At 42.4% G+C, this 72089-nt stretch overlaps 1 protein-coding gene across 1 annotated transcript; it reads right to left on the minus strand.

Annotated features, from left to right (window-relative positions):
- Window positions 1–6145: 6145 nt before the first annotated feature.
- LOC126210531 (uncharacterized) lies at window positions 6146–56691 on the minus strand. Its single transcript, XM_049939783.1, has 7 exons — window positions 56591–56691; window positions 35697–35763; window positions 33495–33547; window positions 30003–30038; window positions 29373–29499; window positions 15423–15505; window positions 6146–6306 (listed from the first exon to the last, which is right to left on the minus strand). Exons 1-7 carry the CDS (start codon window positions 56642–56644, stop codon window positions 6259–6261), a joined length of 468 nt encoding a protein of 155 aa, XP_049795740.1. The 5' UTR covers window positions 56645–56691; the 3' UTR covers window positions 6146–6258.
- Window positions 56692–72089: the final 15398 nt, after the last annotated feature.

Genomic DNA, 72089 nt, shown 5'->3' on the forward strand with positions numbered 1-72089 from the left:
GTGGCCACATTCCTTCAGTATCGTAGATGGAACATCCAGCCTTTCGTAACCCTATAACACGACCTCATTGCAACTCAGTGAGGCGTTAATGGTGGCATCTTCGTCACCTCAAAGGCATTCTTGACCAACATCAACTCACCACGTCCAGTGTCCGCTCCGATAGCTGAGTAGTCAGCGTGACAGACTGCCGTCCTACGGGTCCGTGTTCGATTCCCAGCTGGGTCGGGGATTTTCTCCGCTCAGGGACTGGGTGTTGTACTGTCTTCATTATCATATCATATCCCCATCCGGCGCGCAGGTCGCCCAATGTGGCGTCGAATGTAATAAGACCAGGGCGACCGGGACTACCCCGCAAGGGGCCTCTCGGTCAATGACGCCAAACGCTCATTTGCATTTTTACCACGTGCAGTCTCAAAGATGGGTAAAGCTCATGATGGTTTTTTTTTTGTCATCAGTCTACTGACTGGTTTGATGCGGCCCGCCACGAATTCCTGTGCTAACCTCTTCATCTCAGAGTAGCACTTGTAACTTACGTCCTCAATTATTTGCATGACGTATTCCAATCTCTGTCTTCCTCTACAGTCTTTGCCCTCTACAGCTCCCTCTAGTACCATGGAAGTCATTCCCTCATGTCTTAGCAGATGTTCTAACATCCTGTCCCTTCTCCTTATCAGTGTTTTCCACATATTCCTTTCCTCTCCGATTCTGCGTAGAACCTCCTCATTCCTTACCTTATCAGTCAACCTAATTTTCAACATTCGTCTATAGCACCACATCTCAAATGCTTCGATTGTCTTCTGTTCCGGTTTTCCCACAGTCCATGTTTCACTACCATACAATGCTGTACTCCAGACGTACATCCTCAGATATTTCTTCCTCAAATTAAGGCCGGTATTTGATATTAGTAGACTTCTCTTGGCCAGAAATGCCTTTTTTGCCATAGCGAGTCTGCTTTTGATGTCCTCCTTGCTCTGTCCGTCATTGGTTATTTTACTGCCTAGGTAGCAGAATTCCTTAACTTCATTGACTTCGTGACCATCAATCCTGATGTTAAGTTTCTCGCTGTTCTCATTTCTACTACTTCTCATTACCTTCGTCTTTCTCCGATTTACTCTCAAACCATACTGTGTACTCATTAGACTGTTCATTCCGTTCAGCAGATCATTTAATTCTTCTTCACTTTCACTCAGGATAGCAATGTCATCAGCGAATCGTATCATTGATATCCTTTCACCTTGTATTTTAATTCCACTCCTGAACCTTTCTTTTATTTCCATCATTGCTTCCTCGATGTCCAGATTGAAGAGTAGGGGCGAAAGGCTACAGCCTTGTCTTACACCCTTCTTAATACGAGTACTTCGTTCTTGATCGTCCACTCTTATTATTCCCTCTTGGTTGTTGTACATATTGTATATGACCCGTCTCTCCCTATAGCTTACCACTACTTTTTTCACAATCTCGAACAACTTGCACCATTTTATATTGTCGAACGCTTTTTCGAGGTCGACCAATCCTATGAAAGCGTCTTGATTTTTCTTTAGCCTTGCTTCCATTATTATCCGTAACGTCAGAATTGCCTCTCTCGTCCCTTTACTTTTCCTAAAGCCAAACTGATCGTCACCTAGCGCATTCTCAATTTTCTTTTGGATTCTTCTGTATCTTATTCTTGTAAGCAGCTTCGATGCATGAGCTGCTAAGCTGATTGTGCGATAATTCTCGCACTTGTCAGCTCTTGCCGTCTTCGGAATTGTGTGGATGATGCTTTGCCGAAAGCCAGATGGTATGTCGCCAGACTCATATATTCTACACACCAACGTGAATAGTCGTTTTGTGGCCACTTGCCCAACGATTTTAGATGGTTACAGCGTGTAATTGAAGTAAACCTGACTTGAATAGTCACGCTCACGTCGTACTGACGGGAAACAAGGCTGCTGACGCTGCTGCGAAAGCTGCAGTCTTCCTGCCTCAGCCCACTAACCCAACCATTACTTCTGATGATCTCCGTGTTGCCGTCTGTCGTCAGGCGGTGCAACCTTGGGCATCACCACTGGCCTTCTGTACATGCGAACGAGCTTCGGGAAATGAAACCCCTCCCAATGGCTTGGCCGACCTCCTCTCGTCGCGTGGACATCAGGTTACCTAGGTTGCGTAATAGGCACTGTAATTTTAGTCATCGTCATTTCTTAAATGGTAACCCATAGCCACTCTGCGCTCATTTTCGTCGACTTTTGATGGTTCACCATTTCCTGACCGAATGCCTTTTTTTAACTGCATACGCTCTAGTGTACGAGTGTGCTTGCGTCAGAGATATCAGCCGTTTCAGCGAACGATACGCTGGCTGTCAACCTCGTTTTACTTTTTATCTTAGTAATATGGTAGACAACGGCCTTGCCGCAGTGGATACACCGGTTCCCGTGAGATCACCGAAGTTAGCCGCTGTTAGGCGTGGCCGGCGCCATGCGCTGTTGCCATTTTTCGGGGTGCACTCAGCCCCTTGATGCCACTTGAGGAGCTACTCGACCGAATAGTAGCGGCTTCGGTCAAGAATACCATCATAAGGACCGGGAGAGCGGTGTGCTGACCCATGCCCCTCCTATCTGCATCCTCCTCTGAGGATGACACGGCGGTCGGATGGTCCCGATAGGCCACTCGTGGCCTGAAGGCGGAGTGCTTTAGTAATATGGTGAAGAACATGTAATCTTTGGTTCGGGACGTTCGCTGTCTGTACGTAGTATTTTGTGGACCTTTCTCCAAGAGGAAGTTCATGTTTTTAGCTCTCTTTCCATCCGTCGATTGGGCGTAATGTGTAGTTGCTCTTAACATATTTTTTTCATTCGTATTCTAAGGCTATGACGTGGCCGTTCATGAACTCAATTGTTTTTGCGTACTAAAACAAAAACAATAAAAAAATATAGTGGCGCGAAATTTGAATAGGCTTTATATTTAAGATGTCTACCAACATTCATTTGCGTAGCACAACTCCTTGTTGGTGTTGAGATTTGCTCTTTCCGTCAGTGTGAATCTGATTTTGTGAAATATACGTCGACCTGTCTCCACATCAGTGGTGGTTTGTCTGCATGGAAAGCCGAAGTAAACCAGGCAAATGAGAATGTTGTTACGAACGTGGTAGAGGGAAATCGATCATGGTCCTAACATACCGTCGATGCGATATGAGCAACAAGTGACGCAGTGACTGGCTACCATCAAGTACGATGGTAGATCGACTTGACCACTGGACCCAAGTCTGTTGATGGAGTCCGCTGCTGCAGTCGAGAGCGCAGCGTGCAGGGTGCCCATGATTTCAGCTCAAAGTTTGGAGACGCAGTCCTTTATCTGTAGTTTGTAAAGAACAATGATTGCACCCTTATTCCACACAAGAATCTCGGCCACCAGTCCTCTGTAAAGCTGTATCGGCCCACCACTGGCGTGATTGTTTCCTTAACAAGATATTCTACCAAGAGGAGGCGAAAATTTAATAGCCAATAATCTCCATTTTCTCCCACTTTTCCAAAAAAATGAACCTTGGTAAGTCCTGACGTTCCATCAATTTCGCCATGTCGGTGACCTTCCAAACAACAGCTGGGCTCTCTCCGAAGCCCCTGGAAAAAACTGTGCTCCAAGCTAGCCACCTTTCTGAATATGAATTCCGATTCTTCTGTACCAAATATGACGAAGTGGTCATCTGTGAATGATGATTGTGAAATATTGAAGATGCAAAAGTAGTGCAAATGTTTCAGTAATTTTTGAGAACGGCTGTTTCTTAGTACTTTAAAATGAACATGAACAGTCTTGACCACACGAAAGCTTTACATTTGTGGTTACTCCACGTTCTTTACGCAGCTGACATTCTTGGAGTTCGTAACTCCTGCTCTGTTCACTGCCATCGCCTACCAACGTGGAATGAGGCCTGAAGATGGTCAGTAACTGACCGAAACCGGTAAGCACAAAAGTAAACGTTTCTTGTGGTCGAGACTGTTTATGTACGCTTTAAAGAAAAAAGTTTATTATCTGAAAAATGACAGCATGTCTGCAGTTCTAGACTGCTATCTACGTAGGTGCAACCAGTTGGAAACTAACATAAATATTCATAATTACCATTAATTTTTTAATTATGCAGAACCACTGCAGCCCTCTACGACTTCCACAAAACGCAATAATGTTAGGAAAGGTCAGATATTAGCAAAATATACCAAAAATACGATTCAAACCTGAGACCTATCAGGTGTGCAAGCCCATCTGGCTTCAGATGTAGAAGAAGTGGTCCAGTTACATCATCTAGCACTTCTGTACAGTGTGTTACAAAAAGTTACGGCCAAACTTTCAGGAAACATTCCTCACATACAAATAAAGAAAAGATGTTATGTGGACATGTGTCCGGAAACGCTTAATTTTTCCATGTTAGGGCTCATTTTAATTTCGTCAGTATGTACTCCAACGTGATCAAATTGTGAATTTTCACAATCAACATGTGTGGGCTGACGAGAATCCGCACGCAATTGTGCAATCACGCCATCAACACAGATTTTCTGTGAACGTTTGGGCAGGCATTGTTGGTGATGTCTCGATTGGGCCCCATGTTCTTCCACCTACACTCAATTGAGCACGTTATCATGATTTCATACGGGATACTCTACCTGTGCTGCTAGAACATGTGCCCTTACAAGTACGACACAACATGTGGTTGATGCACGATGGAGCTCCTGCACATTTCAGTCGAAGTGTTCGTACGCTTCTCAACAACAGATTCGGTGACCGATGGATTGGTAGAGGCGGACCAATTCCATGGTCTCCACGCTCTCCTGACCTCGACCCTCTTGACTTTCATTTATGGGGGCATTTGAAAGCTCTTGTCTACGCAACCCCTGTACCAAATGTAGAGACTCTTCGTGCTCGTATTGTGGACGGCTGTTATACAATACGCCATTCTCCAGGGCTGCATCAGCGCATCAGGGATTCCATGCGACGGAGGGTGGATGCATGTATCCTCACTAACGGAGGACATTTTGAACATTTCCTGTAACAAAGTGTTTGGAGTCACGCTGGTACGTTCTGTTTCTGTGTGTTTCCATTCCATGATTAACGTAATTTGAAGAGAAGTAATAAAATGAGCACTAACATGGAAAGTAAGCGTTTCCGGACACATGTCCACGTAACATATTTTCTTTCTTTGTGTGTGAGGAATGTTTCCTTAAAGTTTGGCCGTACCTTTTTGTATCACCCTGTATAAGTGGGATGTTTGAATAACTTTTAATTTTTCCCGCCGAAAAGGCGACCATGTTAAATGTTACGACAGAACCAGCACTTTCATTACACAAATAGTGTTCTGGTAAAACATTTAATGCTTTTTATTGCAGCATTCAATTCTCGACGATCGAGAAGATTTATAGTTTTATAATTAATATTCTGTGTGTCGAACTACACTTTGTCATATTATGTTCACGATATTCACATTTATTATTCCAGGTGACAATACATGATAGTGTCCCTCTTTATTTGATAAGGCAATATAATTATAGTTGTTAATACCTTATCACATTATTACTACAAATGGCTCTAAAAACTATGGGACTTAACATCTAAGGTCATCATTCCCCTAGACTTAGAACTACTTAAACCTAACTTACCTAAGGACATCACAGACATCCATGCCCGAGGCAGGACTCGAACCTGCGACCGTAGCAGCAGCGCGGTTCCGGACTGAAGCGCCTAGAACAGCTCGGCCACAGCGGCCGGCATTATTACTACACTGCTGGAATTGTAACCTAAGCTTTCTGATTCGGGCGGATTTCGTGTGTCACTATCGTTAACTGTTTGCCAGAGCTTGGGAAATCTCAGTTTCGTCATGTTGTCCAACGGAGTAATTTAAAGTTTCGAAACCAATTTACAGACTAGTGTCACATGATGTTCACGAGAAAAATATCCTAACTTGTGGAATGTTCATGTCGTTACGTAGTTCATGTTGTGAACGCAAGTTAAATTAACTACTTTCTTTTCAGTCTCTTATTCTTCATTTTTGGCCATTGATTTTTATTAAGGAATACAGATAGTATCTCCTCTTGGTTGAGTTTAAAACTACTTTTCTAGTGGTTTTCTTCGAACTAGGTTACAGATATACATGGACTCATAGAAAATATTGTAAACCACATTTAAATCAAACACTGTTTATTGATTCCAACAAGGTCGCCATTACTCTGTATTTTTCCATCCAATTTTCCATATATCTTAACACCAGGATCAATCGTTTGGCGTTTCCAGCGCCTAGGATTGCATGTTGTCCAGTGCTTCATCCAGAGCAATAAATATTGTCTGAAAAATAACAAAACTTGTATTATACATTGTCATAGCACTTCTTGAAACTTATATCCCCAATGTGTTTCTGACAAGGGAACCTCCCCATCGCAACCCCCTCAGATTTAGTTGTAAGTTGGCACAGTGGATAGGACTTGAAAAACTGAACACATATCAATTGAGAAAACAGGAAGAAGTTGTGTGGGACTGTGAAAAAAATAAGCAAAATATACAAACTGAGTAGTTCATGGGAAGATAGGCAACATCAAGGATACTGAGAACGCAGGAGCGCCGTGGTCTCGTGGTAACGTTTGCAGCTGTGGAACGAAAGGTCTTTGGTTCAAATCTTCCATCAAGTGAAAAGTTTAATTTTTTATTTTCAGTTTATGTGACAAACTCTTATGTTTTCATCACTTTTAAGGGAGTGATTATCACATCCACAAGAAAACCTAAATCGGGTAAGGTAGAAGAATCTTTTTACCCATTCGCCAAGTGTACAAGTTAGGTGGGTCGACAACATATTCCTGTCATGTGATGCACATGCCGTCACCAGTGTCGTATAGAATATATCAGATGTGTTTTCCTGTGGAGGAATCGGTTGACCTATGACCTTGCGATCAAATGTTTTCGGTTCCCATTGGAGAGGCACGTCCTTTCGCCTACTAATCGCACGGTTTTGCGATGCGGTCGCAAAACACAGACACTAAACTTATTACAGTGAACAGAGACGTCAATGAACGAACGGACAGATAATAACTATGCAAAAATAAAAAAAGTAAAATTTTTACTCGAGGAAAGACTTGAACCTAGGACCTCTCATTTAGCAGCTGCTCACGCTACCACGGGACCACGGCGCTCCTGAATTCCTATTGTCCATGATGTTTCTTATGTGGCCCGTGGACTACTCAGTTTGTATATTTTGCTTATTTTTTCACAGTTCCACACAACTTCTTCCTGTTTTATCAATTGATCTGTGTTCAGTTTATCAAGGCCTATCCAATGTGCCAACTTATAACTAAATCTGAGGGGGGTGCGATGGGGAGGTTCCCTTGTGAGATTCACAAAGCCATGTCAAGGCTACCTGCTTACATACATTGTGCGTCTAAAATGTTGGCTCAGTGGTATCATAAAATAGATGAAATACGGTGTACAGGTAGATTATATACATTAAGATTAACACATTTCACTCAGAGTTTGTAATGCTGTGGTGAGCAGCAGGAAGGAATTACTTCGGAGTCGATCGAACTTTTGGGAGCCTCACTCTTTTCTCGGCAGTGGGAATTTCATTCAGGCAACCGGAGACTGTAACCGCTATGTCTGCCCACCGCACTCAGAACAAGAACAAGTTGAGGTTCACCAACGCATGTCAATAGCATTTACTGACTTTTTTTTCAGCACAAACAGGGGAGCAGATCTTCTCTTTGCCCAGCTCCTTATTGATGATGATTTTAGTTGTCCCTTCTAATTTGCAACAGAATTTATAAGACTTACCGTTATTCTCTAAAGATATGAAACATAAATTCAATTTACGTTTACTGTTTTTGATTTGAGTGTTCTGATATTGGTGTGCGCACGTTGTCGTTATTGAGTGAATGACGGTCATTTTTTTCCAGCAACTAACAACTAAAGCAAAAGTGGGTCGAGAGAATGAGAGAGACGGAAGAAGAACAAAGAGTTTAAACAGCAAATATTGGCATTATGAATATCTGTTGTAGCCTTTGTAAACTGATGACTACTCTCAGGAACAAAAGACTGATGTAAACTATCACTTGAAATGCACACACAATTATCAGCGACCATGATCAACTTTTTTCACAGTTTTTTATGCAGGTTAGTTTGTTAATTGGGAAATAAAAGCAGGAAACCGTCACAGAGAAAACAAGGGATAATAAACTTCTGTATGTCCATCCTTTTAGCAGGACGTCTCTGGGACGAAGGCCGTTTACTATCATGACAAATAAAAACACCTACAGACGCCCTTCTGACTTTATTTCATTTTGTCGCTTCCAGTTTCAACACTTCAGCGCGTCATCTTCAGGCCTGTAAGCATAAAACATTAAAGATACCATTATCAACTTGTCAATCAAGGTACATAGAAATGGATTAAAACGGAATGAGCAACAATAGCAAGACTCTAGAAATGAATTTACACCGAACATATGACAGAAAGAACAGATACATCCATTGTCACACATCTACGAGGGGCGTTCAGAAAGTAAGCTCCGATCGGTCGCGAAATGGAAACGACTATGAAAATCCGATAAAGCTTTGCACAGATGTGTTGGGTAGTGTCTCTAGTATAACCCCACTTAGTATCACGTCGCTCTTCTCATTTCTGAGCTCGCAGTGAGTGCGTAAAGATGTCTAGAAAATAGTGTCTGCAGCCAAGTACGAGGGCCTGGTGAGAAATTTCGCCTGAAGCTATGCAGCTAACATTACATAACTGTCGTGCTGTTTCTTCTTCAAGACAATTCTCAGCCGCATTCTGCAGGGGCAATGAAGATGCTCCTGCATCGTTTTCAAATGGAAATGTGAAATTACCCACAATACAGTCCGCAATTGTCTCCCCCTGAGTTCCATCTCTGGTCACATGAACCGCTGTCTTTGAAGACAACATTTTGACACAGACAACGAGGTGTAGGCCAGCGTGGAGAATTGGCGGAAAGCACTGGCGGCTGCCTTCTATGATGAGGCGATTGAAAAGTTGGTACAACGCTATGACAAAAGTCTACGTCAGAACGGCGACTACGTAGAGAAGTAGCTGAAAGGTGTAGCTAATTGTTACAAGTAAAACATTTCTGATGTTCACTGTGGTTTCAATTTGGCAATCAATCGGAGCTTACTTTCTGAACAGGCCTCGTAAAATATACCATCACGAATTTCCACTCAATACAAGGAACAATCATACTATCTATTAAAATTTCTTTAAATACTATTCATGATTTTCATTGGACAGTCGGACACACATTACCTGCACAACACTGAAATAACTTACTATACGACAAAATAACTGTAAAAGGTGATGAAAGCAAGGAAAAAAATACCTCACAAACAAATAAAAAGAAAGAACATGACCTTACTTGTTTGTGAGGTATTGTTTCCTTCCATTCATCACCTTTTACAGTTATTTTGTCCTACAGTAGGTTATTTCAGGGTTGTGCAGATAATGTGTGTCCGACTGTCCAATAAAAATCATGAATAGTATTTAAAAAAGTTTTAATAAATAGTATGACTGTACAATGTATTGAGTGGAAATTCGTGATGGTATATTTTAGATGTGTGACAATGGATGCATCTGTTCTTTCTGTCAAATGTTCGATATAAATTCATTTGTAGAGTCTTCCCATTGTTTCTCATTCTGTTTTAATCTGTTTCTTAGTAACCTGACTGATAAGTTGATAGTGCTATATTTAATGTTTTATGCATACAGGCCTGAAGATGACGCACTGAAGCGTTGAAGCTGGTAGCGACAAAATGAAATAAAATCATAAGGACGGCTGCAGGTGTTTTTATTTGTCAGAAATGATAAAGGTCATATCGGCGTTTGGCCGGACATGCGTTGCAACAGAGAACAACCATTTGAAAGTGTAGATAAAATACAGTCAAGTTCAGAAAAAGACAGAGGTCCTTAAATGACTAGAGATAGGACTTTCACATTCACAGGACATGTTCAGTAATATGTTATGCAGAAGTGATTAGCAGCAAGGGTCCTGTTGCCTAGTAAGCACAGTGTTCAGTGTTCTCCATGGGCCCTGGTAACTTGTTCCAGGCGTGATGGCGTGATGGCGTACAAGGCTTACAAGGTGTGAATGGCGTTCTGTGGTATAGCCATCCAAGCTGCCTTCTCCTGGTTCCTAAGTTCATCTGTGGGGGTTGGCATTGGGTCACAGTGCTGCACCAGCCGTTTCACCATACCCCACACATTTTCGATTGGCCACGGGTCTGATGATTTGGCGGCCCAGAGCAAAAGGCTGACATCCTTTGACAACAACATATGGTCGTGCATTGTCTTGCTGAAAATTGGCGTCTGGGGTGTAGTGTAGAAAGAGTATGGCTACGGATCGTAGGATGTCATTTACATAGATCACAGTGCCCTGAACAGGCTCCACCTAGGAATTGTGGTTGTAACCAATAGTACCCCTCATCAAAAGGCCTTGATTTGGCATTGTATGACACGTGCAAATGCAGTCACTGTGATGGCGCTCACCCCATCCGCAGGGAACGGAGATCAGCCTGCAGTGCTATTCGGATATGTCGATCTTCTCCGGGGTTGTTCTGAGTGGTGAAACTGGACCCATTTCGTCGTGTTCTACGACGTACCGTGAACCATTCTGCGCACACTAATTTCACTGCCGAAACACTTTGTCTCACACGAACAGCAATTTCTCGGATGGATGCATCACCCTCTCGTACCAATAATGCACACTTTTTCAAACTCACTGATTTGACAGTACGGTTCGCGCAAACGTCTGCAAGGCATCCTGCATCCTGCACTTTCCTTGTCAACTCCTGTTAACTCAGACACTGCTCTGATTGTTAAACGGCGATCTTGTCGAACAAGTTTACCGATTTTTTCAATGTTTGCATCAGTTTTTGCTGACAATGGTCTGCCAGTGCGAGGGTCATCACTGGTGTCTTCGCGGCCATCTTTAAATCGTTTAAACCACTCAAACACTTGTGTTCGCGATAAACAATCATCGCCGTACACTTGTTGTAACATTACAAACGTTTCACTTGCAGATTTTCCTAGTTTGAAACAAAATTTGATGTTAACACGCTGTTCTTTCTGTACACTCAACATTTTCCGACGCACAGACAAAACGTCAACTACTTAAAACAGACGCCAAGGGGAGACTGAGTGCAGTAGGCAGATGAAACTCGAGCAGTAGGCGGAGCGAGAGTCACGTGACAGGCCACGCGACTTTCAGCCTCATTGCATTCGTTTTATTGTTTCACCAGTACTAGTCCGGTTTTTTTCTAGCCACACCTCGTATAGTGAAAACGAGTAGGTGGTGTTGCTCTGAAGTATCGATGTTAACGTTGAACCCGCAGGCCGAGGTTGTTCAAATACTAATCATTTCTGCAGAACATGTACATGTCCTGTAAATATGAACGCGCTTCAAGGTTTTCTCCTTTTTCTGAGCATGAGTGTATCTTTGGCAATGATCTCGGTCTCAGCACCAGGCAGAGGGTCTGCCAGCATGGGATAAGCAAAACGAGCGTGAGATACATTCTCCATGGCAGCTGCCACTATCTGTGTGATTTACAACGCGTGTAGGCCTGCCTCTGCGATGACGATTTTGACTCTGGTTCGTCGCGCAAGCCACTTCGGTGCTAGGATTTCTGTCAGCCACTCAACTCGTCGATGATGTTGCGTTTACGCGGGGCAGTATCGACAACCTTCAAAACACCCACCTGCGGGCTACAGAGAATCTCTCTGGATTTGTAGTAGCGAACCATCAGCGTCGCTTCATCAGTGTGTGGCCGGGGATTATTGGCGTCTTTGTATCTCCTGCAGGTGATTCAGCGCATTTGGAGGCTCGAAGGGTAATGAGGAAACTACAGGATGGTGCTCTGTCACTGACCTGTTCAGTTTGAGGCTGAAACACTAGTACAAAGTTCCCAGTGACCTGGTGCGTTCTGAGTTTTCAGTCATTGAAACCTACCATGTCAAAAGTTTTATGCCTCCGCCTTCAAGTGGATAAACCTTCCTTGGAATGCATTTCCAGCCATGCGTCCGTACGATCTCTTGTGCTCCTTACACTTTCAGGGGCCATTTCCTGCAGTTTGTCTTCGTTTAGCAAAATCTCCCTGAAAAAACTGTGACTGTCTTTTAAGTATTCCTTGTACACACTGCATGAATCACAACAGAACATGAGGGCAACTGAGATGATAAGCCACAGCGATAAGCCACTGCAAGGACCATTTCATAAATTATGTGAAGAATGTAATTAAGGATAACAGCGTACTAAATGACTTTCTGATACTGACTGGTTAAATTTACACGTGAAACAAAGTTACCTACAGAAAGAAGTCAACCCAGGAAAAAAAAAAATCTGAAACATTACAACATCTTCATTAAGCCAAAGTAACTGTACTGATCTGAAACACTCGTCTTAAACAGACAGATAATTGAAGAAATACAATAGTGGGAACAAAAATAATTTAAAATTTTTTAGGTCGGAACTACTCTGAAGAAGTATCATGTAGACAAAGAGCAAAATAGGAAATTTAAAAGCCTGTCAAAGTTTATTCACATATTAGAAAAACAGCTTAAAATTCTCTGCAATCATTAAAGCTACATTGACTAGAAGGTTTTACAGTTTCACAAAACTTTCACTACAGCTAACACTGAAACAAGGAAATATATCGCAGTCGTCACAGGAGATCTGAAATAAGAAAGGATAATACAACAAGAAATAACAAAGAACAAACAAAATTTAGGCAAAAATTTCGTGAATCGAGAAGCGAGCGAGCTGTAAAACTCAAGAATACCTGAACAGCTTGGTCCGACGTGATAGGAACAGTACCCATTCTCAGAGAGTAAAAGTAGTATGCTTACTAAGTAAAGCTAAGACAAAAGGTCTGAAGTCCCCCTTGCAGTGCGTCGCAAGCTACAGTATGGCATAAAGCTGGATAATAATAGCAGAGGACTCTTTTGCTAATCTTTTGTATCTATCCCTTTAGCAGGACGTCTCGGGGACGACGGCCGTTTACTATCGTGACAAAAAATAAAAACACCTACAGCCGTCCTTATGACTTTATTTTGTTCTGTCGCTACCAGTATCGACGCTTCATTGTGTCATCTTCAGGCTGTTTTGATGCCGTACAGGTTGATACAATCCCCATGCATAACCCAGCAGTTGCCAGCATTACTGGATTCGCAGATAATGTGTCAGCTGATGGTCAGCTAATGGTTTCTCAGTGATTACTATGTACGAGCTGTGTGAGAAAAGTAATGAAGCCGACTTTTATTTACCAAAGTTTTTATTTTTTTCAAACAACAGCATTGTCCCCTTCAAGGTTCTTCCCTTCGACAGCTACACAGCGGTGCAGTCGTTGTTCTCAGTGTTGGTAGCAAAGCTTAAAACCGTCAGCAGGTAAGGCCTTTAACATGTTTGTCACATTCTCTTGAATGTTCTCCACACTTCCCAAATGAAATCCTTTGAAGACATTCTTCAAGTTTTGAAAAGAATAAAATCACAAGCACTCAAATCCGGTGAATAGGGGCCTGTGGGACAACAAGAATGCATTTTGAGGTGAAAAAATTTCGTGATGGAAGTGGTCGTCTGACATGGGGCATTGGCATACTGCAGCTTCCACTTGTCTGCAATGTCTGATCTCATTCGATTCACCATTTTCCTGAGTCTTTCAATGATAGCGTTGTATAACATTTAGCTGACAGTTTGTCCTCGAGGATCAAACTCACAAAACCACGTACGGGTTCGACGTCGTCGTCGGTTTTTTATGTTGAACGTCTCCCTGATCGAGGTTCAACTTCAACGTGTTCTCGGTCTTCCAAAAATGATTTTTGCAGCGAAAAACTTGTGCTTTCATGTGGAATATTCGCCATAGGCCTGTTTGAACTTTCCAGATGTCATACTTCTGGATACCCCAAGTTTAACACAAAACTTAAAGGCGTAATGTTGCCCTATATTCCGCTGTTCCCTTTTTGTAACACACGACAGAAACACAACTTTTCTGATGGCGCTTTAAGAAATCACGTGATAGCTCTACAGATCTGAAATTAATAGATGAGTCTACACAAATAGAATAACACAGCATTGCTAGATCGTTACTTTTCTCACAAACTTCAAGAAAAATTTATGCCTCAGGAGAAACGAGCTATCGTAGCTCCAAAGACTGGCCCCCAGATATTTCATGAGTGAATTCATAACACGTGAAAAGCTGCATCAAAACAATGGGAACGTAACACAAAAAATGGAAGCGAAACGATTTTACAGATGCCCTCTTTAAATACTTTGACACATCATACAATCATCTGGGTTGAATATTAGTGTACACTTGTAACGACCCAGGACACTTCAAAAAGCAGAAAGCCACTACAGCGAAAAATTAATTTCGCACAATGCGAAATTGCTGCATTATAAGACAATTCTTTTATCTGAATCAAAATATACATCGGAGAGCGTAACTGTCTTAGGGCAGCGTAAGAAATTTTAGGAAAATGTGTGCTCCCAAATGAGGATATTAATTTTGAAGAGAAGACTGTTTGACACCAACACGTAAAGAATTAGGTTCCCGGACCACGTGCACAACAGTTGCTTGAAATTAAATTACCGTACGTAAAAAACATACCCCAATGCGTCAGCAGAGGGCTATTCAAAATTACCCACGCAAGGACAGTCGAAATCGGCTGGTTCAAAGAAACTAGGGAATATTTACAGGAAGAAAATTTAATATTTCATCGATCTTCAGCTGCAGTTATCGTATGTAATGAAATAATAAGCAACCAATTGCATAAAAGAAATTTTAAATTTCTTTATCGGTTTCAGGCATTTAGTCCCCTTCTTCAGAAAGATGCGGTTCACAGTGTATGAAAAAAAAAGAATCTAAATAAAAAGTTCAGAATCACGCCAGAACATGAGCCAATCAGCCAATATTATTGGCTTGTTTTCACATGTTCTGGTGTGATTTCTGCGCATTTTGTTTCGCTTCTTTGTATTAGTTATATGCAGACACTGTGAACTCCATTGTTGTGAAGAAGAGCACCTAGTGCCCGAAAATGGTATGGAAATTAAATTTCTTTTATGCATCTGGTTAGTTATTATTTCATTACATAGGAAGAAAAATCAATACATTTTCTACCGTTTGGAACACTAATAATAAAGCAAAGAATCAAGGAGAAACGTAAACATTTGATAGAAAATAAAATGTCACAAGAGTAGAAGAGAAAAAAAAATCTTGAAGAGACTTTGGGGGAATAAGAATGCAGAAGAATCCAAAACACATCAAGCTAACTAAAATGTCTAATCAAGGTCCTTAAGAGTGAGAAACGGAGAAAGTGAGAAATAGTACAGCGATGTAAAAAGATTCTCTTTGAAATTTACGTGATAGACATAATTTTTGGCACCAAATTGGTATTGGATCCAGTGTTCTGGTAGGCTACGTACCTGGAAGGATTTGTTTTTCATTCCCTCATGGAGACACTTGGCGGCCAGCGGTGCACACGAGCAGTAGTCGCTGCAGCCGGTAACTATGGCAACACAAAACACAGGACGTGACTTAATGAACTGTCAGGCTGCAAGCTTGAAATCCCTTATACCAGACATAGACCGTTACTCGTTAAGTATTAACACTGAAACATCATTTTCAGAATGCAAAACAATAAACACAGGTGTTCCACAGACATCGATATTGGGTCCATTCAAGTTATACACACTGACGGAAAAAAATCGCAACACTATCACAGACTTGTGCGACATTGACGGAAGTCGGTAGGCGTGTTTCTACATCTGAAATTTTGTGTTAGTCGTATAAGAATGGCGTTTGTAGCGCTACTATGACGATGCAAATCAGATTTGCTACCAATACACCCTGTAACAGTCACGGGCATTAGTTACTTCTGAGAATAGACTTGGTGGGTTGGTGGAAGTCAAAATACCTGCATGGCGATAAAGATACCATTCTGAATACCTCACTGAGTTTGCATGAGATCGTGTAATATGGTTACCAGAACCCTGATGTTTATTCTGCAATGTTGCAGGAATGTAGCCACTGTACACCACTGCTGCCAACAGTAGTCCCGAGAAAGTACAGTCGCAAGAGGACCAGTGGTACTACCGAAACGGAAGGCCATCGTGTTCGGCGTATGGATCTGGCGCATCGTATTGCACTAGCAGCAGCAATGTCTGCACCAGTTGCTACCTCTGTAACGTAACGAACTGCTACAAATCGGTTCTACATCTACAGGGTTATTACAAATGATTGAAGCGATTTCACAGCTCTACAATAACTTTATCATTTGAGATATTTTCACAATGCTTTGCACACACATACAAAAACTCAAAAACTTTTTTTAGGCATTCACAAATGTTCGATATGTGCCCCTTTACTGATTCGGCAGACATCAAGCCGATAATCAAGTTCCTGCCACACTCGGCGCAGCATGTCCCCATCAATGAGTTCGAAAGCATCGTTGATGCGAGCTCGCAGTTCTGGCACGTTTCTTGGTAGAGGAGGTTTAAACACTGAATCTTTCACATAACCCCACAGAAAGAAATCGCATGGGGTTAAGTCGGGAGAGCGTGGAGGCCATGACATGAATTGCTGATCATGATCTCCACCACGAACGATCCATCGGTTTTCCAATCTCCTGTTTAAGAAATGCCGAACATCATGATGGAAGTGCGGTGGAACACCATCCTGTTGAAAGATGAAGTCGGCGCTGTCGGTCTCCAGTTGTGGCATGAGCCAATTTTCCAGCATGTCCAGATACACGTGTCCTGTAACGTTTTTTTTCGCAGAAGAAAAAGGGGCCGTAAACTTTAAACCGTCAGATTGCACAAAACACGTTAACTTTTGGTGAATTGCGAATTTGCTGCACGAATGCGTGAGGATTATCTACCGCCCAGATTCGCACATTGTGTCTGTTCACTTCACCACTGAACGCATCCTCTTCCATGAGCTGTTGCAACCGCGCCGAAAATTCAAAGCGTTTGACTTTGTCATCGGGTTTCAGGGCTTGTAGCAATTGTAAACGGTAAGGCTTCTGCTTTAGCCTTTTCCGTAAGATTTTCCAAACCGTCGGCTGTGGTACGTTTAGCTCCCTGCTTGCTTTATTCGTAGACTTCCGCGGGCTACGCGTGAATCTTGCCCGCACGCGTTCAACCGTTTCTTGGCTCACGGCAGGCCGACCCCTTGATTTCCCCTTACAGAGGCATCCAGAAGCTTTAAACTGCGCATACCATCGCCATATGGAGTTAGCAGTTGGTGGATCTTTGTTGAACTTCGTCCTGAAGTGTCGTTGCACTGTTATGACTGACTGATGTGAGGGCATTTCAACCACGACATACGATTTCTCGGCTCCTGTCGCCATTTTGTCTCACTGCGCTCTCGAGCGCTCTGGCGGCAGAAACCTGAAGTGCGGCTTCAGCCGAACAAAACTTTAGTTTTTCTACGTATCTGTAGTGTGTCGTGACCATATGTCAATTAATGGAGCTACAGTGAATTTATGAAATCGCTTCAATCATTTGTAATAGCCCTGTACATCTACATTTATACTCCGCAAGCCACCCAACGGTGTGCGGCGGAGGGCACTTTACTTGCCACTGTCATTACCTCTCTTTCCTGTTCCACTCGCGTATGGTTCGCAGGTAGAACGACTGCCGGAAAGCATCCGTGGGCTCTCGAATCTCTCTGATTTTACATTCGTGATTTCCTCGGGAGGTATAAGTGTGGGGGAAGCAATATATTCGATACCTCATCCAGAAACGCTCCCTCTTGAAACCTGGACAGCAAGCTACACCGCGATGCAGAGCGCCGCTCTTGCAGAGTCTGCCACTTGAGTTTGCTAAACATCTCCGTAGCGCTATGAAGCTTACCAAATAACCCTGGATCTTCTCTACCTCTTCTGTCAACACGACCTGGTACGGATCCCACACTCATGAGCAATGCTCAAGTATAGGTCGAACGAGTGTTTTGTAAGCCACCTCATTTGTTGATGGACTACATTTTCTAAGGACTCTCCCAATGAATCTCAACCTGGCACCCACATTACCAACAATTAACTTCATCTGATCATTCCACTTCAAATCGTTCCGTACGCATACTCCCAGGTATTTTACAGAAGTAACTGCTATCAGTGTTTGTTCCGCTATCATATAATCATACAATAAAGGATCCTTCTTTCTATGTATTCGCAATACATTACATTTGTGTATGTTAAGGGTCAGTTGCCACTCCCTGCACCAAGTGCCTATCCGCTGCAGATCTTCCTGAATTTCCCTGCAATTTTCCAATGCTGCAACTTCTCTGTATACTACAGCATCATCCGCGAAAAGCTGCTTGGAACTTCCGACACTATTTACTAGGTCATTTATATATATATATTGTGAAAAGCAATGGTCCCATAACACTCCCCTGTGGCACGCCAGAGCTTACTTTAACGTCTGTAGACGTCTCTCCATTGAGAAATGCTGTGTTCTGTTTGCTAAAAATTCTTCAATCCAGCCACACAGCTGGTCCGATATTCCGTAGGCTCTTACTGTGTTTATCAGGCGACAGTGCGGAACTGTATCGAACGCCTTCCGGAAGTCAAGGAAAATGGCATCTATCTGGGATCCTGTATCTAATATTTTCTGGGTCTCATGAACAAATAAAGCGAGTTGGGTCCCACACGATCGCTGTTTCCGGATCCATGTTGACTCCTACAGAATAGATCCTGGGTTTCCAGAAATGACATGATACGCCAGAAAAAAAACGTGTTCTAAAATTCTACAACAGATCGATGTCAGAGATATCGTTTTGCGCATCTGCTCGACGATCCTTCTTGAAAACTGGAACTACCTGTGCTCTTTTCCAATCACCTGGAACCCTCCATTCCTCTAGAGACTTGCGGTACACGGCTGCTAGAAGGGGGCAAGTTCTTTCGCGTACTCTGTGTGGAATCTAATTGTTATCCCGTCAGGTCCAGTGGACTTTCCTCTGTTGAGTGATTTCAGTTGCTTTTCTATTCCTTGGACACTTATTTCGATGTCAGCCATTTTTTCGTTCGTGCAGTTACTTCGACAGCTCCGAGCCAGACAACCTACAGCGTGCATTCCACCAATCCCAACCCACTGCCTTTTGGGACTTGAGTGGTGTCAATGGAGAGCTCAATCCCAACCCACTGCCATTTGGGACTTGAGTGGTGTCAATGGAGAGCTCACTGGAGGGCAGGATGGAGATCTGTTGTGTCTTTTGATGAGTTTTTTGGTTGTGGTACGGCGTTAGTGATGGCCGTGTGTTGGTGAGAAGGAGGCTAGCTGATGGCATGGAACCAATCTGTCTGCGTGCTGTACACATTGGACCTACACCTGGATTTCTGGGTGCGATTTATATTCTAGCAGGCGAACTCTCGTCGTTATCACGGGAAGCCTAACTGCAAATCTGTACAACGATCTGGTGATTCGACCTGTTGTGCTAACGACCATGAGTAGCATTCCAGGCGGTTTTTTCCAACAGGATAACACTGGACCACGTACGACTGCTGTAGCCTAATATGCTCTACAGGGGGTCGGCGTGTTTCCAATGCTTGTCCTGTGACTAGATCTGTTTCCAGTCGAGCAGAAATGGGACATCACCAGATGACTAGTCCAGTCGTGCACAACCAGCACTGATTGCCCTGTACTGGCAGACCAAATGCAACAGGCATGGAACTCGATCCCGCAACCTGACATCCGGCCCCTGTACGGCACAGTGCACGCACGTCTGCATGCTTACATTCGACATTATGGCGGTTGCGACGGTTATTAATGTACTCGCATTTCACATTTACAGTGTCTTATCTCGTGCTTACATTAACCTGCGTGCTTGCAGATTTAATCAGTTAAATGCGTTACCTAGACAAATGTATTCCAAATGTTTCACTATCCCACATTAATTATTTTTGGGCGAGTTTTTCCGTCAGTGTAAATTATGTTCAATGATATATGAAAGAAGTAGAAGTACTTATCTTTGTTAATAATGGAAATATTACACTCAAGCATAATGGAGGAACTACAATACTAGAAAATTTTAATAATACTTTCTTGAAAAGTAATAGCACATTCTCTGCGAAGACGTCACTAAATTTACATGAAATATATAGATTTCACTACTGCAGAATCTCTTGACCACACCATTAGAAATAATACATGAGTGTGAAGCAGCAAATGAAACAAAATATTTTATATTCTTAAGCGTTTATATGTTATAGGAATATGAGCCACAAATTATACGAGGCCTGTTCAGAAAGTAAGCTCCCATTGATTGCCAAATTGAAACCACAGTGAACATCAGCATCATCATTAGCTACACCTTTCAGCTACTTCTCTACGTAGTCGCCGTTCAGACTTAGACTTTTGTCATAGCGTTGTACCAACTTTTCAATAGCCTCATCATAGAAGGCAGCCGCCAGTGCTTTCCGCCAATTCTCCACGCTGGCCTACACCTCGTTGTCTGTGTCAAAATGTTGTCTTCAAAGACAGCGGTTCATGTGACCAGAGATGAAACTCAGGGGGAGACAACTGCGGACTGTATTGTGGGTAATCTCACATTTCCATTTGAAAACGATGCAGGAGCATCTTCATTGCCCCTGCAGAATGCGGCTGAGAATTGTCTTGAAGAAGAAACAGCACGACAGTTATGTAATGTTAGCTGCATAGCTTAAGGCGAAATTTCTCACCAGGCCCTCGTACTTGGCGGCAGACACTATTTTCTAGACATCTTTACGCACTCACTGCGAGCTCAGAAATGAGAAGAGCGACGTGATGCTAACTGGGGTTATACTAGAGACACTACCCAACACATCTGTGCAAAGCTTTATCGGATTTTCATAGTCGTTTCCATTTCGCGACCGATCGGAGCTTACTTTCTGAACGCCCCTCGTAGATCTTCTCGCACGTCTCTGAGCTGCGATTTTTGTGTTGTGCATAACAGCAGACTTTTTAGAGTTTAAAATGTCAAAAAGTGGTCTTTCATTGTTCTTATTCACTAATATCTTACTCGCGCGATCAGTCCCAGAACTTTTTTTTTACACAAGCAGCTGCTCGTTTAGCAACCACGTCCTATCCCGCTTTTCCCCGTACTCTTTCACTCATGTCAGCTTCCACTACTAATCGACTACTAATTGTGACATGTACTGCACACAAATCTGGCAATTGGACGACCTTTCAGCCTGGCGCCTCAAACAGGGGCACAAATTGTAATATACCGTGTACAGCTGTGTACAGCTCTGCCGCCTCTGCTGTATTAAGCTGTATTCAACGGTCAAAGAAGTACTACGCCGACAGATGGCGTAAGCATTAATGAAATACACAGTCTGTAAGTGTAGTATACGCCGACAGATGGCGTAAGCCTTGTAAAAGGCGCCATGTGTCGCTGTAGTTTACTTCTGCAACAGTTTAATACGCTCCAACCAGTCAGAAACTTAATTTCATAATACCACTACGTATGCAGTCTTCATGAAATGAAACTTGCATTACCACACACATTCCACGTGTTCGCTTTGTTGAGCCTAAAACTAGATCTACATGTAAGTACCGACATAGCTGCGCATACAGTGTTTGTCATGATCATGCATTATACTGATTATACTAATTTTTAATAATTTCTGTACATCGTTCTACAACTTACGTCTGTATATGATTTTTCAAAAAGCGTAATATTTCATAAAAAAGTAGTGCGATCAAGTCTTTCCCCCGACAGCACTTTGGGTCAGACTTGTGAATGTGGATTAAAAGGCCGTAAAGGGGGGAGGGGCAGGGCAGAGCGGAGAAATGGATGTGAAATAGCAGTTATAATCGTATCATCTAATGGTCAGAAATTAATTGGCCGCTGCTTTAGTAAGGGCGAATGATGAAACTGTACTTGGTCATTAAAGACCAGATCAGGATATTTTGTTAATGCCCAGGACTTCGAGTTATGTTAGTTTTATGCCATTAGTTCCTCTATGGAGGTCATAAGAATGACTTTCCTTCACATCATGTTCAGCAAAGGTAGAATCTGTCTTTTCCAGCCTCCAACTCCTTTCATGCTGATTCAGTCTAGTAGTGATTGGTCTATATGTAATAATAGATTGCTGTAAATCCTGAAAACTCCACTCTACAGACTACCCGACCGTTGAAGGAAGCGGGCCTGCTTGTGGTACGCTTAACCGCCCATATTGTGGGCTATGGTGACATCTTCTGGTTTCGTTGAGTACTCAGTATTCTGACTTGATTGATGCAGCCACAAATTCCTCTCCTTTTGCCAACCTCTTCATCTCATAGTAGCACTTGCAAGCTACGTTCTCAATTATCTGCTGGATGTATTCCAATCTCTGTCTTCCTCTACAGTTTTTGCCCTCTACAGCACCCTCTAGTGCCATGAATGTCATTCCCTGATGTCTTGACAGATGTCCTACCATTCTGACCCTTCTCCTTGTCTGTGCCACATATTCCTTTTCTCTCCGATTCTGAGTAGAACCTCGTCATTCCTCACTTTAACAGTCTTTTGGTAACATTAAATTTTGAGCTGTATTGCGGCATCCTCGTTCTCTCCGCGCCTGCTTGATATTGGTACGAATTCTCCGGTCGCAAGTAGTCAGCTAAATGCACTCTTTGGCGTCTTAATACAAGCCGTGGGGACTGGGCATTACGTTAAGGATTTGCTATCCATTCACCGCGTTACTGAGCAGCCTCACTCTCTTGCATATTTGCGCTCTTTGTTATATTAATTTGTAGATTACCTGCTCAGTTATTGTGTCTCTTGTCTGCCACTGTTTTTGAGGCGTTTGGTATTTTGTTAGGCATCTACTGTTCAGATTACCTACAATTTGCTTACTTCCCTGTAGTGCCTTACCTTCTATGTAAATAATATTTATTCATTTCTTTTTCTTCTCGTGGAGTGGCCGCGACTATAAAAGTCCATTTTGCAAACAGTTGTTGAATGAACAATATTTTACTGCATACACGAACAGACGAACACTGAAAATTCCACTATCTGGTTTAAAGTGAAGTAATGGAAACATTGTGCTACAAGACAATGTGAGGTGTTCCTCAAGTAAAAAAAAAGCCATATAAGGAACTATACAGCTAAAATTTCTAAAATAAAATACATTAAAAGAAATAACATGGCGTTACTTACAAATAAAATGATAAAAACACTTCGCCGTATGTGGACATCCCCACCAGAATGTTGTCATGTAACGTAGTTACGAATTAAAAGAGTGGAACGGAAATGACATATCGTGTTGAATTACTGACATCAATTCAATAAAAACTGTTCCCCCGTACAGTCCAACCGGGGGCACAAAGAGGAAAACTGTATAATAACAGATACTCGGACTTGCTATCCGTCACTACTGAGGCCACACACAACCCACAACGCGGTGCGGTATGAGGCAGATATGTGATTGATAAACTACTCACAATATGCCATTTCTCTTCCTGCCTTTATTGTATTTTATATGTGTAATGGTTCTTGTGACTTTCTGACGTGATGTCGGTTTCTCGGGAATTTTCTACATCACCCCTTTTATTCTTTGGTTACGATATTTTTGTTCCACGACAACAATGAGACCTGGATGATCTCAGACGGTTACGCAACTGTATTTGTACGTAACATCTTCTTCATTCTTCTAATTTATTTTATTTCATTTCAGGAATTTTTGCACAGCTCCTTACATGACGTTTTTAAACTTGAAGACTCCCAGTGTCTTGAAACACAATATTTTCATTATTACTCTATATTACGGATGTTATGTATGATGTGTATGCAATTAAAGGTTGTTGATTCTGCAACGGTTTGCAAGATGGCAGGCCCTCTGGCCTCTTCATACAGTTATTGGGGGCCACTGGACCAGCCTATCCTACATTTATAAAATCTGGATTTGTATACTTGCAAATTAATGTCATTTCGCTACCGTATTACACTGTCATGCAAAGTAGGCAATCGGATGCTATGTACTAGAATGTGAATGATCGGAAGCAGGATGCACGCATATCGTAATTCTGTTAATTTCACATGAGTGAAGAGGGGGAACTTTTAGACTGTGACTAGGTCAACTGCTCGCAATAGCAGGAGACGGGGGCGACATCCGTTCACTGGGAATTGTGGACAGAGTCCCAGCCCTTGGTTGGCAGCTTTCTCTATCGATCAGGAGTCTCAGGGGCAATAGAGAAGGACGCACGCTATTTTTACAAAGACTAGGTGCAATTTTCTCTTGAAAGCATAAGTTTTAGGGCAGGAACGTGCCAGATCCGCGGCACAGCTGTGCTATTGTTTGGGATGTTTCGGAGAAATGGTCACCAAGCTCCACGGGATAACCGACAACTAGGCCACATCTAACACCCCAGTTATCATATTCCTTTGGCACCCAACATCAGTACGCTTCCTGCGTGAATTCCTAGCAAAAGCTCTGATAGCACACACTGGCAGTCACTGTAGGAATTTAGAGGGAAGGAACAGTATTGGCGCCCGCAGCTCGTGGTCGTGCGGTAGCGTTCTCGCTTCCCGCGCCCGGGTTCGATTCCCGGCGAGGTCAGGGACTTTCTCTGCCACGTGATGGCTGGGTGTTGTGTGATGTTCTTAGGTTAGTTAGGTTTACGTAGTTCTAAGTTCTAGGGGACTGATGACCTTAGATGTTCAGTCCCATAGTGCTCAGAGCCATTTGAACCATTTTTTAACAGTATTGGCGCCTAGGTCGACAGAATGTGGTAACGGGTGTCTAGAAGAATTTTCTGGAAGGCCGTTATTGACTATATCTTGTTTATCGATGACGATTGGCCGGGTTCTGCCACAAGCGAACGGTGGACATTCTCTGGGCGCCGGGTGGAAGGGAATTGATAGGCGAGTTGGTTGCGGGCAGCCGTAGGACTCGGTCGCATACTTTTCCACCCTTGCTGCAGAGTAGTTTCATTCGTAGTTTTCACTTGCCGGCCTCCTGGAAACATTCTTTTTATTTTTTCCACTCGCGCTTTGGTCGGTGGAGCCCATCTGCATGTAGCCGAGCTGACCACGAGTAGCAGCCGTCAACAGCACACCACCTTGCACCATACTGCAGTTAATACACGCAGCTCCGCCTGTAGGGTTTCAGCTGATTTTTCAGTACCCCAAAAGTCGAATTGAGGTTTTTCAGCGGTGGTATATGTAGAACCATTTTGCCTCCTTAGGTGATACCGTGGTACTCATTCCGTTACCTGTTTTTTTATCAATTTTATACATTTCACATGTTCTCTTTCCTCTTTGCTCTCCTAGTAGAGAAGCACACTAGATTCCTTGCAGTGTCGTTTGTAATAGGTTGTTTCCAACTCCTCTATCATGGAAGGACTATTTACCATGTTCGGTTTACGTTAATATACATAACTGGTCCTTGTATTAACTATTGATCAATTTTGTGTTCCATTTAAAGAAAATAAATGTAATTGTATATTTGTAGGAGAACATGTATCAGTTAACAGCCACTCTCACCAGAATTCTTTGCCATTTTCATTTTTGGAGGGGAGCTTTGATCATTTAATTTCATGAATAAATTATATGAGAGGATCGTCACCCCACGTAGGAAGACCATTGTAAGATTTCGTTGCACATCTTGTGCAGATTCAGGATAAACTCAATTGGGCGTGATTTGAATAACGTTGTGATTCTACCCCTCTTAACTTGTACATCAGTTAAGGTTCCCACAGTAGTTAATAAGTGGTTAGTTTTCAAATTTTAAAATTTCTTCATTTTACAAATTTATTATGCTAGTGCTTTCACTGCTTGATAAACTTATTTTACACATTGATTTTAAAATGTAGTAATCTTTAGTCCTGTCTGTATGTGTACCTGATGCTATTATATCGGGGGCCTCACTGAATAACCAGCAAACATATTTTGTAAGACAGCTAGCCAGCTGAGTATGTTAAACCCACTTTACTTGCCATCTGCGAAAATTTGAACTAGCCTTAGTCTGTTGATTTTTTTCTTTTATCTTATCATGCTACCTCCTAAGATCTTGTCTACTTTGTATCTGAAGCGCTCCTTCCGTCGTCTGCTGCCCCTGAGGTTCGGCACTGGTCTCGCTAGGAGTTTTTCAGTCGTACGTTTTCATAGCGGTGAAGGTATGAAACCTTCTGAAGTCCACCACCGAATCAAGGCCCAGTATGATGATGCACGTCTATCGCTGCAGCGAATATGAGTGGAGTAGAAAGTTCTTCTAGTCGTGTTCACAGCCATTGGCGTACCGCCTGCTGTGTACCTCTTCACCGGATCGACATTTCTTTACTCCCATCGCCACATCGAGTGGTCCAAACATTTGGTAATCACTCGGCGCGAGGTCTGGTGAGTATGGAAGATGTGTGCAGAGAATGAAAGTGCGGGTCACTGATAGCAGCGAATGTTGCAGGGGCAGTATGACGCTGAGCATGGTCATCTTGGAAAATGACACCTGTCTGTCAGAAATCAATTATTACAGCACGTCGAAGCTGATTTTTAACATACTGGAATATCAGCTGGAATTTGCATGAAAATTCTGAGAGATGAAGCAGCTATTTGTATGCACTTTAATAGCTTTTCTTATGTCTTGACCAAGCACCTTACGCATTTCGACTTTCGACAGAATGTTGACGTGATACAATGTATCTAATGAACAATACTGAACTGATTGAAATAACAATGCCTTTCAAAATGACAGAAAGTTGAAATGAGCATTGTGCTTTTGTAAATAAAAAATGTGTGGTCAAGACATATAAAAAGTTATTAAAATGCATCCAAATGGACGCTTCGTCTCACATTTTCATGCAATTGCAGCTGATATTCCAATACGTTAAATAATCGTCATCATCGTGCAGTAGTAATGTACTTCTGACTACGTCTCATTTTCCATAATGACAATGCTCGGGGTCATACTATCCATTAGATATATTGTATCACGTCAACAGAACATTGGAAATAAAAAGAAATATTGTCAAGACAAAAGAAAAGTTACTAAAGTGCATACTGGAATGTGACGCAATGATGATGGTGATGTTTCCACTAGGCGTGTAGTGTTCGGCAACCCTATTTCGTCCCAAAGAGGGTCAGCAAAACCTTCCCTGCAGATGGATGCATCCGGAACTAATGGCGGTTTGCTCACGGGGAATGGTGCCATTCCTTACTTAGGATTTTTGTGTCGTATTGGTGATGGTGTACCCTGTTTCGCCCCCTGTGACCGTTCTCGCGAAGAATCGAACACCTTCTGATTCAAAGAGCCACAAAAATTCTTCGCTGACGTCAATTCGTCGCTCTTTCAGTTCTCGAGTGAGGAGACATGGAAGCCAACTTGCAAATTGTTTGAGAAATGTAGGCCCTTCATGAATGATGTGGTGTGCTGGTGTCCAGATCTGAGGCTATTTCATCAACCGTCACACCGCGATTTTTATCACAATGGCTTCAGCTGCTGCTGTAGACTCTGGCATCACAACGTGGAGTGCCTGATCAGGGTGCTGAGCGTCTGTTACGGAAGGCACACTATTTCCGCACTTTCCACTCCACTCCTACGCTTGCTGCAGTAGTACACATGCATCACCATACTGCAGCTTCATTCACTCATCGATTACAACAGGATTCGTATCTTCACCGTTCAGAAAACGTATGACACAACGCTGTTCTTCCTTGGTGCTTGGGGCAGCCATTCTGAAGTGGTATTGTGTCCACATTCCGCTTGTCTGTAGTATGCTGCCAACTGCAGGGCATTCCTTATAACAATCGCAACAATACTGCCAATGTCCAGAGCAATGGCGCGAATTTTTAGTTGCACTTCGAAGGTTTTCATTTGACACCTTAAATCTTTACGTAAATCTAAGAAACACCGCGTAAATGCGTCCTTCACCGTACGTTCAGGCTACTATTTCGTAACGTTCACTATGTCTCAGGAACCTGTACTTATGGGCTTCTCATATTTTTTTTCCAAATCCTAAGACATTTCTGCAAATTGTAAAATTTGTTTACGTGACCACTGGCTGCAAATTCAGTACATGTATTACTACTAAAGTTAGTCGTAAGAAAAATTTAAAATCTCATTCTGGCTATAATTTTAGTTTTAGTGTTTACTTCCATAATCTGTAACTGTTCTTGGTATTCTCACTGCTACCACTTACTTCACTGTGGTGAGCCGTTGGTGCAGTCACTAGGAGCAGTTTTGGTTTGTCTTGCACCGTTACCTTGCTGAAAGTGCTGGAATGCGTTGTACAACACCTGCTTGTAAATTGAAGTTTTTCGCTACTGATGAAATTTATCCTTAATTGGGATGAAAGTCAGTTTTGCAGTTGGTAAGTTTCGATAGGTACTGCGCTTCCTTGTAATCTTAGGTTATTAGACTTGCTGATGAAAGATATCCTTTACTGGGCCTTAAGCTAATTTAGCATTTGCTAAGTTTGCCAAAGTATTGAACCGTCACTGATCAGTAGTCTAATATTGTGGTTCAAATGTCTTTGATTTATAATTCATTGTACTGCAACTGTGGCAGACACTTGTCACTTGCCTTTGGGCAGTTCTTTTGTTTATTTATTTTTTTTATTTATTGATCTATTGTGCCTTGATCAACACGTCTACTGCAATTTTTTTATTTTTTATTTTTATTTTCAACTTCAAAATACTTCATTTCCGGTCATTCCAGTATTGGTGTAATTTACTAATTGTAATGATTTGGATTTATTTAATAAAAGTATCCACTCGCCTGTCAACTCCCTGTTGCTTCAAGTAGCATGTATGTACGACGCATGTAAAAAAAAGCTTCAAATGGCATATATGTACGACGTCTTGCACGTAAAAAAAAGCTTCAAATGGCATGTATGCACGACGTCTTGCACGTAAAAAAAAGGCTTCAAATGGCATGTATGTACCACGTCTTGCACATAAAAAAAAAATCTTCAACTCGCATGAATGTACGACATCTCGCACGTACAAAAAGCTCCAAATGGCATGTACATACGACGTCTTGCATGTAAAAAGAAGCTCCAAATGGCATGTATGTACGACGTCTTGCACGTAAAAAAAGCTTCAAATGGCATGTATGTACCACGTCTTGCACGTAAAAAAAAGCTTCAAATGGCATGAATGTACGACGTCTCGCATCTAAAAAAAAGCTCCAAATGGCATGCACATTCGATGTCTTGCATCAAAAAAGAAGCTTCAAATGGCATGTATGTACGACGTCTTGCACGTAAAAAAAAAGCTTTAGATGGCATGTATGTACGACATCTTGCACATATAAACAAATCTTTGTCAGTAGACGCCAAGTTAGTAGGCCGTACCACTGATCAAAAAATAGAAAGCAAAGCAGCCCTTATCAGTCCCTGACCCTGTGCTTCCCTTTACTCAATGTAAACGTCAAGATTTCCTGTACTGCTCTATGAGGAGATATTATTATAATTGTGACATACCTTTGCCGTTACACTCATCGGCCACTTGTAACGCAGCTTTCTGTATGTCAGGATGAGACTTCATCCTTGGACAGTGCTGGATGGTTGTCTTCAGACCTTCGGCGCTGTACTGGCCGTCTGCGTCAAGCTAGAAGCGGAAAAATACAGACGTTAGCGTACAACGCTGGCTTAAGAAGTAATAATTACCGCTGGATTTTTGTTCGACAGCAGGAAGGCAACTCATCGCTGTTTCATTAGCTCACAACTTCGCTTCTCTCACTGTCGCCAGAAGACCTTACTTTCACGTAGTAAGTCATCGTTACATTTAAATCAGTCTTGTAAAGCGAAATTTCTGTGGCACTTTATTGTAACTAAATTATTTTTATAATTGTGTCCGATAGGTTCAGTGATAATTATGTCCAATACACTGCTTACTATAAATGAATGTTCTCAATTATAACTCAGATGGTGTCAGAACTATGTTATCACAACTAGTTATACTCATATAAGTTAGTGAAAAGATTTATACTGTCAGGAACGTTGGAATGTATATCTCATTAAATTATTCAGCTTGGCATAGAGCCTCCGATGCATTAAAATCATCGGATAGGAAAAGGCTCACATTAATGTATAAATTGTGTGAGCACTTACCGCTTTGAATTTCTTCAGCATGCAACCAAGGAAGCACTGAAACAAGAGTGATGTAAACTGTAGTTATTATGTCGCAACAAGGTATCCATATGTACACACACACACACACACACACACACACACACACACACACACACACACTAACATAGTGAGAGAGATTGTGGGTGTAAGAGAGAGAGAGAGAGAGAGAGAGAGAGAGAGAGAGAGAGAGAGAGAGAAGGTGGGAGAGGGAGGAGAGAAATAATGAAATGAGATTTTATAAATAATGAAGGTATATACAAAAAACCATTAATGTTTCCCATTAGTTATTAAAATTACTTTTATTCTATTCCATGAAGTTTTGCAATTCCAGTTGTATGAAATCCACTTCTTGATTCGATATTTCGGCTGAGAGTAATTCAGCCATGTTTAGGTGAGTATTCCGTAGTACAAAACATACACCTGAAGATGACTGAATGTTTTTCAGCCGAAATATCATGGCAAGAATTCGATGTCATACAGCTGCAAACCCAAAACTTCATGGAATAATCTTTATGCCCGGAAAATATCAAGAATTGCTTTTATCCCATACGATATCTTCAACTCACTCAGAACCAAGTCCAATATTTATTTCTGCGTAGAACGTGTTTAATTCACGAACAGTAGAGTATATTCTAATATTTAATGTAATACTAATGTTTCAGAAACAGAAGTGAAACGAATCGTTATCAGAATTTGTTAGAATACATACAAGAGTTATAAATTCTCTAGGTGAACATTTTAAGAAACAATAGTTATTTCTACGGAAATAAAACTTTCTCCTTTCATGGTTTTTAAATATTTAAAGGATATTGGAGAGAATGAGAATAAGATATCCTATTAACGACTTCGTTCTATTTAGGAAGACCAAGGTAAACAGAAAATATGGATATTTTAACGCCGTTACTTCTGAACCTGCTTGCAGTTCGTTAACCACTGTACCAGATCTATTGACATATTGTTCTTTATACTCCTAAGTGCTTATACCCTATCTGACCAAAACCATCCAGAGGCCTGCTGTGGATGTTAACATGAAGCGCGTCCACCCTTCCCCTTTATGAGTGCTTCAATTCCACAGGGGACACCCAAAACCTGCGAAGGTGGTGATGTTGGACTCTGGGGTGTAGAGCAGGGTTTCCCAAACTGTGTTCTGCGGAACACTGTTGTTCCGAAGGAAGTGAATAAGTGCTCCGCGATAAACTATTAATAACATGGCACTGAACATTTCAAATAATTAATGAATTTCTTCTTATTTTCGAAACATTTAATGTGATTTCTGTGTTATTTGTTAGAATTAAAAATTGAAGTGATCACTGAATAAAAGATGTTATCCTCATTTTCATTTTTTTTTAATTTTATCAGCCTTCAAAGTAAACAATGTGTTCCACCAAAGTACCATGAATCTCGAAGTGTTCCGTCACAGAAAAAGTTTCCAAATCCCTGGTCCCTAGCAGTGTTGACGTTCTAACTCACAACAAAGATATTTCAATGGGCTTACGTCACGACTCTGGGTATGGCAGCCTATTTCAGGACTGTTATTATCTACAAATCATCGGCTCACGGATGTTGCTTTATGAAAGGCTAAATTGGCATGCTGATATAATCATTGCCTCCGAACTGTTCCTCTACTGCACACAGTACAAAAGCTGTAAATGTGTTCATCCGCTGCTGTATTTGGCATTACATCAAGTGCAATAAGGGGAACTATATGCCAACCGCGAAAAAAGTCCCCCGGACCATAACATTTCCTCCTCCGTACTTCACGATGGCCGGTGATGTACTCCAGACATTCTCAAGCCAGACCCTTCCACTGGATTGCCGCAGTGATCCATCACTCCAGATCAGTCGTTTCCAGTCATCCACAGTATAGTGACGGTGTTCTTTACAGTATCCCAAGGACCACTTAGTACTCACTACATAAATACGTGGCTTATGAGGAGCTACTGGTAACTATACACCATTCATTTTAACTCCCTACACACATTCACCTATCTGGACTGCAGTAGCATTTTGATATTCACGAAAGCTTCCTTCCCTTGATTACTCGCGATTCGTAGAAACCATTCCACCCTCCGCCATGGTTACTATTCAGGACTAAAAAATCGTATGAGTGGGTACTGACAGACAATCTCTATAATCAGATTTAATATCCTCACTAATGCTCCCTTCCCACATAATTACAAATATGATCACGTGGAGAAGCTGGTTCAGAGAAAAATCTATTACGTCCTTAATACCGTAATCCTGGTTTGTAATACATACTTACCATGTATGGAACAATATGTTTCATTATACTATAATCGACTCTCGGCAGTTCAAGTTCAATGGAACTAACAAAAATTTCGAATACCTGAGAGATGGATTTAACGAAGGTTTGAGTGATCAAGGTGGGACCAGGGAAAAGTGGAAATGTTAATATGAATTAAAACATTAGCAAAAAAATGGTTCAAATGGCTCTGAGCACTATGGGACTCAACTGCTGTGGTCATAAGTCCCCTAGAACTTAGAACTACTTAAACCTAACTAACCTAAGGACATCACACACATCCATGCCCGAGGCAGGATTCGAACCTGCGACCGTAGCGGCCGCACGGTTCCGGACTGCGCGCCTAGAACCGCGAGACCACCGCGGCCGGCAAAACATTAGCAATGCAGGCTCCTTTAGCGTACGTATTGTAATACAAAGGGAACAAAAAATTACTACTAGAAAAGATAATAAAGTTAATACGATATCAGTTCAGTTATTTTACAATTATTTTAATGAAGAAAGGGACAAACAAATTTTTGAAAAGGCGTAACTTTAATTCCATTCACTTTTCCACACTAAATAAACTATGTTATTGACATTAGCATTTCCTCCACAGAACGTCTCAAAAATGAAGATGCCAGTTTTTAAAGTTAGTGAGCCACATCTCAATTCGCCGAACCTTTAAATTCCCAGATTAACAGCCTTTTTTATGCAAATAGCCTCCGACAGGTATCTTTCGTACTCTACACTGACTAAGACATTTCAAAAAGAATTCGTCAGGAAGAGGTAGCTCACATCCTCCCTTCTTCTAAAACGCTTCTGACAATATTCCTTTTTAATTCGGGACTGTCATTAGAATGGACGAGCGAATCCCGAAATCTGTCGTGATATCCTCTGTGTTTTGGACTCCACGTATCACGGTGACAATAGCTTGCTTCTTTCTTAGAGAAGTCGGAAAGTCGAACACATCTTCTTCTTTGAAGTCATTATTACACTTGATTCAGGTACTGTGGCAAGTTACGCACTGTTAAGAAAGCAAAAGAGTGTCAAGAATAGCTAAATAACGCAATAGTTATATGAACAAAAGGCGAAGTGTTTGATAGCATTTGATTTATATACAGTTTATCAAGGTTCGATTAGCAACAGTTGGCTATGATTCTTTCACGAACTACTTATGTAGAAGAAACTACATGTTGTGTTACGTTAAAGACGCTGATATTCCTCACCTTTTGTTCGGCGCTGTTTGGATCGTTGTACGACCGCAAACCTCCGATACTGCCTGTAACACAAACAGATTTCAGTCAGTCATCGCCTGTAGTGTCTTAAAAGACCAGACTGATCTGTCACAATGCATACTAATTTAAAAAACAATGTAGTGTCTTCAGTGTCTTAAAACATCCAAATATCATAGACCAGTTAACTAAACGACTATACAAGATTCTCTACTCTACTAATACTCTGTTCCTCTTGGGTCTCCGTAACTCCACTGTCTATTACCATTGGATATCTCATTGTCAATTTGCGGTAACCTCTCAAAAGTTATTCCATTGTGTAACGTATCTAAAAGTTAAAAGTGGACGTAACCTTGAGGCGTATATTCCATTTAACTCTGGAATTCCCGGAACAATGTGAAGCATGGTACAATTATTATGTGTTCTAACAGTGGTCTTCAGGCACACTAATGGTTCGATGCAGCTTTCAGCGATTGTCTGTCCCGTGCAAGACCCTTCGTCGATGCGTAGCTCCTGCAATCTACATTCACTAGAATATGCTTACGATAGCCACACTTCCCTCGATTGACAAACTGATGGTACCTTTATGATTCTAAACATGCCCTATTAACCGATCCGCTTCATTCTTTTAATCAAGTTGTGCCACAAATTCCTTTTTCCACCAATATGTTTTAATACCACTACAGTAGTTATCCAATCTCCCAAATTGATCTTCAGCATTCACCTGTAGCACCACATTTCAAGAGATGCTGTCTTTTTTCTGTTTTCTTAGTTACATGTTACCTCAAATTTTCGTCAGACCTGGCGCTTACGTTTTTGCACGTTTGCGATTCTCTGCAGTGGTAGTTGCCATATAAACACGTCCTATTGTGGGGGGTGTTGGTTTCATGTCTGTCTTGGCTAAGATATTACGTTCACTATCCTTCTTATAGTGGATTATCCGCAACCCTATTGCTAGGCCTAATCCTACCAGATGTCCTGCTCTTAATGCCATCGCACTTCACTAGCTCCTACTATAGCTAACATTATCAGTTTCCATTTTTTAATTTTCTAACCGACCTACCCGTCCCATAAGACGTTAGTTTTGTTTATCCTGATGACGAGATTCTCCTGAGTAGCCCACGGCCAGCCGACCGATCGCTTCTAGGCGCTTCAGTCCGGAACCGCGCGACTGCTACGGCCGCAGGTTCGAATGCTGCCTCGGGCATGGATGTGTGTGATGTCTTTACGTTAGGTACTTTTAAGTAGTTCTAACTTCTAGGTGACTGATGACCTCGGACGTTAAGTCCCATAGTGCTCAGAGCCATCTGAACCATTTGTTTTAGTCCACGGCCGGAGATCCCAACTGGAGCCTATTTTACATCCGTAATATTTTGCCCAAGAGCACTGCATCAACATTAAGCTAATCATTAGAGCTACATGCCTTGGGAAGAAAACAACGGCTGTACTTTACTCTAGCTTTTTGTTGTCATAGTACCAGCACAGTAAGGTCATGTTCGCTGATGTTACAGGGCCATATATTGATTTATTCAGTAATACTACTTATTCTTTCTAACTTTCAGCTAACTCGTCTTTGCTTAGTGCCGGCTTGCCAGCTGAATCTTCATGTTAATACAGCTGCTTCTCTTTTCTCTAAATGTTTTTTTTTCTTTTTCCTATATGCAGCTTGAATATTATATTCTACTGTGACTGGAAAATAAAAATACTGTATATGGTAAGACGCAAAGTGGTATCCTCATGGTTGCGTTGGACGGTACAAATAGAGATACGTGTAAAACTAAGAGAACACAACCGATATTAGCATCGAGTTTATAGCTTAAGCGTTTACTAGGGCGTTTGGTGCATCCAAAGTTCAGGTAAATACATTAGAAAGGGCTGTGTGGCACTTATGAATCTTTAATAAGAAGCTGAGTTTGGCAAAAACATTCAAAACTAAATGTGCGTAGATTCGCCTTTATCATGCTTTTAAATATTGAGGAAATGAGTTATCGTCCACGGCTTCTTTTTTGTAATGAGCAGACACGATTATCATACCGTAATTAAGAGCTTGAAACGTTTTTCTACAGCCATGAGGAACATACGGAGGCTTCGAGACATCGATTGTGAACACATTTCGCAGTGCTATGAAATGTGTTGTGGTACGTTCAGGAGAATAACACACGTTCTCCACTTGTCAGTGAGTATTCCCATGCTTACCTAGATGTTCTGAGTCCATACATCCTTTGACCTCCCTGGTAACTATCTCAATCAGAAAATCTTCGGCCTGAAAGCAAATACAAAGAAAGCGTAAGTTACGTTCCTGGAGAAGAAATATTTTTATGATTACTTTATCGCCAAACAGTCTACTTTGAATACACCATGGTCCCAATTTTAAATATATCTGAAAGACTAAAGAACAAGACAAAACTTCAAATAAAATTCTTTATAGTTTTAAACCACGTCATATTGTAATAGGACACATGTATACCTAAAATGAAACAGAATAATCTAACTATTTAGGAGCTTGCATTCATAAAACTCCGAATAGTTAGTCCCAGGTTACAGAGCCTCTTAAAAGTCGAGTGGCGGAGCCGTTCTAGGCGCTACACTCTGGAACTGCGCGACCGCTACGGTCGCAGGTTTGAATCCTGCCCTCAGAAGTTAAGTCCCATAGTGCTCAGAGCCATTTGAACCATTTTTCGAATCCTGCCTCGGGCATGGATGTGTGTGATGTCCTCAGGTTAGTTAGGTTTAAGTAGTTCTAAGTTCTAGGGGACTGATGACCAAAGAAGTTGTCCCATAGTGTTCAGGGCCATTTGAACCACCTTAAAAGTCTATGCTCACCATTATCAGATTCAGGAGATGGAAATCTCAAACAATTGCCTTACTTTTATTTCTTCGTTAACTAATATCTTCGTTTTTTGCACCGAAACATGTAATAAAGATAATACATGTATGTTGTTCACTCTATAATATGATGTAAACAGCTGTTTATGCAGTTTTCCATATTAACAGCACTCTGAGTGTACGTTTACTTCCATATGAATTTTACTGTCGACAATGAGTCACAGTTGGAAAACAACAATAATATTCATAAATAGAATCCTGGACAGAGAAATGATTTGCACTATTGTTCCCTCAGCCTTAGTGTTGCACAGAACAGAACTGGGAATTCTACCATAACACTCTTTTACCACTTACTCTGTGACTTAAGTATTTAGAGTATAATGAAATTAACTTCTAAAACTAACTAAAATAAAATATTCTTCTTGCCACTCCTATTTCATACAACTGAATACGCGCACGCGCGCGCGCGCGCGCGCGCGTGTGTGTGTGTGTGTGTGTGTGTGTGTGTGTGTGTGTGTGTGTGTGTGTGCAGGCTTGGGAGGGGGGGGGGGCGAGATGCATGTGAATGGGTGGGTGGTTTCGTGAATTTGAGAGAGAGAGAGAGACTTAACATTTTTTTAACATTGTTAAGTGAAGTCAATGCATGGCATGCTATCAAAGCCAGTGTCTGCAGGGAACCATAATATATTTGTAAGAGAGAACAAGCAGCTAAATCGATGGAATACACAGCCAGAGCGAGATAGGACAGGTGACCACAGATCGGTCCAGAATGACTAATTACTGGGTATAATGACTATAAGTGCAAATACTTTAATATGTGATACCTTAATACGTACACTCATAAGTGTGCTTGTTGTCTTTTCTTTGCGTAGAGCAAGTCTTCCCACGAAAACAGACATTACAGCCTGACGTTTTCTACATGATTGTAAGTGCATCACTAAGTAACCCTTGCCTGTCAGTACAGATTATCTGTTTTCCGTCAACACGTCCACACTCCAACAGGTGACATGCTGTCCAGAGGAAAATAAATATTAACGGCATGCTCTTGCCACGTGTATGTGCAGGTGCTAACCAACTTAAAAATATAATTCACCTGTAATTATTCGTCTACAAATTAAGTATAATGTCGTTCAGCACCCCGTCCTCATAACCAATAGAACTATCTGCCCTTATATCCACTTCACCCTGTATATCAAGGTCCCCAATCCGCTAAGTTGTGCTAAGCTGTAGAGGAAAATGTGAAATCAGTGACGTGGACAAGTAAAGGTCAACTATTACAGCAGGCGAATTGTGACGCGGATTATTTTTATGGAACCATATACTCTCATCTCTGGCATGGGAATAAGCCTTCGAGAGACATAACATGTATTGAACTTGATCCTATAGTAGCTAGGTAGAAGTGCCGAAGACCATCAGAAAAGGTCCCCCAAACTCAACCAACTGTACCAGATGTAAACAACCGCACAATGTCAGCACAGTACGTGTGTTCATTATTATAATGTTAACATAGCATTGATTAATGATGTATAGAGATTCCTGCTAGGTACTACCGCAGCCAACGGGCTTGCCGCAGTGGTAACACTGGTTACCGTCAGATCACGGAAGTTAAGCGCTGTCGGGCTGGGCAAGCACTTGTATGGGTGACCATCCGGTCTGCCGAGCGCTGTTGGCAAGCGGGGTGAGGCAAACTGAGGAGCTACTTGACTGAGAAGGGCTCCAGTCCTATAAACAGACATACGGCCTGGAGAGCGGTGTGCTAACCACATGCCCTACCATATCCGCACCCAGTGATACCTGTGGGGTGAGGATGACACGGCGGCCGGTCGGTACCGTTGGGGGGTTCATGGCCTCTTCGGGCGGAGGTTAGTTTAGTTTTAGAATTACATCTGTATTCGTCAAAGTTGAGCGTTATATGGCATTTCTTGTTATTGTTGGTCATCGGATTTGCCTTGAATACCTTGTTTCAACGTTCCACACAGGTAAAATACCAGAGGTGATAATTCTGGCGAGCGTGAAAGCCGTGCTGCCTATCCATCTCCTTAAATAAGGCAGCATGTCTATAAACATTATTAAAACTACGTGCCGGACCGAGACTCTAACTCGGGACCTTTGCCTTGCGCGGACAAGTGCTGTACCATCTGAGCTACCCAAGCACGACTCACTCCCCGTCCTCACAGCTTTACTTCTGCCAGTACCTCGTCTCCTACCTTCAAAACTTCACAGAAGCTCTCCTGCGAACCTTGCAGAACTAGCAGTCCTGGAAGAAAGGATATTGCGGAGATATGGCTTAGCCACAGCCTGGGGGATGTTTCCAGAATGAGATTTTCACTCTGCAGCGGAGTGTGCTCTGTTAAAGAAAGCTTCTGTGAATCTAACTACACAAAAATCACATCGGATGTACTTTTTCTACCGGACAACACATTTTCGCCAAACAAAAGACGCACGCGGTCAGTTGGATCGCTCGACATGCGACGAAATATTTGTTTTCGTACGACATTAGGTCAGTGATGGATTATTGGATGTATTTACAAGAACAATACGAGCTCATACGGAGTCATACGAAATACAGAACATACTTTTCCACTTTTTTAGCAAGTGTTTTTCGCAACGCGCCCGACAGCTGGGGTGTTCCAGAAATGAGAAGACTCCAGCAGCAGAATGATTGGAGACAGTTCAAATATATTGGCATATTGCACACTGAGAAGACAACAGGCGCCAGTTACGACTGGATTGTGTTAACATGTTAAAAAAAAAAGACGATGGTGAACACCGAAACTGCCTCAGATAATGGTCCTCCGAATGGTCGACGCAGAAGAAATACATGCCGCCCACAATGGCAGATATAGTGAAATTCATACGGCTGGATGCCAGATGCATGATGTGACATCACGTGCTGCAGGGAATGTGATGCAGATGATAACTTCGTTTTCATTCCCACCCATGACTAGGATTGTCATTTACTTTATTCATGTAAAAAAAAAAGAAAGGAAAAGGGCGGCCTTTATGTTGATTTTATGGTTTCCCACTTTTTTTCTGTTTCGATACTTTTCTTATATGTGGGACAGAACTATTGTACAAACAAAGATTGTTTGTCACTCTGCCTTCCTGTTCCACGAAAAAAATAAATAAATAAAAAGATGATAAAGCACATTCCTACGCAAGGCAATGGTCCCGAGTTCGAATCTCGGTCCGGCACACAACTTTAATCTGACAGGAAAGTTTCATAACAGCACACACTCAGCTGCAGAGAGAAAATCTGATTCTGGACTACAGACATTTATGACTATTTATAGTCGTATCAGTGTAATACCGAGCAACAAGGCCAGTCTTCAAAAACGTACACCACACGACAACAGACGGACGTCAGCGGTTTCCGGTTATCTCAGACATCGTCCACCTTTAACCGACGAATACTGCACATCGATTTAGACATGGATCTTCTGTCACTAGATTACCTAGAAACATATCACTTAACAATTTCCGTAGATGCGCTACGGTCGCAGGTTCGAATCCTGCCTCGGGCATGGATATGTGTTATGTCCTTAGGTTAGTTAGGTTTAATTAGTTCTATGTTCTAGGCGACTGATGACCTCAGAAGTCGCATAGTGCTCAGAGCCATTTGAACCATTTTTCCGTAGATGTCATTCGAAGAGATGTATCCGAATTTTGAAACTCATTGCCAAGAAGCTGTTGACGAAGAGAAATGTAGAAAGGGTAGGACAAGCAAGCAGTCTGACCGCTGTGAACCAGACCAGAAAAATAGAACAGCAGAAAATAAATATAAACATATACGAGTTACGTGTTTGTTTACATTTGGTGCAGTAGCGCCGTAGTTCGTGGGACGTCTTCTGACGTCTCTGTTCTCTTATTACTACTGATAAAGTTTCACACGTACCTTGTTCCTGAGGTCCACTTCGAAGACTATTCCCATTGCCACATACCAAAGTGTGTATCTTCAATAAAAATATCGGTGTCGTGGTTTAGCAGTTACAACCTTTAAAAGTGACTCGAATATACCGTTAAACTCACAAAATTGGACTCAGTAACTTTAGTGAAGACCACACCTCCATATATCTACCTGTCGTGGATACACAGTATCCGATCACAAGTATTTGGATAGCCCTTTGTAATGAGGAATTTATCACTAAATGTCACTAGCCACCAGTACTTCAGTACAGTAGCTGTAACAGCAGCATGCCTCGGTCAGCAGAACCCACTGACTGCAAACATGGATTGGTCTGGTCACTGGAAGTAGCGTGGGTAATAGACCCTCCAGGGATATTTAAACCTCGCGGTTCTAGGCGCGCAGTCCGGAACCGCGCGACTGCTACGGTCGCAGGTTCGAATCCTGCCTCGGGCATGGGTGTGTGTGATGTCCTTAGGTTAGTTAGGTTTAAGTAGTTCTAAGTTCTAGGGGACTTATGACCTAAGATGTTGAGTCCCATAGTGCTCAGAGCCATTTGCTATTTAAACCCTTCTGATGCTGCAGAGGTCGAGTCTTGGCGCCGTGTTTGCGAGGCGAAAACGTGAAGGAACAAATATACGCAATCCAAGACTATACAGAGCCGATGTACTGACGGACAGGTCCAGTGGAACGTTGCGTAGGCTCATTGTCAGAGGGTTGTCCAGAAAGTAACGCACCCAATTTTTCTTTTCTTCGACAGTTCTTTATTGAACATAAACAGAATTACACACACGAAGGAATGGTGTTTTCCCTCCTCTAGCGCGAAACAAGGGCGTGTCTGCCCTGTCGGTACCAATCCTTGTCCTGGTGGCGGACCAGTGCTTCCCTGTGTGGATCACCTCCTCATCGTCCTCAAACTGTCTTCCACGAATGGCATCATCTAAGGGCCCAAAGAAGAAGTCCGAGGGGGTGAGATCAGAGATGTATGGTGGATGGGAAACATTTGCCAACCCTGTTTTGGGATGCGTTCAGCATTCCTCAGACTTGTGTGGGGTCGAGCGTTATCGTGTTGCAGCGCAACATCTCCTGGGTTGCTGTGGCGCCGAAGTCGCCGGAGGCGCATCTTGACTTTTGTTAATGTGTTCACTTCTGAGTTAATGGTACCACCTCTTGGCATCACAACAATGAGCATCGCGCCTTTACAGTCCCAGAGCGCGGTCATATATGTTGCGCCTAAATGCAAGCCGCGAATTTAGCTGTCACTACGTCACACTCCGCAAGCCACCTAAGGGTGTGTGGCGGAGGGTACTTTCGATGCAATATTTATCCCTCCAACTCTGTTCCAGTTGCGAATAGTGCGTGGGAAGAATTCGGTAAGCCTCCGTATTGGCTCTAATTTCTCGAATTTTCCCCTCCTGGTCAATGTGGGAAGAAGTAATATGTTGCCCGACTCCCCCTGAAAAGTACCGTCCCTAAATTTCAGTAGTAAATCTCTCCGTGATGCACAACACCTCTCTTGTAACATCTGCCAGTGGAGTTTGTTTAACATCTCCGGAACGGTCTCTCACCAGCTAAACGATCCCGAGACGAAACGCGCCGCTCTTCGTTGGATTTTCTCTATCTCCTCCAGCAGTCCTACCTGATAGGGATCCCAGACAGATGAACAACACTCAAGAATCTGGCGAACAAACTCCTTATCAGCCATTTCTTTCGTGGGTGAGTTACATTTCCTTAAAATTCTTCCGATGAATCTGGTATCTGCTTTTCCTACTATCTGTTTTATTTGATTCCACTTAAGGTCGCTCTCGATAGTTATGCCTGGATATTTTACGACATCCTCTGTCTCCAGCTGTTTGTCGTCGATAGTGTAGCTGTACAGTAGTGGATTTATTTTCCTGTGTATGTGCAGTATGCTCAGTATGTTACATTTATTTACATTCATCGTCAACTGCCAGAGCCTCCACTATTCATCAGTTCTCTGCAGATCGTTCTGCAAATTCTTACTATCTTCTCGCGGTGCTACGTTGGTATAGACTATCATTTAGCTACAATATAGCAGGTGAGCAACTGGAAGCAGTTAATTCCATAAATTATCTGCGAGTAGGCATTAGGAATGACCATACAAAATTAATCGTCGGTAAAGCAGATGCCAGACTGAGATTCATTGGAAGAATCCTAAGGAAATGCAGTCAGGAAACAAAGGAAGTAGGTTACAGTATACTTGTTCGCCCACTGCTTGAATACTGATAACCGGTGTGGAATCAGTACCAGATAGGGTTGATAGAAGAGATAGAGAAGATCCAACGGAGAGCAGTGTGCTTCGTTACAGGATCATTCAATAATCGCGACAGCGTTACGGAGATGATAGCTACACTCCAGTGGAAGACTCTACAGGAGAGACGCTCAGTACCTCGGTACGGGATTTTGTTGAAGTTTCCAGAACATACTTTCACCGAGGAGTCAAGGGGTATATTGCTCCCTTCTACGTATATCTCGCGAAGAGACCATGAGGATATAATCAGAGAGATTAGAGCCCACACAGAGGCATACCGACAATCTTTCTTTCCACGAACAATACGAGACTAGAATAGAAGGGAGAACCGATAGAAGTACTTAAGGTACCCTCCACCACACACCGTCAGAAGGCTTGTGGAGTATGGATGTAGATGTAGATCATCTACGATCATCTACGAATAGCCTTAAAGAGCATGCGACGCTTTCTACTAGATTATATATATATATATATATATATATATATATATATATATATATGTGTGTGTGTGTGTGTGTGTGTGTGTGTGTGTGTGTGTGTGTGTGTGTGTGCCGTTAAGACCCACGTGTTGAGTTCTATCTGCAAGAAAGTCTTTAATCCAGCCGCAAGTCTGCTCCGATACTCCATAAGCTCGCATTTCTTTCATTAAGCGGCAACGCGGAACGACGTCAAATGCCTTACTGAAATCCAGGAACACTGCATCAACCTGATCGCCGTTGTCCACTGTGCTGTGGATTTCATGCAGAAACAGAGCGAGCTGAGTTACACAGGATCTATGTTTCCGAAATCCATGTTGCTCTTTATAGAGGAGGTGTTCATTTTCCAAAAACGTCATAATTCTTCAGCGTAAAAGATGTTCCATAATTATACAACAGATTGACGTCAACGATATAGATTTATAATTGTGTGGATCTGTCTTACGGCCTCTCTTAAAAACGGCAATGACCTGCGCTTTTTCCAGTCCTTAGGTACCTTTCATTGGTCAGGTGATCTACGATAAATTACTGCTGGAAGGGGAGCAAGTTCTTTCGCATAATCTTTATAGAATCTTACAAGTATCTCATCTGGTCCTGATGCCTTTCCACTACTAAGCATTTTAGCTGCTTTTTAGTTCCTCGATCGGTTATCTCAATATCTGCCATTTCGACGTTCGTACGATGATTGAAAGGAGGGACAGTGTTACGATCGTCCGTCGTGAAACAACTTCGGAAGACCTAATTCAGTATTTCTGCCTTTTCTCTGTTATCTTCCGTTTCGGCACCGGTGTGGTCGCTGAGAGAATGAATAGATGATTTTGACTCACTTACTGATTTTACATACGACCAAAATCTCTTACGGTTTGTACTCAGGTAGGTTGACAACGTCTTACTTTCTAAATCGTTAAACGCTTCTCTCATTGCTCTCCTCATGCTCATTTTTGCTTCGTTCAGCTTTTGTTTGTCAGCTAGGATTTTACTTCTCTTGAATCTGAGATGAAGTGCTCTTTGTTTACGTAGCGCTTTTCTAACACGGCTATTAAACTATGGTGGATCTTTCCCATCCCTTAAAACATAACTCGGAACATGCTTGTCTAGGGTCTACTGAAAAATGCATTTGAATTTATTCCATTTGTTGTCTACATCTACGTCCTCATCACCGAATATTTGACGCTGACTGCTGAGATGTTCTGAAATTTGTATCCTGTCACCCTTGAGGAGCAAATATATCTTCCTACGTTACTTAACATTCCTCGTAGGACCCGTCATCATAGATGCTGTCACAGCCTTATGATCACTGATACCTTCCTCTACGTTTATTGATTCGGTAAGTATAGATCTTTCTGTTGGCAAAAGGTCTAAGACGTTACCTTCAAGAGTGGGTTCTCTAACTATTTGCTCAAGATAATTTTAGGGAAAGACATCCAGAACAATGCCACATGAATCCCTGTCTCTGGCACTAGTTTTGATGGCATAACGCTGTCAATCTACACCTTGCAAGTTGAAGTCATCATGACCAGGAAAACTACTAATGCTATTCTGCAAGCTGTGTCTGAAGCGCTCTACAACTGCAGGTCCTGACCCTGGTGGTCTATAAATCATTCGATCACCATTTTGACTCTTCTTTGATACTCAGTTTCACCCAGATTAATTCATATTCGGAATCCGTGATAACCTCTATTTGATCGAATATTTTACTGCAATAAACACGCCGCCTACACTGGCGACTAACCCATGCTACGATAAACATTCCAATCTGGACTTAGGATTTAGTTGCCATCGATGTCTGGTTTCAGCCAGCATTCTGTTCTCAATTCTATCTGTGCATTATAATCTTCAGTAAGAGATACTAATTCCGGGACTTTTCCTTGGATGCTGCTGCAATTTACTAAAATCCTGTTAATCTTTCCTATCTCTGATCTGAAAGTTCCAAGATTCACTGTAGCTGATTTAACAGGCAAATCTTCTTTGATCCCAAGCGAGGAGTTCTCTAACCTAATAAAGCCCCATGTGCACGCCACACGTACGCCGCTACCCCAATACCGCTTCCTACGTGTAATGCACGCCAGACGTATTAAGGGGATCCCTACAATTCTGCACCCGATAGTGGAGGTCGAGAAATCTGTGTCCTATACCGTCGCAGAGCCTCTGATTTAGACCTTCCACTCTGCTCCAAACCAGAGGACCGCGATCAACCCTGGGTACCAGCTACAAATAGACAGCTTAGCCTGCACCCCGGGTGCGTTGCTACTTGCCTTCACCAGACCAGCCAGCCGCCGAAAGGAGCCGAGGATGGTCACAGTACCCAAGCGGTAGGCGTCATTCGTGGCGACATGTGCCGCTACATGCGGCCGGTTCCACCCAGAGCCCTCGATAGCCGCCGGCAGGGCCTCCTCCACATCACGGATGAGACCTCCCGGCAAACATACCGAATGCACACTGGAATTCTTTCCCGCCTTGCCTGCTATCTACCTGAGGGGCTCCATCACTCGCCTAACATTGGAGTTCCCAAAGACAATCATACTCACCTTCTGTACTTGTCCGGACTGGGCAGGAAATTCGACCGCTGGCCCAACAGGAGATGCATCTCGTGCTTAACACAGCGTAGCACCTCGTACCTGTTGCTAGGACGTATGGAGCCAGCCGCACGGCCTGCTCCCTCTTTCGCTTTCCGCCAAGTGACACGCGAACCCACCTTTGTCTATCACCCACTCTGGAGTGAGGACGGACCGGTCAGATGTTGCGTATGGAAGCTGCAGCGATGTCCGGGTCACCAGGGAATTCCAGTGGCACCAAAGGTGTCGCAGGTCTCGTCACTGGCGTCCCGACGTCACCGCAACTCCGAGCATTTGCTAGAAGCTTGTCGACGGTACCCAACGCAGCTTCCAGCTGTTTATGGACAGCAGCCAACTCTCCTTGTGTCCGCTAACAAAAAGCGCAGTCCCTAGCCATATCGTACTATGTATAAAATATATATAAGACGTCAAATGGCGCTACTGAGTTTGAAATGTGTACAAAATATACCAAACGAGAATAAAATAACACTAAAAGATGTGCAGGTTTCTCACTGTAATCCGAGAACGCAATAGAAAGAAATTACTCTACTGAAGTTGATGTAAATGCATATACTTGTTATTAGAAATCTTGTTTACCGAAACTTACTGCACGAGATCAATATTCAAATTAGAATGCACTGATCTAAACTGTATGCTGTCTACTAGCATAAAATTAAAACTTAATGGCGTGACTGAGTTTTGACGAAAATTTACGCTAGGAAGCCGCCCAACTCAAGGATATTCACAAGACTTACGCAAAAACAAATACTACGATTAATGAAATGATAATTAAATCGAAACCCTAGCTGCAAACAGGTGTTGATATACGTCACTGGGCACATTTTGAAAATGTTTACCCCGACCGGGATACGAACCCGGGATCTCCTGCTTACATGGCAAACGTTCTATCCAGCTGAGCCACCGAGGGCGCAGAGGATAGTGTTCCTCAGGGACGTATCCCTTGCATGCTCCCCTTGAGGTGAAAGCAGGAGATCCCGTCTTCATATCCCGGTCAGTGTACACATTTTTATATCCCCAATGATGTATATCAACGCCTGTTTGCCGCTAGGGTGTCGATTTAATTATTATTTCATTATAGAGAAGCTGCACGGTCATCAATGGTACCTATTCTTTCAGCAATAGATACTACCTTCATACATAGTTAAAATATGGCTACCCGGCCATTGACCTTCTCGTGCGAACGCACACGCTATGCCCCAACTCGTAAGGGACTTGGTAGATTAATCTGCCACGAGTGTGATGGGCAAACATCTGTTAGGCGCACAACGAATGTAGTGCTGGGAATGTGAGACTCACGGGGAGCGTACAAGGGGTGAGTCCCTGCAGGCGCTCTATCCTCTGTGCCCTCGGTGGCTCAGATGGATCGAGCGTCTGCCTTGTAAGCAGGAGATCACGGGTTCTTGTCCCGGTCGGGGTACACATTTCAACATGTCCCCAATGATGTATATCAACGCTTGTTTGTAGCTAGGGTGTCGATTTAATTATCATTTCTTTCTAGAGAAGCTGCACGGTCATCAATGGTAGCTGTTGTTTCGGGAACAGATACTACCTTCATATATACTACGATTAATTTTCTAACCACTAGTCTACACAGTAAAATACACACGTATAGTTCACTGCTCTGCAGAAACACGTGAGGAAAACGAAGACTAAATTAATTTACAGTTCATCACACAAGTGATGCTGCTCGTCCTCTCGGCTCGGCGGCTGCCGCTACATTGTGGTCACGACCTTACCTGCAGAAGCAGTTGCTTTCAGTTTTTTCTTCTCTGGGGAGTGGGAATGTGGAAATTCCATCGACTGTCGTTTTGTTTCGGGCTGAAAATGGTGAACCCAGGTTTCATCACCTGTCACAATCCGGGACAAGAAAGCCTCCCCCTCAGCTTCAAAACGTTGCAACAAACCAAGACAAACGTTTTTTTCTGTGCGATTTGTGATCCATCGTTAAACACCGCAGGACGCATCTTGCACACACTTTTGAATATCGAAGAGTGCAGGTAATTGCATCCACCTTCTTTTGCTGACTGACAGATGTAGCGCTAACTCCCAAGTCGTGATGCGTCTGTCCTCGTGACTGACAACATCAGGTCGCTCCACCATGTCAGGTGTGACAGCCGTGGATGGTCTCCCCGACCGCCGCAAATCGTAGAGCTCCGCCGAACCGCCTTCTGATATTCTGATGAAGCGACTAACTGTACTTCTGTTGACAGCAGATGTTCCATAGACTTTGCACAAGCGCTTTTGAATATTTCCCACAGTTTCTTTCTCTGCAGTGAGAAATCCAATGACGGCACGTTGCTTGTAACGTATTTCACCTAAAGACGCCATTTTGGAACTGTCCTGCAGCTACGCTATCTGTCGCAAGTTGACGGAAAGTCGGCGTGCTCACTCAGGACACTTCATATAATACATACGTATCGTTTCGCATTCGTAGCGTGGTTTTCCGCTGGGAAAAAATTACTTTCTGCATAATCCTCGTAAAAGGCCCGAGAGATCAGCTGAAAAAATCACTCGTAAGTTTCCAAAGCACTACTAGGATTCTAGCTGTCATAATGCAGTGGTGGAGTAGGTTCCTCATAAACTATCCACAGAGCAGGTAAAATTAAATTTTCTAATGGCTGGATACAAAAGGGTTCGATTGTGCTTCAGTCACGAAACAAAAGAATTTATTTTTAATTTTCTTTACTATCGTCACTAATTCATGGAATTAGTTAAATTGTCAGAAATGACATTTTTCCAAATACGAGCAGTAACGCATGGCACACTGTGGTGAAGGTTACATCTTGTATAACGAGTGTATGAACAGCATCTTTCTCACAAAATCCAGCAATACTGACATGCCTCTTACCATGTACACATAAATTACATATGCTTAAATATCTCATGCAAATAGTTTCTCAAAGTTCCCACAATTGACCAGAAATTGACTAATGATACACTTCGCAACAGATAAACGAAATAACTAACTTCACGAGACAACAGTAACTATGTCATGGCTAATACTTCGCTGTAGGACCTACCATGTTTCAGCATTATAATTATTACCTGGAGTGGTTAGACACAAAGAACTGGCAGGCTGAAGTCTTCAAAATGTCTCTCCATTCAGAAGTAAGCAGTCCCACAATCGTTATTTACAAACATCAAGTACAGTGCACGTTAACTTGGTAGAGTTCTAATGACGGTGTAAGGTCTGAACGAGTTGTCTCATCATTATTTACACAAAAAGGTAGTCAGAACCACGCATTTCCAATTCTCTAATTTCTCATAGCTCGTGGTTTAATAAAATACCTACAGACACTAAATATTATTATTATTATTCATTTTCAAAACAAAATATTCAAAGTAAACTATTTTTAATCTCAAAGTTTAGTTAACCGCTAATGTTGATGATAAGGGTGGAAAAACGGAGGAGGTACTAGCTAACATCTTATTTAACTTGGGGCTAGTGGCCTCAGAAAGGTTAGGGACGATTGCTCTAGTTAATGCTAAGTGACGAAACGACCCACGTTTTGGTGTAAATACTGACGCTAGTGGACAGTGTATTACTGGAAACGAATGGTTTGGCGTGATAAATCACGCTATCCTCTAGGCCAATCGGATGGGAAGCGTCAGGAATGGCGAAAGTTACCTCCGATAATCTGTAGTGCCAAGCTACTACGTTGGAGCTTTCGTTATGGTAATTTTTTTTTCTTTTTGCTTAGACAAAGTCCCCTTATTGTGCCTAAGACAACGCTAAATGACGAAAGATTTTATATCATAGTGTACTGCGTACAGTAGAGTAGCAATATAGAGACGATTATTGCTTGTATCATCATGACAGTCCAACTTGTAATAAAGGAGCATCTGTGAGGCAACGATTTGGATAAAATAACATTACTGCAGTGGACGGGCCCGCCCAAAGCCCCGACATTATCCCAGTGTTGCTCCTTCGGGACGAGTTAAAATGTCGCCTTGTGTTCAAACCTCAGCATCTAACATCACTACCTTCTTTGGTTTCGAGTCTTGAGAAATAATAGGCTGCCATTCCTCCAAAGACATTCCTACACCTCACTGAAACTGTCCCAGCAGTGTTGGACCTGTTAAAAAAGTGTAGGGCGCATATATCCCATACTAACAACTAGTGAAAGATGTCCGAACACTTTTGATCACATGGTACATGTAGGAATGCAATCAGAGTAGCATAAAGTGAAGCGACAGGATGGTTCAAATGCCTCTAACCTGTATGGGACTTAACATTTAAGGTCATCAGTCCCCTAGACTTAGAACTACTTAAACCCAACTAACCTAAGGACATCACTCACAAACATGCCCGAGGCAGGATTCGAACCTGCTACCGTAGCGGCAGCGCGGTTCCGTACTGAAGCGCCTAGAACCGCTCGGTCACATTGGCCGAAGCGACAAGATAGAACTATCTTTAGGAGGAGTGTAGATGCCAGGCTGTGACTCTTCTGAATAGTAAGAAAGCGATTTAGTCCTCCCAGGAAAGAGGCAGTTGACTAAACTCTCGTTCGGCCGATAAATGACTGTTTCTGTTCATTCTGGGATCCTTACGAGGTAGGATTAATAGAGAAAACAGTTGAGAGACAAGAAAAGAAACTCATTAGGGATCGTTTAGCGAGCAACGAAGACACTCGCCAAACTTTAGTGGCAGACGGTACAAAAGGGGCGTTACGCATGCACGTTTGTTGTTAAAATTCGAGTATTTGTTCTACGACTGAAGCACACCGTAATATTTGTTCCTCGCGCACGCTTCTTGCATGGCTAATATGCGAAAATCACATAGATGCGACATGGTACGGAGCCTTACCAACAGTCACTGTACCTGTGCAGCATGAAAGATTAAACACGAAAGGAAGGGATTGATGTTATGTAATGTTATGTTAACCGGGGACCTAGAAACGACGGAGAGGCTCCGTCCCCGCCGCAGCCGCAGTGGTCCACAACCCCACGACGACTACCACAGTCCACTTCACCCCTCCGCCGCCCCACACCGAACCCAGGGTTACTGTGCGATTCGGCCCGCCGTGGACCCCCCCCCCCCCCCCCCCAGGGAACGTCTCACACCAGACGAGTGTAACCCCTATGTTTGCGTGGTAGAGTAATGGTGGTGTATGCGTACGTGGAGAACTTGTTTGCGCAGCAATCGCCGACATAGTGTAGCTGAGGCGGAATAAGGGGAACCATCCCGCATTCGCCGAGGCAGATAGAAAACCGCCTATAAACCACCCACAGACTAGCTGGCTCACCGGACCTCGAACAAATCCGTCGGGCGGATTCGTGCCGGGGACCGGCGCTCCTTCCCGCCCGGAAAGGGATTGATACTTGTATCCCACTGACCCTCAGCCACGTACTGAACTTTGGCCCGCGTAGTGTAGCGGATATAAGTGCAGTCATTTCCATTGGTGACTCAGGACGATGTGCTGAACAACATTAAATTAGTGTTTACTTCATTTGTAGACTAAAACACTGAGGTGCCAAAAGCCATTGGATACCTCTTAATTTCTGGAGCAGTGTACCTCTTAATCGTCCGGTGTAGTGCAGCTACTCGATCTGTCATGGACACAACAAGCCGGTGGAAATCCCTTGTAAAAATACTGAGAAATGCTACTACTATAGGTGTCCATAACTGGGAAAGTGTTCCCGGTGCAGTATTTTGTGTGCCAACTCACCTCTCGACCACGTCTCATAAATCTTCGATGGGATTCATGTCGAGCGATCTGGTTGACCACATCATTCGCTCGAGCTGTCAAGACCGTTCTTCAAACCAATCGCGAGCAACTGCGGCCCTGTCACATGAAAATTCCACCGTTGTTTGGGAACATGACGTCCATAAATGGCTGAAAATGGTCTCCAAGCAGCGCAATGTCTTCAGGACCCATTCCATTCCATATAAATATGGCCCACACAATTATCGAGCCACCAACAGCTTGCGCAGTTTCTTGTTGACAACTTGGGTGCATCGCTTCGAGGGGTCTGCATCACATTCGAACCCTACCACCAGCTCATATCAACTGAAATCAGGCCTCCTCTAACCAAGCCATGGTTTTCCAATCCTCCAGGGTCCAGTTGACATGCACACGAGTCCAGGAGAGGCTACCAAAGCCACTGGAGTCTGTCGTCTGCTGCCACAGCCCCAACGTCAGATTTAGCCGTCTTGTCCTAACGGATACGTTAGTCGTACTTGACATTCTGAATATCGGAATACTGAATTCCCTAAGGATTCCGAAACTGAATGTTCCATGCGACTAGGTCCAACTACAAAGTCTGTTAATTCCCATCGTGTGATGAAATCATGTCAGAAATCTTTTCAGTGAATCACCTGATTACAAATCACAAAAAATGGCTCTAAGCACTATGGGACATAACATCTGAGGTCATCAGTCCCCTAGACTTAGAACTACTTAAACATAACTAACCTAAGGACATCACACACATCCATAGCCGAGGCAGGATTCGAACCTGCGACCGTAGCAGCAGCGCGGTTCCGGACTAAAACGCCTACAAATCACAGCTCCGCCGATCCGCTGCCCTTTTATATCTCGTGTACGCGAAACTACCTCGGTCTGTATCTGTGCATATCGCTATCCCATGACCTTTATGTCACCTCAGTGTACCTATGGCTCTTACACTGAAGAGCCAAAGAAGCAGATACACCTGCCTAACATCGTGCAGGGCACCCACGCACACCCAGAAGTCCCACAACACGATGTGGCATGGACTCGAGTAACGTCTGAACTAGTGCTGGAGGGAACTGATACCAGGGCTGTCCATAAATCCTATTTTAGGATTTAGGGAGCGGAGTTCTATTTCGAACAGGACGCTGAAAGACATCTTAGATATGCTCAATAATGTTCATGTCTGGGGAGTCTGGTCGCCAGCGGAAGTGTTTAAACTCAGAAGAGTGTACCTGGAGCCACTCTGTAGCAGTTCTGGACATGTGTGGTGTCGCATTGTCCTGCTGGAATTTCCAAGTCTGTCGAACTGCAGAATGGACATGAATGGATGCAGGTCATCACACGTACGTGTCACCGGGCAGAGCCGTATCCAGACGTATCAGGGGTCCCATATCGCTCTAAGTGCACGCGCCCCATACCATTACAGAGCCTCCACCTGCTTGAACAGCCCCCTGCTGACGTGCAGGTTGCACGGATTCATGAGGTCGTGTCCATACCTGTAAACGTCCATCCACTCGATACAATTTGAAACGTGAGTCGTTCGACGAGGTAACATGTTTCCAGTCATCAACCATCCAATTTCGATGTTGACAGGCCCAGGAGAGGCCTAAAGCTTAGTGTCGTGCAGTTATCCAGGGCACATGAGTGGGCCTTCGGCTTCACATATCGATGATGTTTCGTTGGATGTTTTGCACGCTGACACTTACTGATGACTCAGCATTAAAATGTGCAGCATTTTGCAGAAGAGTTGGCACTTCTGTCACACTGAACGATCCTCTTCAGTCGTCGTTGGTTCCGCTCCTGCAGGATCCTTTTCCGGCCGCAGCGATGTCGGAGATTTGATGTTTTACCATATTCCTGATATTCACAGTTCACTCGTGAAATGGTCGTACGGGAAAATCTCCACTTCATCGCTACCTCGGAGGTGCTGCGTCCCATCGCTCGAGCACCGAATCTAACACCACGTTCTAACTCACATCTTGATAACCTGGCATTGCAGCAGCAGTAAGAACTGCGCCAGACACTTGTGGTCTTGCATAGGCGTTGCCGACCGCAGCACCGTATTCTATCTGTCTACATATCTCTGTATTTGAATACGCATGCCTGTACCAGTTTCTTTGGAATTTCAGTATAAATTCGATGTTCAGAGTTCACTCAGTATGAAATAACCCGAAGTACAAAGCTTACTACGGGCTGTAATGTAAAAGAGATAGCAGTACTCGAGGCGAAAATACCAGGTCCACAGCTGAAATAGAAACTGATTACACAATAACTTTGAAGTTGTCCCAACGCTAAAATATTTTCATATTAAACTGGCTGAATTTCTGCTAAGATTCTTAAAAAAAGTTACAAGTTCTGCTTCCAACACTTGGAATATTTCACACTGGTTTATTTGCGTTTGAGTAGGCACAGGCGATGCTTGACCAACACCAACTGCTCCAATCAACATCTCAGCCTGACTTCCTTGGCCAGATAAACGGCCTGGAAAAGATGGCCGTCGCCATTTCTCACTTCTGTTTAAAACTGGTAAATACATGTACTCCTGTTTCTGCAGTTTACTAGACTTACTTATTTTTACCTTAAGTGTATGTATGGCAAATCAGAATAGTTCGAAATTTCGCCAAATCTTCAGTGCTGCATTCAGATTTACAATCTTATTAAAAGTTTTCACACTAAAAGTGATTTAGTCCTTGCATGGCTGCTTCGTCATTTTCATCTACCAAAAATTTATAATGAAGAAAAAGGACATTATGCTTACATCTATGGTATATCCATTCCTACCCGAATTGCTGCCGCTACTTTTACTACTTAAACAATATTTTTCGGCGAAACTCTTGTCTTAACGGCGCGGAAATAATATTCCGGCTCATAGTTAAAAATTTGTATGTTTCACGAAAAACACATGAGCGTGACTTGATACCACTTACTGTCCTCCGTCCAGTGACACTTTGTTCCTTAAAATCATGTTATCCGTTCTCGAGATATGAACTTCTGTTTACTCATTTTATATTCAACATTTTCAAACTGTAATATCTTGCAAACTACAGCGACGATTAAGAGTGCGTGAACATTAATAAAATAATCTTAGTTTTCTTTTTAATATGACACTGTTGGTTTCGTATCTCTTGTCTGGTATTTTTTATGGAACGTTCGACTATTTTAATCCATATTTCCCTTGTGTAGCTCGGCTATGGATGTTTCCCGAGACCATCACGTGTTACGAGCGACTAGGAGCTGAGACATGAGTATTGTAAATATTCCTGTGTCAGCCAATAATCACGCACCAGAAGGGCCGCCCGTAGAGTATAAATATCTACTGAGTGAGCGTGTGGATGCGCGGAACGAGAATCCCGTCCGCAGCATCTGCTGCAGCTCAGGCCACGTGGTTTTGGGACGGTGAATTTTAACCCGTAGGCGCTTAGGGGGTTTTGAGTGATATCACTTCGCTACCACAGACAAATTATCTTCAGAAGTACAATGAAACTTTGTACACGCGATTTACAAACATCTTAGCCGTCTGTTACCATCAACTGAGGTTGGCTTAGTAGTATTGTGCTTTTCCGCCACAGTATCATAGCTCAGATTCAACTTAATTAACGTTTATTTCCGTAATGGGGTGAAAACAATCAGCCAACAACATTTCGTACACATTCATTCCACTTATTCATATTGTCGAATTTCTAATTAACTGGGTTAAAAGGAGTCTGTAGACGGGGCTGAACTGTCTCCAACGAACAAAACACTTGGAACTCTGAAATTGTTACAGTAAATTCGGCAAGCGACTTGCACCAGATCAATGCTCGAATCTGGAGTAATAAAAGTGACAGCCAATACTTCCTTTAGGTTTTCTATTGCACTGATTCATATTGTCGAATCTGTTATAAAAATTAAATTACAGTGTCAGTGCATAGGAAACTATCTCATGCAGAAACACTTAGATACAAAAACTGGAGGAAATTAATCAGACTGACATGCAGAAATTTTATCTGCATATGAACGTAGCACCGTGTATTGAGTGATGGAAACGTACGAAGGATGAAGGTATTAGAGAGAATAGGCTTTGAGATAGGATGTTTCACTCAAGACTTTTCAGAAAAATATCTTTACAGCACCCCTCTGCAGCTCAAATGTCAGTTGAAGACCTGGTAAAGGAAAATAAGAAGAAAACAAGAAACCAGAAGAGAATCCTTGAAGGGAAAGAGGACCTCGAACCTGGGGCTTTCTGAAGAGGTGAAAAGAGGAAACGTTGGGTAGTAATTTAAACTGCATTTACTGAAAATTATGTTTTTTAAAGTTTATGCACCTTTTTCTGAGAATCTATAAGACTGCATATATGATATTTTGTACACTTATTTCTATAAACGCGATAAATGTTGCCTCAAGAGTGAGTTTTGAAACTGTGAGTGGAAGCAAAGATATATGGCAAAGTGATTGCAATATTACTTGAATTTTATGTTATGCTTGTAGAATTATAAAATCATTAAAATTCTCCTATTCGATATACTTGAAAAAAATTCATGAGAGAAGCTTACTATATGCAGAGGGATTAAGGAGAGAAAATTTTATAGAAATCTCTTGCACAGCTTCGGAGTAAAAGGCATATACGTTATTTTTTTGAAAATAAAATTTGTCGTCTTAAGCGTGGCTCAAAATTTCATTGATGTATCTCCAAATTGTGGATATGGTGCATCTTTTAAGTAGTATATGTTTTTCGTGAAAGTCCTCCCTTAAGAATTCACTGATTCGGACATACTTTTAAGGCGATGTCAGCGGAATCCACGGGAAAAGAGTCTTTACCAACAGGAAAACATTCTCAAACACACGGCTGGCGTAAGGGCACAGAATGTGGTATAGAGTACGCAGAAAGACAGTACATGTAAAAGAAATTTTTACTGACACATTCATAAAATTCTAACTCTTAACAATGTATAAGTTCTCAAAAAAAAACTGTGGAGCGTTATTTTTCGAATGAGCCTCGTGTATTCCTGGCGTAGGTAATACTAGTACACACTGTTTTCAGTGTATTAGTCAGTTTCGAAGGATTCAGTGTTCAGAGGACGAGAATGCATCTACCAAGAGGAGTCAGGCAATAATACTTTGTCCTACACACGCTTCACGAAGTTACCACAACCTGCGTGGAAAATTATCTCATACGCAAGCTCACCGTCATTATTAATGTATTCACTGGCAGTCGTTCTTCCCGTACAAAAAGAGCCGATACTACAATGAGAAGAGTAAACCATAGTATATGCAGACTTGGATTCTATATACGGCGAATGAAATGAAATTTGAAGAGCTCCTCACTTAAACGGATGTGAAGCGTTTCGACCCACATCCCCATCTTCAGTGCGGAGAACTTACTTTGGCGACGGTGGCCAGCAGAAGTATTGCAGCGGCTGTCGCGGCACGCATCATGATGCTATCCTATGTTTTCCGTCGCAACTTGTACTGCGCGCAGCTCCTGCCGCCTGTATTTATGTCTCTTCCGTATCCCTTGCTTCCGCCCACAGCGCCCTGGCTCATTGCGGCGCACACGTAACAGAGACTCAGTTCGCTGTATTTATTCCGCTCCATGGCTTCCCCAACCTTCTTTTTTTTTCTCTACTTCCCCACCCGCCACTTGTTCCCGACCTTGTTAAAACCCGTCGTTACGCCGACTGTGCGGACACGCACCATGCTCCAGAGTAATTACATGGCGATTGGACAGCGGCGATATTTGATGTCACTCGACCTTCCGCGCTATTGTGCGTCATTTATTGTAATTGTGGGCTGACAGAGATGAGCCCAAGGCCTCACAAACGACCCATCACAGTCACCGGTGGGCCGTGACTTCGTCATGGAGCTTTTCGCATGCCATACTGTCGAGCGGCTTCAGTTAGGAGGCAGCTCATCTATTAATTTTCCTTTCTTTTTTCCAATCCCGCCACTATTTTCTCTCCTTTGCCATCCTCTTCTTCTATACTGTTACCCAAAGTTCTAAATTAGTCATAGAGATAAAAATTGCTGACGCCTTCCTAAGAGACAGTCCCCCCCCCCTTCAAAACGATGAAAGAGTAGACCAGATGTGGCTTGAGTTCATGAAATAGTAGCGGTGACAGTTGAGAAATTTATACCAAATAATTATACCACAGAAAGCAGGTCATAAAACCGTTGCAGAAGAAACGAAAGAAATATACCAATTTAAAAGAAAGTCAAATCTCTAAGACTACTGATGATTTACTCAATCTCGAAAATTAGTGCGGACTTCAACGAGAGATGCTTTTAACATATCCAGAACGAAACTCTGTCTCTAAATTTGGCAGAAAATCCAAAGAGACTCTTGTCGTAAACTACGCCTGCAGTAAGACAATCAGTGTCTTTACTCTTCGACAACAATTGCAATTTTACCACGGCAGGGCGAAGCTACTAAACGAGGTGTTCCGAAATTCCTTCATCTAAGAAAAACAACTAAATATTCCAGAATTTCAGAATATGCTGATACATAGCTCCATACTTAGCAATCTAATAAAGGCCTGTACCTAAAGACTGGAAACCTGCCCAGGTCACACCAATAGTCAAGAAAGGAAATGCAAGCAATCCGACAAATTACAGATCCATATAACGTACGCCGATTTGCAATAGGATTTTGGGACATATGATGTGCTTGAACATTATGAATTACTTCCAACAAAACTATCTACAGACAAACAATCAGCTTGATTTCAGAAAATATCGTTCTTGTTAATCGCAACTATCTCTTTATTCACACCTAGAAACGAGTGCCATCGACAGGAGTATGAAACTGATTCCGCATTTGTAGATTTCCAGAAGGCTTTTCGCAATGTTCATCAAAGTGTACTACTAAATATATTACGTACCTGAGGAATACCGTCTCAGTTCTTAGTAACTGACGGACAGTCACAGAGTGCAACAGAAGGCAAATCTGTCGTTCACAAAAGAAGTGTAAGAGCTCCTCTGCTGTTACTATCCTACATAAACGATTTAGAAAACAATCTGTGCAATCATCTTAGACTGTCTGCAGATGATTCTGTCATTTACCATGTAGTGAAGTCACCAGACGATCAAAAACAATAGTAAATTGATTTAGACATGACACCTGTGTGACGTGAAAACGCCCAGTAGTGAAAAGTGTGAGTTCATGCACAAGGGTAAAAGAGCGAATTCATTAAATTTCGGTAAATGATAAATCACACAGATCTAGACATTGTCAGTTCAACTAAATACCTAGGAAATATAATTTAGAAAAACTTTAAATTTGAACTACTACATAGAAAATCTTGTGGGGAGGGAACCAAAGGCTGAATTTTGATGGCAGAACATTTAGAAGATGTAGCAGGCCTTCCAAAGAGTATGATACAATATACTTTATAAGTAGCCTGTTTGTATGTTGGCAGCGCTATAGATTGTGTTAATATCGATGACAGTGCTCTGCCCCTTTGGCAAGCGATTCTGTGGTTGGATGGACTAGCAGTTTCTGAGTGGAAAGAGAACTGTTCAGATGGTTCAAATGGCTCTGAGCACTGTGGGACTTAACATCTGAGGTCAACAGTCCCCTAGAACTTAGAACTACTTAAACCTAACTAACCTAAGGACATCACACACATCCATGCCCGAGGCAGGATTCGAACCTGCGACCGTAGCGATCACGCGGTTCCAAACTGAAGCGCGTAGAACCACACGGCCACACCGGCCGGCAAAGACAAGTGTATGGACATGTTTTTCTTAGTGGAGACTCGGTGTTGGTAGGACACGCATGTAAAGTGAGATGTAATTTCTTATAAGAAAAGATGCAAGGAAAGATATGATAATGGATGTATGGTTGATAATGTTTGAGTAGTGGAATTATTGACAACTATATAATTTTTGGAACTGGGTGTCATATGAACAACGTAAGATTTTGTAAATACATTGTTTGCTCTTCCTCAGAATCTTACTTCTGCTAACCATATGCCTCCTAGTAGTTAGAGTCTATAATAGTTAGAATCCTTTTATCAAGCTGGCTGTTGCTGCTACTTGCTGTAATTCCTGTCTTATGAAGACTTTCTGTGAGGTAAGTGACTTATGAAAAAGAATGGGGTTTTAACTGTCGGGATTCAGGATTGAAATGATTTTAGGCAATTAACAAAGTTGGAGGTACTTTCATATCTCTTTAATTTCATATTTTTGGATTTGTGTTATTCAGGGCTATTGTTAGAAGCCATGTTATCAATGTGCAGCAGTCAGATTGCGTGGGCTTGTACATTGTGGGTAATAAAGGAATAGGTTAATAAAATATGACGTTTCAGTCTTCGATCGCTATACTTTATTTTCAATTACCGGTTTCGGGCTAGCTGCCCATCTTCAGATCATATATTGTAGTTACAGAGTAACTTGTCCGTACAGAACACTCGGTTCGCTGTCATGACAGCGAACCGAGTGTTCTGTACGGACAAGTTACTCTGACAGCGAACCGAGTGTTCTGTACGGACAAGTTACTCTGTAACTACAATATATGATCTGAAGATGGGCAGCTAGCCCGAAACCGGTAACTGAAAATAAAGTATAGCGATCGAAGACTGAAACGTCATATTTTATTAATGAACGATCGCGGAATTCCCATTCAGACAATTATGTCTAGTTTTGGAATAGGTTAAGTTTGAGTTGCCTTTTTCAGGGAAAATTCTGTTGGTCAGTGCTTACTAAATAAAAAGATTAACGACTTTGTTTCAACTTATCATCTGCTACAGTACTGGTTTGATGTGCGCGATCCGCATCAGATATGACTGAAGGAGGATGACGACACTGGCCAAAAAGAAGAGAGTGTCTGGGATATGACAGATGGTCTGGTGCAGCGATTTTTAGAACAAAGGCGCTTTTCGTGGCGCAGAGATCTGTCACGAAATTTGAATCACGACCTTTCTCATTGGAAGGCAAAAAATATTTTTTGCCGCCCACCTCACAGGTAGAATTGATCACTGTAATGGAGAGTCACACCGAAAGATTGAGTGTTCTTTTTTTGCAGCGCGGGGTTCCACTGTGCAACCCCACATAAATAGTCTGAGGATGGTTCGAGGAACCCTGTGTTAGGCCCTAATTGTGAATCGCAGAGTAGCCGTGTAGACATAGGTGTATTCCAATCTCTGTCTTTCCTGTGCCTCCCTGTAGCATGTTAGGAATTGTTCCCTGGCGGTTAAGGCGTGATTATGGGTCTTCAGTTGGGTTGGTCCTCAGCTCGTGGTCTTGTGGTAGCGTCCTCGCTTCTCATGGGGTACCGGGTTCGATTTCCGGCGGGTTCAGGGGTTTTTTCTCTGCCTCGAGATGACTGGGTATTGTTGTGTCATCATCATCATTCATCCCCATTACGGTCGGAGGAAGGCAATGGCAAACCACCTCCACTAGGACCTTTCCTAGTACGGCGTGCGAGTTTCCCGCATCGTTCCCTACGCTCCTCGGAGTATGGGACCGCATCATCATCATCAGTCGGGTTGTTGATTCCATGTTTATGCACGATGTTGCGAGGTCCGACTGAATTGTCTTCGTCAGGTGCTACAGCTATGCTGTTATGGAACTCGCTGCCTGGAAACCATGCTGAAACAGCACTGTGAAATACTGTTGGTCTCGTGCCGCCGCTTACAACCGAGCTCGACTCGCGGTATACACTACACCATTCACTTCCTTTTTATTGTGTAAAACGGGTTTTCGAACTATACTGGAGATGGGCGGCAAAATGTTAGTACACTGGTGGTAAGAAACAGTCTCAACAACAAACAATAATTAATTCAGGGTAAGGAAATTTGTTAGGTAACATATGTGAGTGATTAACATTGCAGGATCACAAGCGCGAGATATGCCATTGCAAATGAGAAACGCTGTTACATTAGTGATTTGTGTAACCGCCAGGATACTGAATGCAAGCATGCAAACGGGCAGGCGTAGTGCTGTGCAGATGTCGCATGTCAGTTTGCGGGATGGAGTTCCATGCTTGTTGCATTCGTTTCGCCAACATATGGGCAGTTAATACTGTTTGTGGGTGACGCTGAAGCTGTCGTCCGATATTGTGACACATGTGCTCGACTGGTGATCGAGTAGACCAAGGTAACTTGTCGACATTCTCTAGAGGATGCCGGGTTACAACAGTGGTATTCGGGCGACCGCTATCCTCTTGGAGGAAACCTCACTGATACGCTGTAGATGAGTGCCAGCAGAACAGGTCGAATCACCAAGCTGATGTACAGTCTTTGAGTCAGGGTGCGTGGGATAAAGCCATGTCACGTCAAAAAGCAACCCAGACCTGATGGTCTCCATGTGTAGGTTCAGGTCTCTCACAGGGAGACAGTTCGGGTCTAGGTCCTCAACTGGCCTCCTTCTAACCAACACACGGCCACCACTGGAACCGAGGCAGAACCAGCTTTCATCAGAAAACAGAAGAGACCTCTACCTACCCGGAGGGTGGGGCTAGTGTGAACGTGGGTAAGATTGGACACATAATTATTTCAGTGAAATAATCTTTGGAATTTTTGTATGTTCATGTTGGTAGTGCTGTAGGACGTAGTAAACAACCAAACAAAATTTGGTGCCAGTCTGGTTACTGTTGCAAGCAAGAGAAGCGAAAATTCGATGTCTGTCCTTTCTATTCGATTTTTCTTATAAACAGTTCCCAAGATTACTCCAAAAGGTTAGTACTGAACATATTATCAGTTGTGGTTTATAAATTTATAAAGATTTCCCTAACTTTTGCTTTTGTAATGTTTCATCTAAATACAATACATTTGCTAAAATTTTATTTCATATCCAAAATGTCCCCTTGGGTCAAGTGTGGACACTTGAAGAGGGGCAACTGTGGGTGGTGTCCACAGTTACGCCGGTCTTGATTTAGAGCAGAAGCCAACATCATAATTTTACGTTTATGAATGATTTTAGTAAGTTATCTATATTGTAGATGGTGAGGACATATAGCGAGAAAAGCGACAGGGCTAATATTGACGAAGAAAAGGTTCAGAAAGCAGTAAAAGAAGTTTTGTTCAAAAAGTGGAGTATTCAACGAACCGCAGAGATATTTGGATTAAAGAAGTCTATGCTGTAGAAACGCATCACCACATCTAAGAAATATCCTGCTGAAATCATTCAGATCCGTCCAGGTGAGTTTCCAAACAACTATTCCACCATATAATGATACTATTGTTTTTTTTTTTTTTTTTTTTTTGTAAACCAGCTGTCTTAGACAAATAACAGATACAGTTGTGTAGCTGCAAAAATCCTTTTCTATTCTGTTCACTGTGCCTGACTACGTTATATACGAGGCCTGTTCACAAAGTAAGCTCCGATTGATTGCCAAATTGAAACCACAGTGAACATCAGAAATGTTTTACTTGTAACAATTAGCTACACCTTTCAGCTACTTCTCTACGTAGTCGCCGTTCTGACTTAGACTTTTGTCATAGTGTTGTACCAACTTTTCAATAGCCTCATCATAGAAGGCAGCCGCCAGTGCTTTCCGCAAATTCTCCACGCTGGCCTACACCTCGTTGTCTGTGTCAAAATGTTGTCTTCAAAGACAGCGGTTCATTTGACCAGAGATGAAACTCAGGGGGAGACAATTGCGGACTGTATTGTGGGTAATCTCACATTTCCATTTGAAAACGATGCAGGAGCATCTTCATTGCCCCTGCAGAATGCGGCTGAGAATTGTCTTGAAGAAGAAACAGCACGACAGTTATGTAATGTTAGCTGCATAGCTTCAGGCGAAATTTCTCACCAGGCCCTCGTACTTGGCGGCAGACACTATTTTCTAGACATCTTTACGCACTCACTGCGAGCTCAGAAATGAGAAGAGCGACGTGATGCTAACTGGGGTTATACTAGAGACACTACCCAACACATCTGTGCAAAGCTTTATCGGATTTTCATAGTCGTTTCCATTTCGCGACCGATCGGAGCTTACTTTCTGAACGCCCCTCGTACTTTTATCAGATACATATGATGGAAGTGATTCTGGAAATTCAGATGAAGAAATCCAAACACTTAATGCGACAGAGTAAAAATACAGAGTTCTCAAGGTTTTTGTAGATCCTTGAGAGAAATTATTAGCTCAATACTTCATGAAAGTATTCAATTTACACTCTGGACTGACATACAAGCACGATGTAATGGGACACCCTTTTCTAACATAACCTTTTTCTTTTTTTATAGACGTACCCGATGCCAGGATTAATCCCAAATCTGTTATAAGAGAACATTCTTGGCTGTTTAGCTGGAAGTATCTCACTTGATTTTGTATACTATGTATTATATTTCAGGCTATAATGTATAAAAAGAAATTATCTTTTTCAAATCGATACAGCTTAAATTACTCTTCCTTTGGAAATATTGAAAATTACGAAATATCTGGCATACTTAAAAATTCCTATTACTAATTGCGCAATCTGACGATATTTATTAAACTCATTTCTGGACTCATTTATAAAATAATGATATAATGTGGTGCAGATTCTTATTTTGTCAAAAAATTTGTGAACTCTTTTGTTTTGTAAACTCTTTGGAATATTGTGAGTACCACAGAAAGTAGACAGTAATAGTGGACATGCCTCTGGTGGAATCAGACGTGTTTTTGATTGTGCCAATAATAATGTAAGTTGTGGTGTGATAGAAGTGGAAAAATGAGACACAGAATAAAATTCAAGGAAATACAGGCTAATCTTCATCAGTTATTTAATTATCAGGAACACAGAACGTTATAAATCAAAATTTCAGTCGCAAGAATGTACCCCTATATGCAAGAACTGGAGCCAAAAACAAGAGAAAATGAAGATAAGTGAAAGTTTTTCTTTTGTATATCTGACGCCTTTAGAAGCTTTTGAAACTAATCAAGAGATTAAGAAAAATTTTATAGTCATATGTGGGAGGGTAAGAATACAACGTGAACTGGCGTGTATGTATGCTAAAAAACTGCTAAAAAGAAATTAGTCTAGAACCTGGGCTGTAAGACATATGGCATGAAAGACTGGTTGTATGGATTTTTACTTAGGCAACAGAAATTATCTCTTTGTAGACCTGAAAATACGACCTTCACAAGGGATGCAGTATTTAACACACTAAATGTTAATCTCTTCTTTGACAATTTTTTGAGTGTACTGCACAAATTTAAGTTCACTTCAGACAGGACAATGATCTCTGATCAGTGTGGCACTTGTACCATAGTGCAGCTTCCTAAGTTATTGTAGAGCGTTGTAAAAAGCAAGTGGGTATGGTAGCATCGCAAGAGAGGAAAACATCACCATGTGTGCTTTCTGTTCAGCCTCAGGGATGGCCATACAACCAGTGTTCATTTTGCCACGAGTCCATATGAAAGACAAATGTATGGACTTATGGATGGTGGGACAAATGGTAGTATTGGATTCGCCAACAAATATGGATACATGACAACCGAATAGTTCCTCGAAGTTTTGAAGCGTGTAGCTAAGCAGATGAGCTGTTCGAAAGACAACCACCTACTCATACTTCTGGTCAATATGGCTAGAGATGCTGGAATCACTCTGCTGACATTTCCACCACATTGTTCCTACAGGATGCAGCCACTAGATATCACTGTGTTTGGGTCATTTAAGGGATATCTATGAATAGGAATGGCTGACTGGATGAGAAAGGATCCTGGTCACCGAGTCACTATTTCAGAGATCGCTATGTTTTGTGGGATAGCATTTCCACTTACAATTACCCAAAAAAATATCGCAATTGGCTTCAAGGTGGATAGATTGTGGCCACTTAAGAGGTTGGCATTCACCGAAGACGAATTTAGGCCATTGAAAGTAACTGAACAGCCAGCAGCCTCCATGTCGTGAAACACCTCCCCCTGTGGAACTTGCAAGTTTCTGTGATGCTCCACCTTCAACGTCAGGTGCAGTCCTAACCGAAATTCCAACTCCTGAAGACTGTAAACCTAACTCAAAAGCCGCAAGGCTAGAAGGAAAATGGAGACAAAAGAAATCTGCAGTTTACACTAATACACCAACCAAAGACGAATTGGAAGCAGCAGTGGTGGGTAAAACGAGATCAGCTTTAAAGAAGACTTTGTTTCAGAGCAAGAAGGACCTGAAGATCTCTCCAAAACATAAAATAAGTGATGATACAGATAGCGAACTGGAAACCCATTCATTCACTATGCTATAAACTGAGAATAAGGGATGTTGTGAAAGAGACAATGATGAAGCCCAAACATTACATATGTTGGCAGATGATGAAGAAGTGAGGTCTGGTGATTTTGTTTTGGTTCGTTTTGCCACCAAGAAGACTTTTAAATATTATATTGGATAAGTTGCGAATACCGCTGGGAAATATGAAGTGTATGTTTCGTATCTGGGGAAAAAAGGAACTGGACTTGTATTCCCTTTTTTCCCAGATGAGTCAATAGAGGAGAGGTCTGATATTATTTGTCTCCTGCCCTCTTCAAAAACAACCTGGACGCAAAGACATGGGAGGATGCTGCAGTTTAATGTTAATTTTGAAAAGTAAAAAAAAAAAATTTCTTTCGGTTAATATTGATGATTCACACTTATGAAGGAATAAATAAAACTTCTTTTTTTTAGTTAACTTGGCTTTATTTACATGAACAATATATTGTCCATTTTTATCCCATGCAATTTCAGTGAATGACCACATTTGCCCCACCACGGGGCAGATGTGGACAAATTAAATAAATCTTGTTTTTTTTTCTTTTTAACTGGTGGTCAAAATGATGAAGATACAAAGAATTGCTTTAATGATTCTGGTAGTGTGAACACTGGTGAATCCAAAGATAATGAATTTAAAGAAATTGCCGCAAATTGTTTTAGGATAAAGCATAAAAAATAAAAAATGCACACACTAGTCCGACCCTCGCCTATGTAACATTGAACCATGGCGATGGCTCCTTATCGATTCATCCCTGCCTTCCGTAGTCGTCTGAGTTTATGTATTCATTCTCCTCGTGAATCAACATCTCTGGCGGTGCATCGAGGAGGCGGCGGAACGCGGAAACGGCCAATAGGACGAGGGCAAGAGAACAGCTGGGTACGGCAGACCAGGACAACGAGTGGCCCCAGCCACCAGAAGAGCTATATTTCTCTGGTGCTTGTTATCGTCGCGACGCTAACTTCTTTCGCCTGCTGCAATTTCTGAGAAGACGGCGTCGGGTTGTATGAATTCCATTCGTCTTCACGTCCGTTGATTTGTGATTCGGACGATTCAGTGCTGTGTGCGAGTGATACGAGGGTTGTCCAGAAAGTAAGCTGCGATCGGTCGCGAAATGGAAACCACTGGGAAAATCCGGCAAAGCTTTGCACAGATGTGTTGGGCAGTGTCTCTAGTATGCCCGTCGATCGTGTGGCATCGCTCTTTCTAGTTTTGAGTGAACAGTGAGCACATAAGGATGCGTAGGGAAGTATGAGGTCCTGGTTAGAGATTTCGCTTGTGCCATGCAGCCCACATAACACAACTGTCGAGCACTTCCTTTTTCATGTCAATTCTCCTGCAGCGTTTCCGATGAGAACTGTTTGATCACCCACAATACAGTCCGCAGTTGGCTCCCCATGAGTCTCATCTCTGCTCACAAGAACAACTGGTTATAAAGACAAAATTTTTCCACAGACAACGAACTGCAGACCAGTGCAGATAACTGGCCGAAAGCACAGGCGGCTGCTTTCTATGACGAGGATATTTGAAAGCTGATACAACACTATGACAAAACTCTAAGTTGGTGCGGTGACTACGTAGAGAAGTGGGTGGAAGTTGTACCTAACTGTTGCAAATAAAACGTTTCCGGTTTTCACTGTGCTTTCTATTTCGCGACCGACCCGAACTTACTTTCTGGACAACCCTCGTATTTGATGCTGCCTTAATAATATTCAACTTGCCGTCGCATTTTGCAGCTTTCATGCAAAGTGGTCGTAGCATGAGAGCTTCTGGCTTTTCCTGATCGTGGCGGAAACCTGAAGGACTGATTTAACGTGATTACTGATTGAGACCCTTTTTATTTATTGGTATTTTTTAGTAATTGCGTACTTCTGCATTTAATTTTCTCTCTCTAGGGATGGTATTCTGCGTTATTTATTGCACGTGTTATTTTGCTTGTAACTAATGTAATATGTCCTTTTAATGTATTGGTGACTACTTCGAGGGATGCCCTGTTTTGTTTAAACGTAGGTGCCCACCTTTTCTTTTTAATAAGAGAGTTATTAATGGAAGTTTAGGCCCTTAGTACCTTTATACAATTTTGTGGTGTAAGTGGGACTGAGATTTCTTATGAATGGCTACGTGAGACTGTGGTTGAACTGAAGTCTTTAATTAGCCATATGAACACCTGAGTCTAAAGTCAATCAAATTTACTAGTTGTATTTTCTTCTGCAGGTTATTTTAGCGTTTCCTTTTTATTTATTTATTTTTTTCTTTGTGGCTGAGTGGATTTAAACATTGTCTGTCTAATATGCATGCAAATTGTGTTACAGATTTCCTTGCTTTAAGTGTTGCGTAAGCAGCTAATGGGCGTTTAGTTCCAGTTCTGTGGACGTAAGCTCGTTCCTTCTTGCCTTATTGTAAGTATGCCAACAAACAGCTTGGTGACCTGACAGTTATCGGCTGTATTTATCGCTGAGCCTCTGGCTATAATTCTGACTACCCAGCTGATTAAATTTTGAGGCTGCCTTTAATTCTCATGCTCTCTTTCCTTGAATAGAGATCTTTGTTACGAGAGTTACAGATAAGTTGCCAGTCTTTTTTATTTTCTTATGAGGGTTTCATTTATAATTGTTAAACCGCTTCTTTGGCCCTCCCTTATTTAGTGCCGTTTGTTACCAGCTCTAACTTGCCTCAGCCTGCAGCCAAATCAGTCTATCTGAATACGTGGTTCTTTGGACATGTCCGAAAGAACAGACACCATGCATTCACACAATTTATTTGCCTGCATGGGGAAAAGATCCACCTTCCACAGTGCGAATGCACAAGTACGTCCGACCTCCTGCGGGAATCTCAGAGCAGCGAGCGTGGAGGAAATGGACAGAGCTGCGCATAGATGGCGCTCGGTGGGAATGTCTATCGGCCCTGAGACGTGCCGAGATAGTCCGCACAGGGGCGATAACGCTGTGTCCTGAATGGGGAAATACGGAAGCGTCCGATCCCGCCCGTCTGCTTTGACCCATGACGTCACAAATATGGCGGAAATCTAAAACAAACACACACACTTTCCACAAGAAGCCTAATGACACTAACGGGACAAGCGCGGGAAATGGGGTGTTTTGGGTGGGGGGCAAACTAAATGTAAACAAATTTAGACGCCTTGCGTAGCTACAACGTGTAAGTGAAGACAGCTATGCATGAATACCCACCCACCTCCCCAGGGGTCGTAACCACTGCAACCCATAGAAGATAAAGATGCTTCAAATGGTTCAAATGGCTCTGAGCACTATGCGACTCTACTTCTGAGGTCATCAGTCGCCTAGAACTTAGAACTAATTAAACCTAACTAACCTAAGGACATCACACACATCCATGCCCGAGGCAGGATTCGAACCTGCGACCGTAGCGGTCACGCGGTTCCAGCCTGAAGCGCCTTTAACCGCACGGCCACACCGGCCGGCCGATAAAGATGCTTCAGTAGCTGATTAGTGTTTTTTGTCTTTTAAAAAAAAATCTCACGGGATAGAACGAACAGATCAGAAAGATAAATATAATAAACTAAAACAGAAATTGGAGGAAACAGATAATTAAAATAAGTAATAAGTGTTTTTAAATTTAAAAAAAAAATCTCACGAGATAGAACGAACAGATCAGAAAAGTAAATAAAATAAGATAAAACAGAACTGGAGACAGCCACACTCAAACCAAACATGACGTCACACACGACAACACCCTTACGTCACGGGTCAAAGTCGACGCGTGGGATCGGACGCTTCTGTCGACCCCTGAATGGCGCAGTGCTTAACGCACTTGCCTGGTAAGCAGTAGATCCAGGATTCGAATCCTGTCCTAGTACACAATTTACCTCGTCGCCGCTGATTCCACTTAATGCCCGGTGCAGTTTCCTTTCCTTTCTCACCCCCCCCCCTTTCCACCATCAATTTACATTTCGAATATAATCGTGACACGAAATACGATGAGACGATTATCGTCGTGCTAATGCCAAGAACAGCACAGTTAAGGAGTCTACCGAAATAAAGATGTCGTAACACCCAGCAAACCGTGACGGAGATCTCATTATGAACAAGACATATTAAGTTTGGCAAATGCTCAGAGATCGTGCGTTTCAAGCATTAAGATTGCGGGCTGTAGAAACGAAGGATCATAAAAGAACATAACTCGTGCCGAGAGTCGAGCTCGGCTGTAAACAGCCATGCGACACCTGGTTGGACTCTATTCGGTTAAAAAGAGTAGTAACACAGTTAGAAGCACCTAAAGACCACAGTTTGGTCAATCGTCGAATTATCTTACATAAAATGGAATCAACAAAACGGCTGAACACCCTAAAACAGCCCACTACTCAACAAGGGCGAGAAAACCAGAGAGACACCACTTCCTGATCTGTCAGCTCTCTTGCTTTGTCTACTCAACACTTTTCAAGTACTCCCTACTTTTCCGAGTCTGCGTGGCCACATCTTAGTTCTTATCAGTCTCTTTAATATTCATCAGTCTTCTATAGCACCACATCTCAAAGTCTTCGATTCTCTTCTCTTCCGATTTCACCACAACCCAACATTCACTTCGATACTAAGCTGCGCTCCAGGTAGTAATTCTCACTTTTTTTTCTCAAATATGTTCTGTATCTGATACCACTACAATTCTTTTGACGAAGAATCCTCTTTACATTTGCTAGTCCGTTTGTTGTGTCCTGCTTATTTCATGCTACAGACGTTATTTGCTTCTTCGGTGCAACAATTTCTTCACTTCGTCAACTCCGAGTTCGTAACTTTTAATGTTAAACTTGCTAATAATCTCATTTCTGCTGCTGCTCCATGCTATGGCCTTTCTTTAATTTACTCACTATTCACAACTTATTGTACTATTTCACTACTGACATCATTTCCGAAAATTTTTGAGAAGGTGACGCATTCTAGAATAGTATCCAACCTGAGCAACAATAATATGCTCAGTAAATCACAGTTCGATTTTCAGAAAATGGTTCAAATGGCTCTGAGCACTTTGGGACTTAACACCGGAGGTAATTAGTCCCCTAGAACTTAGAAGTACTTAAACCTAACCTAAGGACATCACACACATCCATGCCCGAGGCAGGATTCGAACCTGCGACCGTAGCGGTAGCTCGGTTCCAGACTGAAGCGCCTAGAACCGCTCGGCCACTCCGGCCAGCGCGATTTTCAGGAGACATGCTCTACTGAGAAGGTGGTGGATGAGAATTACTGAGACATATCTGTATGTCAATTTTTCTTTTTAGTAAACTTACAAATCTTCAGCATGTAGCCCTATTTACAATTTAATTTCCTATGTGAATATAAAATTATTCGCTCCATATCATTACGATTTAGCGTGCAAAATGATGGATTGAACATAGTCTATTATTCGCTCAGTAGCCTGTTCATTCTACTCACTAGGTCCTGTAATCTTTCCTCACTGTCATAGATGGTAATAATTTCACCCTGAACGTTAATCTGCTTCTGAACGATTCACTTTATTGGTTTGTCGATACCCAAGTTCTCTTCTCCGAGATCTTCTCTCTTTGTTTTTCAAGTTGTATTTTACCCTTTTTCCTGTGTAGCCCATAGATATGTTATACAGATTTCGAACATCTTACACCACTTAACGTTGTCTAAGGCATTTCTTTACTCCGGCTACACCTAAGAAGGGCCCATAATTTTTCTGTCTTGTTTCCATTGCCCAGCGTAATGCGAGAACTGCCTTAACTTTTCCTAAATACAAACTATCTAGCTCATAGTCGATTATCATTTCCATTCTTTTGCACACGTTTTTGATCAGCAACATGTGCAACCTTTCTAGTATTTTTTCTGTGTTCGGGATTGTATCGATGATAGACTTTCGAACTGTGAATATCTGCGTAGCTTAATATCACTGAATATTGAATAGCGACTTTTTCTTTCGATAAAACACAAAATTTCTGCAAACTTTGTTTAAAAATGTGAAGGTAGAATCGAAATGTGATATTTGTACCCGATGCTAATTACTAAATCTGTTCTTCGTGAAGACGTGCTTTACTTGGTATTTAATGCCTTTCCATTCCTCCGATGTTTGAACTGCCTTACTCAGACACAAAATTACACTGTTTTTTTGCTGAAAGGGGACAGACTGCAGGAAACAGTTCCTGAAAAAAGTGAGGAGCAAAAGGGGTCAAATGGACATAAGGCCCGAGTTTCGTTCCAAAGGACATAACACACTTGTACCCAGACATGCGAGTGGAGTTCAATAAGGAATGCATCAACCATTTCCCTGAAAGCAGGTTGGTTTCATTGAGGATTACAATTCACATTATCCCCAACTCTTTTGGCTAGAAAGCCCAGTTTTTCAGCATAATATCCTGCAAATGTGACTGCCTTAAGCCTCTTACTGGGAGGGACTGTATTCCCGCGAGGTACCATCCTATTGGTCGACGGCGGAGCCAACGTCTTGCTGCATCAGTAAGTTCCCCATCTCCCACGTACTGCTGCTGTGGAGTGCATCTTTCATTGGACCAAACAGGTGGAGATCGGAAGATGCGGAATCCCGGCAGTAGGGTGGATGTGGATGAACGATCCAATGAAGTTTTGTGAGCCCTTGCATTTTTGTGGTGACGAACAAGCCGAAGTCGTTTCTTCAATTTCCTGCTGATAGTAGAGTATGCTTCAGAGTTGATCGTTGGAACATGAGGAGGACATCAACAGAATAATCCCTTCAGATTCCCTTTACT

Source organism: Schistocerca nitens, chromosome 10 (genome assembly GCF_023898315.1).
Source record: "Schistocerca nitens isolate TAMUIC-IGC-003100 chromosome 10, iqSchNite1.1, whole genome shotgun sequence".
Taxonomy (NCBI): domain Eukaryota; kingdom Metazoa; phylum Arthropoda; class Insecta; order Orthoptera; family Acrididae; genus Schistocerca; species Schistocerca nitens.

What these genes read in the sequence shown, in the direction of transcription:
- LOC126210531 (XM_049939783.1), bottom strand. Translation starts at nt 56,644, where the DNA reads ATGATGCGTGCCGCGACAGCCGCTGCAATACTTCTGCTGGCCACCGTC. An exon ending in TGCTGGCCACCGTCGCCAAA is followed by an intron (nt 35,764 to 56,590) that starts GTAAGTTCTCCG and finishes ATTTGCTTTCAG; the next exon opens with GCCGAAGATTTTCTGATTGA. An exon ending in TGCTGAAGAAATTCAAAGCG is followed by an intron (nt 29,500 to 30,002) that starts GTAAGTGCTCAC and finishes TTCCGCTTCTAG; the next exon opens with CTTGACGCAGACGGCCAGTA.